At 42.3% G+C, this 72089-nt stretch overlaps 1 protein-coding gene across 9 annotated transcripts; it reads left to right on the plus strand.

Moving 5' to 3' along the window:
- Positions 1-3218: 3218 nt before the first annotated feature.
- On the plus strand, positions 3219-44426 carry ETNPPL (ethanolamine-phosphate phospho-lyase). 9 transcript variants are annotated; one of them, XM_030313282.2, is made up of 14 exons: positions 3220-3381; positions 6480-6598; positions 6877-7036; positions 9385-9459; positions 13200-13290; positions 13910-14026; positions 16113-16195; positions 16789-17014; positions 17909-18063; positions 18967-19056; positions 19498-19628; positions 21708-21775; positions 43679-43731; positions 44175-44426. In XM_030313282.2, coding segments are annotated over exons 1-14 (1425 nt in total). In that variant the 5' UTR covers positions 3220-3325; the 3' UTR covers positions 44176-44426. The 9 variants fall into 9 exon arrangements, with proteins under 9 accessions (XP_030169148.1, XP_030169149.1, XP_030169146.1 ...); XM_032592923.1 differs by lacking the exon at positions 44175-44426 and having other exon boundaries at positions 43679-43920; XM_030313283.1 differs by lacking the exons at positions 43679-43731; positions 44175-44426 and adding an exon at positions 42984-43660.
- Positions 44427-72089: the final 27663 nt, after the last annotated feature.

Here is a 72089-nt window from a genome sequence, read left to right on the forward strand (position 1 = left end):
AGTATGCAAATAGAGGGAATAAGGTTTCAAAGGCTCTATGGCGTCCTAAGAACTTCACCTTCGAAACAAGGTATTGAGTCTTCACATGTCTTTTCTGTTTCAGTCAGTCAGTCAGTCCACAAATATTTATCTGTCTACCATATGGTAAGTGCTGGGTTGTGCTGAGTTACACTGATGAACGAGACAGAGAAAGACCAAACAAAGGGGAGATTAAGACAGGAACAGGGCAGGGATTCCTGTTTTTAATTAATTGAGAACTATTTAAAGCAAGGTAGTCAAGAACGACCTCTCCAGGGCTGTCCGTGACATTCAAACTGAAACCGAAGCAAATATAGTCTTTGAAGTCATTACGGGCAAGAAACCCCAGTGGGGTGGATGCGTGCTAGGGGGCGAGAATCAAAAATGAGCCTGGAGAGGAAAACTGGAAATCACTGCTGGGTTTTAAAAAGGGAAAGGACAGGATCGTGCCGCACAGGGTGGGAAGGGGAAGCAAGGAAATGAGCTCCCGAGTGCTTCTGCATAGGTCCTGGCGGAGACGCAGAAGGCTTACATGCGGTGGTAGTAGAAAGGGTGATAGCAGAGAGATTTAGAATACACTTTGAGGTGGAGTCAACAGGGCTCAAAAATAATTTGACATGGGGATGGGGCTGAGAAAAAGAGAGGGATGATCCAGGACTCCTAGTTTCTGGTTTAGGATCATTTCCCTTAGTTAACTCCCTTCAAGGCTCTTACCACAATTAAAGCAACTTAAGCCATTCTCGCGTTATTTTATTTATGTGTTTATTCTGTGTGTCTAGAATAATCCTGTCCAACAGAAAAGTAATGGAAGCCACATACGCAATTTTAAGTTTACTAGTAGCCACATTAAAAAAAAAGGTGAAAATAATTTTAATGACATATTTCACTTAATTCAATCTATCTAGAATATTATTTCAGCAAGCAATCCGTATAAAAATTAATGAAAAATCTCACAGGTGTTTTGCAATACATTTGTATGTATTTTATGTTGACAGCACATCTCAATTCAGACTAGCCACATCGTGGGTCCCTAAAACTCACCTGTGGTTAGTGGCTATGTTCTAGACAGTGCACATCTAGTATGAGCCACCGAGGGTAAGTCCATTCAGTCTAGTTCCTCTTTATCTCCTGCAACTGAAACATTCAGTGGCACCCAGTGAGTATTTGATATATTGTGGACGAGTGAATGAATGTCTGATGTTGGGGACTTATTTGAGGCAGTAGTTTTGGGGGTGGGGATCAAAGCTTCTACTTTGGACTGATTCTGTCTGAGGTATATCCGAGGCCTCTAAGTAGAGAAGTCAAGAAAAGAAGTAGATATGAAAGTGTGGGACCAAGAAGAAAAAAGAACTGGGTGGAGATGTAAATCAGGCACCTTGATGGGTAAAGCCAAAGGCATTGTGGTGGATTATCTTGGGGAAGAGCACAGAGCAAAGAAAGGGCCCAGGACCTCATTCCCAGAGGTAAGAACATTTACATGTTAAGCGAGAGAAGAGGAAAATCAGGAAAGTGTGGCGGTGCCAACAATTTATAAGAGTAAGTGATTCAAGGAGAAAGGAGTGATAACTCTGCTGAGAGGTCAGGTATTAAAGGAAAAAAAAGGTAGGAACATTGAGATCTTAACAACAATCTGACCACACATTCTACAGTCATGAACTCTTTTAAGCCCTCTTTACAATGCTTTGAGTCAAAAGGAGATTTTTTTTTTTTTTTACTACAAAGAAATTTGGCCTCCAAAAGGTCAAGAAGCCTAGCTAGTTTATGAAAGAACCAGATCTAGACCCTAAGACTCTTGGTCCATCGTTATTTACAGAACATATTTTAAAGCACTGGGCAAAACAAGAAACCATGGAGGTTTATAGAAAAAGAGTGACTATCTGTGACTTCGCCAGGTCTAGCTAGGTGTTTTGAGAATAAATGTACATTCGGCATCATCTTTCAAGTATGGGGCTGGGCCAAGATTACATGATTAGGATTTCTTGGGAGATCCGTAAGTGCCTTCGGCCTTTCATTTATAACACCTAGAATTCTTACCACGCTGTTGGTCATAGGACCCTATTTCTCAGCCTATCTTAGGCAATGCAATAATACTCCCTCTGTGCCGTAATGTAAATTAATAACTTCATTCAAGAAAAAGATCATCTGCAAACATTCTTCAAGTGCGTTGCTATAGGTAAATTAAGCTTTCTTTGCTGCCTTTCAAAACACAGAAAGAAGGAAATGCTCTAGTTTAAACTCTATGGCTAATAGTTGCATGACCTTGAATAAGACCTTTTCTGTGCCTCGTTGTTCTTATCGACAGAACAGGGAAGTTAAATCAGATGATCTGTAGTTCTTAAGATAACTTATGACTTAATGTTATAGTTAATCAGCATTAACTTTGTCCAGATATTGAACTTCCAATTTGATCAGTGTGTGAAGATCATCCCAAAGGAAGTCAAGAAATTTAGGAATGAATTCCAAATGCACCACCAGATAGACATGTAATCATGCGATAGGGAATAATCTCTTTCGTCTTATGTTAATGGATAACAACTCTCCTCATCATTTCTCGGGGTTTGTTTGGAGGACTGAACCAGGTAAATCACGTGAATATGTTTCATAATCTGTACAGTAGGAGAGAAATTAGAAGTGTAATTACTGTTACAGTAGATCTTTGAAACACTGAGTTATCATTCCCAACAAGTATCGGGCTGCCTCCCTGTCACTGATCCTTAGGGCATGTGACGTTACTTTAGTTATGAGAGGTTTTGGTATTGGAATACGCTCACTGTGAGACCCTACAGTGGTAGGATCTGATCTCCAGAGAGCGCCTATCTTTGAACGTTTACAAGAACACAACGGGATACACCAAAAAGAAACAAGAAAGAAAGTGGGAAGGAGGGAATTCGCGGGCAGAAGAGGAAGAAAGGCAAAGGCAAGGTCGAGTTCGGGAAATCAACGGCGAGTCCAAAGAAGTAGCAACGATTGGGAGGGGTAGTGGGAACCGCAGGGCAGGAGCCGGAGTCAGTTAGTTGAGGGGCACGGGTGGTGGCGAATGAGTGGCTAGTCCGGTGACTCGCCAAAGCGGGCACCCGGGCGGAGGAGGGGGAACAGGAGGGTGGGGCTTGGCGAAGGGCAAAGGCAGGGCAAGACTTAAAAGGGAGATGACCCCAGCTAGTTGATGCCACCAGTGCCTCCAGACGCCCCGGGCGAGGGGACCCCACGAGGGACCGCGGCGGGAAAGGCCCGCCGCTGGGGCAGCCTCGCGAGGCAGGCGCTCTCAGGCGAGAGGGAGAGCCGAGGAGCGCCCGGCAGCCGCGCCACCATGTGCGAGCTGTACAGCAAGCAGGACACCCTGGCGCTGAGGAGGAAGCACATCGGGTGAGGGCTCGGTAACTAGCGCCAGGGGCGGGGAGCCGAAGCGGGGCAGGTAGCGGGCGAGCAAGAACGCGGCGCGCCGAGGCCCCCCGGGGCGGTGGCCCGCCGAGCGCGAGACGCCGCCGCCCGGCACCCGCACCTGCGCACTCGCGCCGCAGCCCGCCCGCCGCGCCAGCCCCCGGTGCCCGCCGCGCCTCCGCCGGAAGGGAACGCCGCCAGCCTGCTCCCGCGCAGTTCGGGCGCTCTGCCCCCCGCCGCTGCCTGGGAGCTGCCGGCGGCTGCGAGAGTTGTCCCATGAGGGTTAATAGCCCTAGGAGGGGAACTATTCCAGGGATGAGGGCTGAGACGGAGACGGGTAGCCCTGCGCCAAATCCCACCAACCCGAAAGCTCTCAAAACTGTGAACTCAAAGATACTTAAAAAAAAATTTTTTTTTAATCTTTATTTTTCAGAGAGAGAGAGAGAGAGAGAGAGAGACAGAGTTTGAGCTGGGGAGGAACAGAGACAGACAGAATCCCAAGCGGGCTCCAAGCTCTAACCTGTCAGCGCATGGCCCATTCTCCGGTCTCAGACTCACCAACCCGAAGATCATGACCTGAGCCTGAGCAGAAGTCGGGTGTTTAACCGACTGAGCCACCCAGGCGCCCCTCAAAAATATTTTCGACAGTGGCTATGAAAACAAACTAATTTTGACAACTTTTGTTTAAAGTGAACTTTTTCTTCTTGCATGCTTGGTTAGGAGATAAAGGGTTAATCCAGCCAGAAGAAAACCTTAAAAGACACTTTGTTAAGGGTAAAATAAGCTGTGCCCTCATGACAATGAAAAAATGCAATGTTCTTTCCAGTCTCCTTTTGTTTTGCGCGTGTTATAAACGACTCGGTAAAATACCGGTAAGCGTACAGCACTGAATGTTAGGTCAGACCTGGGCTCTGGTCCTAGTAGGGTGTCATGTTACCTGTGTGACCTCTGTCAGATTACTTTAATTTCCTCTTCTGTGGGAGTAGGAATAACATTCTGCTTCACAGGAGTGAGCAAGTGAGATTAATAAGCATGATCTGGTTTCTAAAAAGGCACATGTAAATATAGATGATGATTGTGGCCACTGTAAAATCAAAGGCCTGCAATACTCACATGTAATTAACAAGCACTGCCATGGGTAAACTTGAGAGAGGACTAGGGACGCAAGAAAGAAAAGAACTAGTATCTACTTCTGAGAAATGCTAGGCGGTTGCTCCTACTGGTCGAGAAATGCTAGGCGGTTGCTCCTACTGGTCTCCTGGTCTCAACCCAGACGTTTCTAGATGGCCTGTTGGGAGATTGCTTGGAAGGAACTCTCTCAACCCGGCATAGCGGAAGCCAAAATGATCCCATTCCTCCCTCATTACTCAATCACCCCCTTGTCTTTTTCTGTTAGTTTTCAATCCTATATAATTAGATTCCAGGGAAAAGCCAATGGTTTCTAGTGTGAGCAGAAGAAATTTTGGGAAAGGAGGAATATCACCATGGACAGCCCTGAAGAATTTTACCTGAAGTCTGAGTGCAACGTGTAAAGTACCGTTAGCAAGGGAGGATGAAGTCTGCAGTTACTAGCCCACACTCCTGACAAAGGTTTCCTTTGGCTTTTAACGGGGAGTATAAACTAACAGTTGGGTTTGAGCTAATAAGAAATTCTCATTAAATATTAGTTTCCTTTTAACTGATGATGCTTAATCTGAGGCAATTTTAAATTAAGATTACCTATATATAATAATTAAAATACTTAAAAAAAAATTTTTTTAACGTTTATTTATTTTTGAGACAGAGAGAGACAGAGCATGAACAGGGGAGGGGCAGAGAGAGAGGGAGACACAGAATCTGAAACAGGCTCCAGGCTCTGAGCTGTCAGCACAGAGCCCGATGTGGGGCTCGAACTCACGGACCGTGAGATCATGACCTGAGCTGAAGTCGGACGCTTAACCGACCGAGCCACCCAGGCGCCCCAATAATTAAAATACTTCCTAAAGTAAAGTATTTTACTTTACTTATATGCAATAAGTAAAATACTTTCAATTTAATATGTAAGCATTTCGTTACCTTCCAAAATACCTCCAATGCATGTGGCACTTTTTTGTGCATGCGAAATCACCAAAATAAAAATAATATATTCTATTTTACTTTCTACATATCCATAGAGCTAAGATAAAAAAAACTTTCGTGATGTTTCTATGTTACTAAAATTTATACTCCAGGCATTCTAAAATTTATATTCCAGACATTCATCCAAGTAACCCAAAATATGGATGACTTTTTATTATGCTCAAAATAATGGATTAAGGGATTAGAAGGATAATTGGATTTCATTATTTAAGAATGGAAAATCCATTTGATACAGGACAGTACCACTCAAAAGACATGGGAATGGTCTCCTATAAAATCTCTTTTATAGTATTTAATACCAATTTATTTATATTTAGCTTTTAGTGCTATTCATTTCTTATCAATTAGATCAGAAAGGGAGAGGGAGAAAACAAGCAGATACTGACTTGGGCTATGGTATTAGGACAGTCTACTATCAAATTCAGGTTTTTTTTTCACTTGTTGGCTGTGTAATCTTGAACAAGTATCTTGATTTTTCTGAGCCTCAGTTTCCTCACCTATAAAAATGAGAATGATAATAACCTTATTTCATATGATTGTCGGGAGGATTAAATATTTGTAATATTTATCAGTTCCTGAACATAGTCAACCTTAAAAAAAAAAAAGTTTTTTGTTTTTTTGTTTTTTTTTTGCTGGTAGAACAAAACTTCCCAAAGGAAAATTAGTTATTGGTTGGTGTAATTAGAGCTGTTAGAGTTGATCCATGTGCCTCTAAACCGAGTTGTCAAATCATGGCAAATTTCATATAACAAACACATGAAATATATGAGCAGGGTCACGAATGGGGGATTAAGGTGAAAGGTTCCAGGCTAATATGAAAAATTTTTTTTAAAATGTATGTCACCCAGGTTGTGTTTCTCTTTCCTTTATGTAACTGTAATTTTCCACTGATCATGACCTTCATTGAAAAGGAAAAACACTGAGCAGTCCTTCCAGACCAACGTGTTTCCTTTCATTATCTCTAGGCCTTCATGCAAAGTGTTCTTTGCTGCGGATCCCATCAAAATAGTGCGAGCCCAGGGGCAGTACATGTTTGACGAGAGAGGTGAACAGTACCTGGACTGCATCAACAACGTGGCGCACGGTACATGTCCTGTCTTTGTTGTGCCGTGAAGGATACGTTTGTGGAGTAAGGCAGACAGAGCACCACTGATATGTGTCCCAGGAATTGCAATAGCTGCAGCTCCTTGGCTGAATGGGGTCAGTCGTCCCTGCCAGGAAAAGTTACGGAGCAACGTGGGAGAGAAGGAAGCTCAACTTTTTCTTTTTCTCTTTTTCTTGCTTCAGAATCCCCCTCACTGCCCAGGAATTTAAAATTGCAATTTCTTTGTTTGTTTGTTTGCTTTGTCTTCTAAATTCTAGTGGGACACTGTCACCCGGAAGTGGTCACGGCTGCCCTGAAACAGATGGAACTGCTAAACACAAATTCTCGATTCCTTCATGACAATATTGTTGAGTATGCCAGGCGCCTTTCAGCAACCCTGCCGGAGAGGCTCTCTGTTTGCTATTTTACAAACTCAGGGTATGTTTCGAAGTTTCCCACCCACCCCCATTCCCACTCATCTCTTTGTTTACTCTCTCACACGTATCTTTCTTTTTGATTTGTGGTGGAGTGCAGACGTCTAAAAAGTTTTTCTGAGATTCTTGCCACTTATTAAGTGAACACACACGGGGGCCCTGATGGTTCGGTTTTCTTCTGCTTTTGCTCCATGAGCTTGTGGACGGCATGCTCCGGGGTTTTTGGCACAGCCACTGATGATTAACATGTGCATGTCACTCAGCTTTTTATTACCAGGGCTTCCCTTGGTGAAAGGTAAGGAAAGCATATCTAGAATGCTTTAGTATCCCTAAAGGAGAGACACCTGGGTTGTAACCCTGGCAAAAATATCCAAGCTGGTTCTCACGTGACAAAACCTAACCAGTCGTATGACACTCACCTCTTCAGACACTAGAGGAAGCAGCTAAAAAAATCGATAGGGACCCCCTGCCTGGGTCGTTCAGCCTCTTAAGCCTCGGATTCTTGATTTCCGCTCAGTCATGACCTCATGTTCTGGTGAGTTGGAGACCCACATCCTGCGGAGCCTGCATGGGATTCTCTCTCTCTCTCTCTCTCTCTCTGCCCCTCCCCTGCTCACCCTGTCTCTCTCAAAATAAATAAATAAAACATTAAAAAAATTTTTTTTTAAATAAAGGAGCACCTGGGTGGCCCAGTCGGTTAAGCATCCAACTTCAGCTCATGTTGGGCTCTGTATAAACAGCTCAGAGCCTGGAGCCTGCTTCAGATTCTGTGTCTCCCTCTCTGCCCTCCCCAACTCATACTCTGTCTCTCTCTCTCTCAAAAGTAAATAAACATTTAAAAAAATTTTTTAAAAATCAATAGGGCCTGGACAGTTTTTTTGAAGCACGAATAATGGATTTCAGCAAAGAAGGAATTCTACTAAATGGATATAACTTTTGTAAGACTTTTGTTAAATTCTTTTTAATGTTTATTTTTTGAGAGAGAAATAGAGGGTGAGCAGGGGAGGGGCAGAGAGAGAGGGAGACACAGAATCTGAAGCAGGCTCCAGGCTCTGAACTGTCAGCATAGAGCCCGACGTGGGGCTCGAACTCATGAACCGTGAGATCATAACCTGAGCTAACGTCGGACGCTTAACTGACTGAGCCACCCAGGCGCCCCTGTAAGACTTTTGATTGACTTGTTTTCTTAGGCAATTAAACATTTCCCTAACACAAATACAAAAAAAGGAAGGACTAAATTCAAAAGAATAGATATGTTCTAACTTTTAAGTTCCGTAAATTCAAGTTATTCTGTATCCATTCTATGGAATATTCTGCAGACGTTAAAAATATGTGTTTGAAAATATATTTATAGTGACATGTGAAAAGCTCACAATGCAATATTATATTGGGAGGAGACCTGTACATACAGCATTAAACTCATATTTTAAAAATTATGTGTATGTATATATGATTAAAACTATTAGAAATTCTGTAACTGTTTGATCATATGATATTGTGATTCACATTTCTCTTTTCAATGAGATTTTAAAACCAATTTTGTAGGCAGAAGATCATTCCTTTTTCTTTGTAAAGAATGAAGAAATTTTAGGATCCAATTTGTTGCTATAAAGCATTTCTTTGCCTTCAATGAATTAAATACCATAATATTTGCCTTTCACTTCTAAAGAATCCTACACTGTCAAAAAGGGATTGCTTCCAAGAGCACTGTCACCAGAGACTGGAGGCAGCAGAGCCTGGGATGGTACAAAGCATAATCCTGAAGTTAAACGGTCTGAATGCTGGCTCTACCTCTTATTAGCTGTGAGAGCTTATTAACTGTGAGAGCTCAGAGAGCTCCTTAACCTCTCTGAGGCATTGCTTCATCCATACAAAGGAGACAGCAGCCCCCGCCATACAGAGGAGTTCTGAGAATAAATGCAACCAAAACACTCCATATGATGTCTGGCAGAGAGCAAACATCCCACAAATGATTATTTTCTTCCTCTGTGTCTGAGTAGTATATTTAGACTGCCAAAACCAGAAAGGAAAATTATGATCTTCATTTTATCAATGAGGAGCTGATCAAATATTGGCTGAACTAGGCTGAAATTTGAACTGAGCAGCATATCCTTTGAATTGGGTTTCTTCTATGTGTCTCATTCCTTATTGAAGACCTCTGGGGAACTTGTATTAGAAGGATGAAGTGAGATTTGCTGGGTGAGCAAGACTGAAGGGGAAAGAGAGGACTGCAACTTACTTCTCCATCCATTTCTGAATAACTGGGATCTTACAACTTTGCTAATTAACATTTTGAAACTTTTTTTTTTTTAAGCTTATGTCATGTTGATCCCTGTCTCTGTGTTATCTTAGATCTGAAGCCAATGACTTAGCCTTACGCTTGGCTCGGCAGTTCAGAGGCCACCAAGATGTGATCACTCTTGACCAGTAAGTTTTGGATGCAAGACTTCTAAGCAAGAAGCTCCTTCAGACACAAAATCGTATTGGTCCTGTCCATACCAAATACCACAAGCCCATGTGGAGGAGGGTGGCACAATGATTTTTATTCTGTATTAAGGTATCAAGGCCAGCTTAGGCCTGGAGAATACCTAATTCTGTTGAAGTTCCTGCAAACGGGGGAGGATCTCTTGGATGCTGTGGTCATGGCTAATGGGCTTTGCATGAATCAGGGCTTGCTTTTTACACATTAACTGTTTGTTGAGCCACCACACTGCATAACTCAATTGTTCTCAAAATAAAAACATAACTGATGCCTTAAAACTCTATACATTCTCATCATTATTGTGATTATCCACTGTAATTAATTTAAAAGATAATGATTTAGGGCAAATTAAAAAAATAATAATGTTATTTATTTATTTTTGAGAGAGAAAGAAAGCACAAGCTAGGGAGGGGCAGAGAGAGAGGGAGACACAGAAACCCAAGCAGGCTTCAGGCTCCAAGCTGTCAGTGCAGAGTTCAGCGCTGGGCTCTAACTCACGAACCTTGAGATCATGACCTGAGCCGAAGCTGGATGCTTAACCAACTGAGCCACCCAGGGACCCCAACAATTTAGGACAAATTTCTTATTTTAGAAACCAAGTAAAAGATAGTACTTTCTCCTTAGTTTGTGACTATTAACAGTCATTTAATCTCACCTTCTAAACATGAATTTTTACATTTAAACAAGAAAGCTGACAACCTCCATTCCTTATTAAGATTTTTTCTTTTAATTTTTTTTCTACCTCTCCACTAATATCAGACGCAGAAGCTTAAATTGAACTTCTTCTTGATTTCTTGCCCTTATACAGGCTTCTCTTCTTTTATGTGCTGAGTGGCATATTCATTTTCTATTGTTGCTATAACAGATTACTACAGATTTAGTGGTTAAAGCAACACAAATGTATTCTCTCACAGAGAGAATAGGTCAGAAATCCAAAATGGGTCTCATGGGGCCAATATCAAGGTGTCAACAGAACCGTGCTCCTTCTGAAGGCTCCTTCTGTTTTCTTGCCTTGCCGGGCTTCAAGAGGCTGCCTGCATTCCTTGCTTGGAGTCCCTCCCTTCCACCGCCCTGCCCCCCCTTCCATCCTCAACCTCTGACCACCAACCCCCTGCCTCCTCCTTTCACTTGTAAAGACACCTGTGATTACATTGACTCTCCGGGATTATCTCTCCATCTCAAGATTCTTAATTTATTCACATCTGCAAGGTTCCCTTTGCCATGTATCATATTCCTAGGTTCCAAGGACTAGAATGTGGGCATCTGCGGGGGGGGGGGGTGCATTGTTCTGCCTACCACAGTTGATTTGTTGGTTCTTTTTAAATTTCCATTCTCCCTCACCTATAGGCAGCTATTCTAATGTGTCTAGTGTATATCTTTTATTTTTGTGTTCTTATATATTATATTTTGTGAATCTGTTTTAATTTTATAAAAATTGTCATAGATCTTTTTCTGTTTCAAACTTTCCCCTCAGCACTGTTTCAAGACTATATTGCTAGATGTACATCTATTTTTCTAATTCAGTGTGGTCTGATAGAAATATGCGAGCCACATAGGACATTTAAATTTTTCCAGTAGCCAATATATTTGCAAATATCATTCCAATAGTTAATCAATATAAGATATATTGAGATTTTTCTCTTTTTCTTAAAAATTTTTTAACATTTATTTATTTATGAGGGAGAGAGACACACAGAGCTTGAATGGAGGAGGGTCAGAGAGAGAGGAAGACAGAGAACCCAAAGCAGGCTTCAGGCTGTGAGCTGTCAGCACGGAGCCCGATGTGGGGCTCGAACTCATAAATGGTGAGATCAGACCTGAACCGAAGTCAGATGCTGAACAGACTGAGCCACCCAAGTGCCCCTCTTTTTTCATATTTTAAATCTTTAAATCCAGTGTATGTTTTACACTTACTGCACATCTCAATTCACAGCCAATGCATTTTAGGTGCTCAGTAGCTACATGTGGTTCCCCCCACTGATGGATACTGTCACTGTCCGTTGCTCCTAGCTACCACAAGTAGGTCTGCAATGAGCATCCTTGTACATGTGCCCTTATGGACCTTTCTAAGAAGTGCTTAGGGATAAACACCCAGAAACAGGATTGCTAGTCCATAGGGGTACTATGGTCCTAATGTGATTAAATACTACCAGATCAGTTTCCAGAATGGTTGCAACACTCTACACAGTGCATGAAATTTTCCATTTCCCTCTATCCCCACCAAAACCTAATAGTATCCTGCTTTCTCATTTTTTTTTCTAATTTTGGCCAGTCCAGTGACTATAAAATGATATCAATGTTGTCTTACTTTGCAGCTTTCTAATGATGAGTTTGAGTATCTCTTCGTAAACTTACATGCATTTGTGATTTCTCTTCTGAGAATTACTTGTTCGTGTTCTTTGCCCATTTTTCTGTTGGGGTTCCCATCCTTTTCTTGTTGGTTTGTGTTTACTTGTATTGTCTAGATCAAAAGATCTCAACCTTGACTGTGTCTTAAAATTACCTAGGAAATTTCTTTAAATGCCAGTGCCTGGGCCCCACGCCAGACCAAGTAAAGAAAATCAGAAGTGTATATTTTTAAGTTTCCCAAGTGATTCTACTATGCAAGCAGAGTTAAGAACCACCATAGAGTTAATCTCTTTTAGTTTGAGACATTTCAAATATCCTTTCCTGCCCTATTATCTGTCTTTTAACTTTGTCCATGATATCCTTCAACAGGAATCTTTAATTTTGATCAAATCAAATAGATAAAATTTTCATTGTACAATTTGTGTCTTCTAAGTTTTGTTAATATCTCTCCCTCTACACCCACTGCACTCCCCATATCATGAAAATGTTCTTCATTTTCTTCTGCTGCCTTGTATGAAACCTATCTGGTGTCCACTGTGTTACATTTATGTGTGGATGTGTCTCTGAGGTCCTTTTCTGCCCCAGTCTTCTCCTTGTTCTTATTCTGCATACTGACTTTATTACTATGGCTTTGTAGCATGCGTTAATCTATGCTAAGGGAAGTCTTCTCTCTTTGTTTTATCTATTCCTGGGCTTTTTAAAATTTCTTTTCCAGATCTCTTAACTATTCCTTTGGAAAAGAAACAGAAAAGGGTATATTATAGCCACCTGTATTTTAAGTGAGAGAAAGGAATCTCATAGCCACTTGGCTACCTCTCAATCTGAGTTCTTCTTGAAGAGATCTCATGCTCTTCCTGACTTGTATTTGGCCAGCCTATGCAATCAGACATCCCACAGAAACCATTCCAGACAGAAACACAGCCCATTCTGGGATATGAAGTTATTTTTAAAATTTACTAGAATGTAACTGTCAAATACATTTAAAGAATACATACTGACAAAGTTTTTCATGAAGCTATAGAAAATAATTTTTTACATGTAGACAATATAATTTAGTACATCTAATATCATCCTAAGAAATTAAGGGTTTTTTTCCTGTTGGAAAAAAAATATTGTCTATGAGGACACATACTTGGTTTCCTATGTGTTTTATTACACGAATAAGGAGAACTGGACAAATTAAATGGCCAGTCTTGCCATGAAAACTTAGATCCTGCAGAATTAAATCTGGCACCAAGGTTTAGATTCTCCCCGGATGATTAGGAATACTGGTTTTCATATACTACAAAAACATCCTTTGCTGAGTGATTTTGGTTACTGTTCTTTTTCTTTTCAGTGCTTACCATGGTCACCTATCATCTTTAATTGAGATCAGTCCATACAAATTCCGAAAGGGCAAAGATGTCAAGAAAGAATTTGTGCATGTGGTAAGTATCTTAGGATCCAAGAATCAGAAAGTTAGAACTGGAAGAATGCCTAGTGATAATCCAGTCCGATCCTTTCATCAAAATAAAACTATGAAAAAGAAACTAAGATTTAAAGCAGTTATGTGACTTACTAAAGTCAAAAGGCTAGTTAATGACAGGATGTGGTTTAAAATCCATTGATGAGTGTCACAATGAGCAAATTAGTATAGTTGTAGTGAAAGCTAGTATTTACAGTTGTCATTTTATTTTATTTTATTTTATTTTTGCCTTTGGTCTTCAATTACTTTTTCTGTCACTGATGCCAGCTTGAAATTCAGAGTTGAATCTACTGTGTATGAATGTCTTAAAATTAAATTGCTCTATGCTAAATTATTATACAGAGTTATGAAGTAAAATAAATAGGAAAGACAATAAAGAAATCAATCAAATTGTTGAAGCATTAAAACAGAGCCCAACTCAGGGTTCGAACCTGTGAACCGTGAGATCATGATGTGAGCCGAAATCAAGATTTGGACGCTTCACTGACTGAGCCACCCAGACACCCCGAAATGCCTTTTTTTTAAGGCTCATTTGTCCGAGAAGTAAATCTTGAGAAACTCTACCATTTGATTGTTTTCAGGCACCAACTCCAGATACTTACAGAGGAAAATACAGAGAAGATCATGCAGACCCAGCTGGCGCTTATGCAGATGAAGTGAAGAAAATTATTGAAGAAGCTCATAACAGTGGAAGGAAGGTTGGTATTTGCAGCTTTGAAAACATCTTAACATTGTTTATAAGATGGATTGAAATCATTGTGAGAATTGGAGAGGCGAAAAGGGTTAGAGCGCAATGCTCTTTTTGTTCTTCTCTGCTTACATTTCACTTGGTTCATATTTTTTAAAGTTCATTATTATAATCATGCCTCTAAAACTATCTATTTTTATTTATTCTAGAAATGCAATCACTATGGCTTAATTCTCCCCTTCTCAGTGGGAGGCAGACTATGGTCCAAAGGGGTAGGGGAGGAGAGGATTAGGAAAGACTCTTCCAAATGATGGAGGGAGGGGAAGAGGCACAGTGGTCCTGGGACCTCAGAACCAGTGTAGGCTCCCAGGCCCAGGATGCCTTGGTGCTTCCCTTGAACTGGTTCAACTGTCCCGAAGCTGCACAGCCCGGGTTAGCCAAGGCAGAAAAGATGTTTCTCCAATCTGAACCTAGACTTCTAAGACAGCACCAGAATCCCCCAGAGTAAGAGTTTCCATTTTCTCAGTCGTCACCCTACTAGCTTAACATCAATTCTCAGCCCATTTGGGGGTTACTTATGTGCTTTGCCTTGAATGTTTATTTATTTTTGAGAGAGAGAGACACACACACACACACACACAGAGACAGAGACAGAGAGACAGAGCACGAGTAGGGGAGGGGCAGAGAGAGAGGGAGACACAGAATCCAAAGCAGGCTCCAGGCTCCCAGCTGTCAGCATGGAACCCGACGCAGGGCTTGAACTCGGGAACTGCGAGATCATGACCTGAGCCGAAGTCCAACAGGACACTCAACCAACTGAGTCACCCAGGCGCCCTGACATGTGCTTTGTGTTTAAACTGGCTTATGGCATCAACATGGCAATAAAGAAAACCTCCATTTTGATGAAAAGGAAGTCTTTGCTTTTTCCAATTCAAATATTTTTATCTTAGTGCCTGGAGAGTCATTTGCATTTCTTAACTGTTTTCTTTCCATTCTGTTCATTTTCCCTATCTTCAGATGTGCTATCTGCGCAGCTAGCCCTCAGCTCTACCTGTTGTGGGGAGCTTCATATGCTTTCCTTTTTGTTTGTTTTGTTTTGTTTTGTTTTTTGGCTTTTCTTATTCAAGCATAGCCTATTCTTCTTTACACAAACGGTAAACAGTTCTTCCAGGGAAATGCTTACATTATTAAGATCACATGGTCTTTTTGCTGCTGCAAAGATTCCCATAGCTTTTGGAGCACATTAGCATTCAGTAGCTATTGAATTGATGCTTTCCTGTTAAGAATGCTGAAAGCAATGAGCAAATAGAAGATGGATGCTTCAGAATATTAGATGTGCTTACAAGGTCAGGGAATTTTAGAGAAGCAATCTCTTAAGTCCAGTGGCTTCATGTTATAGCTAGTAAATGAAATATTCCAAAGGGAAGAACGTAAGCCAAGGTAATAGAGTTACTAAGATGTAGTCTGGTTCTCTTGACTTCATATCTCATACAATGTCTATGCTTTCTCCGCTTGATTCAGTGTTATCTATTTTCTGCCCCCCCATTTTCTTCCCCTCCAGAGCATTTCATCTGCAGTTCCTTTTGTGAACTGCCTAATTCCGTTGAGTTAAGCCGGGGTCAGGGTAAGAACTAGAAATAAGGCGCAGTAACTAAAGCGCGTGGCCACAAGTCACTCTCCCCTTTCCTTAGAGCAGATTCCAGGCGCAAGCAATCCTCATTCACCAAGCTGAGGAAACAGGCACCACAGGAATGGGTTTAGAAACTGGGTAATTTTTTAGAAGTTCATATCAAAGACTGATCCAAACATCATTCTCGTTCAGCCAGTCCTCATGAAAACACTGCATTTAAATTAGTAACAGAGAAATGGAAGTCGCCCTCTCCACCGTTCCACTGGTACTGTGGAATTTCCGAAACTGATGCTTCAGATCAGTTTGCATTTCCAGCACGGACATCTTTTCTTGGTCATCAAATGGCCTGTCTGACACCTGCCACAGGCACATTCCCACCCAAAATAACCTGCTCTATAAAAAGTCCTCGTTTTTAGGGGGTTCAAGGGGAACCTAATGGACTTTGACCCCATCTTCTTTTGTGTAGATTGCTGCCTTTATTGCTGAATCCATGCAGAGTTGTGGCGGACAAATAATTCCTCCAGCAGGCTACTTCCAGAAAGTGGCAGAGTATGTACTTGACTTGGGCATCCTTGGTCAGACTGAAGGCTCTGTGACAGTTCTACAAGGCCATACTGGTTAAAATATTGAAGTACTTGCAGACTAGCTGGTGAAGAGCCACTTAGGCATGCCTGCCACACCGGGACTCCCCGGAGCCCCTCCACCTTTCCAAGATCCAGCAAATAAAGGGTGTATGTGGTCCAGCAGGGGGCCTCCAGGACCCTGCTCCATTCCCCAGCCTGGCATCCTCTCTGGCTGGTGCCCATGCTTACCAATCAGTAAAATTGGAAGATTAACCCTGCTAAACACTACTGGTTCACTTCTTTCTCTTCCCGCTTAAAATGCCACAGTAGAGCTTACATCAAGCAGCACAAACCTCCATAATATAGAACATGTCTAGTCTGGAAATAATGTGATTATATTGCAAAGTCAGTGACATCACATAGATGCTTTGGGGATTTGAGCGCTGAAATGTTTTTGACAATGATTACAAACCTCAAGTTAACGACATTTTTTCAAGTCCTCCATAATCTATATCTTCGTGGGTGGGTTTGGGGACCCTCCGTGACCCGAAGGCATTAGATTTCCTTTTTGCTTTTCAGATATGTACACAGAGCAGGAGGTGTGTTTATAGCTGATGAAGTTCAGGTGGGCTTTGGCCGAGTTGGAAAACATTTCTGGAGCTTCCAAATGCATGGTGAAGATTTTGTTCCAGACATTGTCACGATGGGGAAACCAATGGGCAATGGCCACCCAATGGCATGCGTTGTAACAACCAAAGAAATTGCAGAGTCCTTCAGCAGTTCTGGGATGGAATACTTCAATACGGTAAATTTTGGCCTCCCAGTTTATGCTAAGAGGGAAAAGTAATGCATGTTCTTACACTTCTTGCCAATGTAGTAAAGAATAAAGTTCAGTATTGCCAGCTAACCACCCCAGGACACTAGCCAAACTTGGATCTAACCATATTTCGTTCTGTCTGGCATAATTCTTGTATTTTTCCTTGTGTATCTTTCCCCTTCCTAAAATGATTAATTGTTCTTGTAATAAATGGTTGCCTTACTAAACTCTACAGGTTATGTTTCACTCACAGATGATATGATCGCCTTTATTTTGTATCACATTTAAATTCCCCAAGCATTTCTAAAGTGTTTAGATGATACAGTACTATAAATGTTATATGGCTGTCACAGGAGATACTAAATTTCCTATCTTTGGGAAATTTTATTTCCTTGGTTTTACCCCCAAAAGTCATGAACTTTAAGCTTGGTAAAATTATTATAGTTTGTGCAGTACGTGTATTAGGACTTGTGACAACTAATAGTAAGATTCAAACCGAGGACATAAATTATTTGGAGAAAATGTCATTGCGTAGCTGTTTTCACACAACTGTTCAGGGACCGAAGTCCACATCCCCCTCACTGAACCACATTCTGAAATTCTTAGTTCCCAACGCAGTGTCTCGTTTTTGTTTGGATGAACTAATAAATTCCATGATAGTCCTTCATACCAATTATGCTGCGTAGAGACTATGATTCAGAATGAATTTTCACTCAGTCGTAAATAAATAGAATCACACTATATCCTAAATCTAAAAAGTTTGCATCACAAGAGAAAAACTTATTGAAATTATATCTTTATCTGCTTATGTATGAGCCAAATTTCTCATAGATGAAGCAATACCACTAATTCAACTATTATGTTTTTATCTTTTTTCTGCAGTATGGAGGAAATCCAGTATCTTCTGCTATTGGTTTGGCTGTCCTGAATGTAATTGAAAGTGAAGACCTTCAAGGAAATGCCACAAGAGTGGGGGATTATCTTACTGGATTACTCAATAAACAGAAGGCTAAACATACTTTAATAGGAGATATCAGGTGTGCTTATCATGAGATTGTCATATGGTTACTCACTTTTCCGAATGAAAATAACTTATCTTATAAACTTAAAATAAATTATATAAAATTTAATCTGGAAAATACTGAAAAACATAAAAAACAAAATTTGTTCTTAATCCAGAACCCTGATATCACCACTGTTAACTTTTGGGTGTATACCTTTCTTGACTTTTATACTTCAATAAATAAATAAATAAATAAATAAAGCAGGTATAATTTCAGCCTGTAAAAGATGAGAAGAAGGAACTTAAAGTAACTCTAAATAATTTTTCAAAAATTATTGAAAATGACATCCTGGAGGGGCGCCTGGATGGCTCAGTAGGTTAATCATCCAACTGCGGCTCAGATCATGATCTCAAGGTTCATGGGTTTGAGCCCCACATTGGGCTCTCTGCCTTAACATGGAACCCGCTTCTGAGCTCTGTCTGTACCCCCTTCTCCCTTTGCTCCTCCCCCACTCATTCTCTCTCTCTCAAAAATAAACATTAAATAAATAAATAAATAAATAAATAAATAAATAAATAAAATGACATCCCGGAAAACTTGATATTTTTCATAGATATATATAAACTTTACATATTTATCATCATTAATGTCCTGAGAAGCTAAGTAGTATGAGAAGGTTATTTTTAAGACTTTTCTTTTACAATTAAATAAAGAAAAAAAAAAAGCTGGATGAGAAAAACAACTTGGTTCAAAAACTAGAAAGACCTGTGACAGTGGGTTGGTATCTTGGGTTAGTTAGAATCACTAACAGTTACCCCTACAGGGAATCATATCCAGCTTCAAATGAAAATGAGGTTTGGGGACAATGTTAATCTTTTGTGACAGTGCAGTGTCTGATAGAGTATCTGTCAAGTTTTCTTTCTTTACCTTCCTCAGGGGCATTGGCCTGTTTATTGGAATTGACTTGGTGAAAGACCAGCAGAAAAGGACCCCCGCCACAGATGAGGCTCAACATGTCATCTACAAGTAAATACACCCCCACACCTGACTGGTGTCCTGGCTTGAAAGATGCCCCTCCCCCCCCCCCATTTGAAAGCTTCCTTTACTTCCTCCCACCTCTGCAAATAAGGGAAGTTTGAGACACGTGCATGAGAATATTGAACTGCTCTGTGTTCACATCATTCTTTTTTTTCTTTTCTTTTCTTTTCTTTTTCTCTCTAGAGAGGGAGGGAACCTTTTTGCAAGCGGGGGAGGGGAAGAGAGCGAGGGAGACAGAGCATCCCAAGCAGGTTCTGTGCGATCAGTGTGGAGCCCAATGCGGGGCTGGATCTCTCGACCCCGAGATCATGACCAGAGCTGAAATCAAGAGTCGATGCTTAACTGAGCCACCCAGGCACCCCTACATCATTCTTAAATAATCTTAGTTACCACTTGTGTGCACTCACATATATTTCCTGCACTAATTAGGATGAAAGAAAAGCAAGTGCTTCTCAGTGCCGACGGACCTCATAGAAATGTGCTTAAAATAAAACCACCTATGTGCTTCACTGAAGAAGATGCCAAGTTTATGGTGGACCAACTCGATGAGATTCTAACAGGTCTGTTCACAGATGTTTAAGATGCCACCCTGTCCCACACCCAGTCATACATGACTGTGCTTGTTCTTCATGAGAGAAGTGAAGGCAGTTGGAAATGAACATATGACTTTGTATATAGAACTAGAAAAAGAAAATAATAACTATGTAGACTCTTAGTTAAATCAAAAATTTCTGTTTGCACTCCCATAACTACAGATCTAGGTTTTTAAGGAACTGACACAATTTTATTTTTATTGGTTCTCACTTTTTTTTAAGTTTATTTTATTTATTTTTGACAGAGAGAGAGAGAGAGTGGAGGAGGGGCAGAGAGCAAGGGAGAGAGAGAAAATACCAAGCCCCAACTCAGAGCTCGATCCCACAAACTGTGAGATCATGACCTGAGCTGAAATCAAGAGTTGGACACTTAACCGACTGAGCCACCCAGGCACCCTTATCTGTTTTTGCTTTTCAAAAACTGCATGTCTGCATTGTACTATGCACCACAGACGCGGGAGGATATGGTATTTCGGCATTGTACCATGAAAATGCGAGAAACGTTATTAATAAAAATTACAGGTTACAGGTCAACAGTTATTTGCTATATGCTGAACCATTTGACTTGTCTATTTTACTTATTACATTTAACTTTTGAGGGTTTTTTTTTTTTTTTTTTTTTGCCATTCAGAATTATCCCTGTCATAGGAATTTAGCTTTTGCTTACCTATATTATATAATTCGGTAGGTTAATTTGTTTTTCTGTGATGAGCATAAACTGAGATTGAAAGTAAACTAGGAATGTATGGGGCGCCTGGGTGGCTCAGTCGGTTAAGCGTCCGACTTCAGCTCAGGTCACGATCTCACGGTCCGTGAGTCCGAGAGTTCGAGCCCCGCGTTGGGCTCTGGGCTGATGGCTCAGAGCCTGGAGCCTGCTTCCGATTCTGTGTCTCCCTCTCTCTCTGCCCCTCCCCCATTCATGCTCTGTCTCTCTCTGTCTCAAAAATAAATAAACGTTAAAAAAAAAAAAAGAAAGTAAACTAGGAATGTAAAAACCATGTTGAAACACATAACGTACTGTCCAACGTTAAGATATTTTGGGGTTGCTTTAGTTATATCTTTAAGATTGAACTTCTCTGCTCCCTTCTCAGATGTTTGGGGTTAGGGTAAAGCTGAGAAGCCAGGAATAACAGAGCATACAACATAGATGATCGATCTTGGAAAAGTTGAGAGTCAGCCCAAGTTATTTGTGATGTAGTCACTGTCTTTGGACCAAGGGCACACTCACACTCACCCCTGGCACACTTTTCTCACACACTGCATTAACGCGGGTCCTTCTGAAGGGCCGGGTGGAAGAGTGTAGGATAGGCAAATCTGTCACCATTGCTTCAAAGTCACCTCAGAGCTGGAGCATTACTGACGGTGGGTCAAAGAATTTCCTTTGAAAATTTTTTTTAACGTTTATTTTTATTTTTGAGACAGAGAGAGACAGAGCATGAATGGGGGAGGGTCAGAGAGAGGGAGACACAGAATCTGAAACAGGCTCCAGGTTCTGAGCTGTCAGCACAGAGTCCGACGTGGGCTCGAACCCACGGACCGCGAGATCATGACCTGAGCCGAAGTCGGCCACTTAACCGACTGAGCCACCCAGGCGCCCCGAATTTCCTTTGAATAATGTGAAGGAGGCATACCTAGCAGGTTCAGTGCCACTTGTAAATGATAATGATGGAATGTTGCAATAAAAGTTTCAAAGCCGCAATTCTAATAGTGACATGTTTTAAACACATTACATTTACTTCTTGATTCTTCATGAAGCGTACTTCTATAGATACCACAAATGTTTTTTTAAAATTTTTTCAATGTTTATTTATTTTTGAGAGAGAGAGAGAGAGAGAGCAAGAGGGGGAGGGACACAGAGAGAGGGAGACACAGAATCTGAAGCTGTCAGCATAGAGTCTGATGCAGGGCTCGAACTCAGGGACTGCGAAATCATGACCTGAGCTGAAGTTGGATGCTTAACCGACTGAGCCACCCAGGGCCCCCAAAAATGTTTTTTTAAATATTTTATGTTATCCTGTCTTCTCCACTATATCTCCCTTGATGTAGTTGTGGAAGAAGCCATCGGAGCCAAAAGTGAGAGTATGACCTCTGAGAATACTCCGTGCAGAACAAAGGTAAGAGTCTGCTACTCTGTTTTTAGAGGAAAAGGTTAAAACTTTGGAAAATTAACTGAAAGGAATGCAAATTAAAAAAAAAAAACTGTACAATAATTTTTAGAATAAAATCCACCTTTGCTAGGGTTGGCTTACTGTTGCAATTTTGAGCGCACAATTAAATTTCAAGGCAAGCATCCTACCACTTGAAAGGAATAAAACCAAAGAACCATTATTACTGGATCACTCCCATACCCTCCTTCCAAAAAAAAACTCCTCCAGCCTGCAAAGAGGGCCTTCAAAATAAAAAGAGAAATGATTAAAAATGTCCTAAGCATCCTCCTGTTGGAGGGTCACCTGACGCTGCCTCGGATTCCCGCACACCATTATTTTTTTTTTAAATGTTTATTTATTTTTGAGAGAGACAGAGTGTGAGCAGGGGAGGGGCAGAGAGAGAGGGAGACACAGAATCTGAAGCAGGCTCCAGGCTCTGAGCTGTCAGCACAGAGCCCGACGCGGGGCTAGAACTCACAAACCATGAGATCATGACCTGAGCCGAAGTCAGACGCTTAACCGACTGAGCCACCCAGGCGCCCCACTGCACATCACTCTTTAAAAGCAGCAGAAGCGTTAGCAGGGTGGCTCCAAAATGCCAGGGTTTGGTCCTGAAGTGAACTAAAGTATAAACTTCAAATTCTGGGGCCTGAGAACCATCTGGCACCAAGTGGCCTAGTTTCTGCATTTGATGTGCTTCCAGCAGAGGGCCTTTCCATTCTCTCCCTGAGCCGCCCAGGGTGTGAGAAAGTGCTCCCCAGCTCAGGAAACAGAGAGGCAAAAACTTGAGAGGCTTTGTTGCATAATTTGCTATTTGTTTATGACTTGGACACACAAAGGAACACTCAGTGCCTCGAAGCCGCCCGCACATACGGCACCCTCAGCAAGGTCCTTCTCATGGAAAAACATTAGGCCCTTTGAGAGAAAATGGTTTGCTAACAGGACTGCTTCTGTTTCTTGGTGGAACACAAACCGATTCTAGAAATCAATTCTTACCTGCAATTTAAGAGCAGCTTGTCAAGGCTAGGACAGAATCGTAGCTGAGAACTGAGCAAGCATTGAAAAGGAGCCTACAAAAAAGGGAGTTCTCAATGAGAATCGGATGCTAGAGTTAGCGAACACGTTTCTGAAATTTTGGCTTGGAGTCGCAGATTTTTTTTTAATTTTGTTAATGTTCATTTATTTTTGAGAGGGAAGCAGAGAGAGAGAGAGAGAGAGAAAATGAGAAGAAAATGGAATGGGGAGGGGCAGAGAGCGCAGGAGACACAGAATCCGAAGCAGGCTCCAGGCTCTGAGCTAGCAGCACAGAGCCCCATGCGGGGCTTGAACCCACAAACTGTGAGATCATGACCTGAGCTGAGGTCGGACACTTAACCGACCCAGCCACCCAGGCGCCCCTGGAGTCCCAGATTTTATGCTGACCTCACATTTCAAAGGTCCACAGAAGATACTCACCAGGGTTAGAGAGGAACAGCCAGTGTCATAGTGTCCTGTTTGCCTGCTGGCCTGTTGAGTCGGCCCTGCAGAGGCCGGGCGGCTCGGAGGGGGGCGCGCCTGCTGAGTGCGCCTGCGCCTGTCTTGCAGATGCCTAACGAAGCACAGTCGGAATTGCTCAGTGAAGGCACCTCGGATCCCAGAGAAAATCCCAGCCGAAAGAGAAATGGATTGTGCACAGATAAGCACTCGCTGCTCAGTAAGAGGCTCAAGACATGAGAGATTAACATTTTAAAGCAGGATAAATATCCAGGGTTATAGAGAATGAATGGAAGTGTCTCTTCGGTTAGTACCTGTGTTGTACCCTCTAACAGTAGAATTTGCATTTCATTTAGATGTGTAAATAAAAAGGTAACAGAGTGAAAAGAATAAGCCAAGTGAAAATCAAACCATGTCAAGATTATTAGTTCAGCCTCTAGCCTGTTAATTCCCTACTTGCGATTTCTGAAAGTACTTTATTTATTCTACTAAACTTATGCTTCAAACTGAATATTAAGTTGGTGGTTTTACTTCTCATGTGTTAATGTTTGAAATGAGAGAGCAAAGTACAATAGGTTCCTTAACTTTAGAGACGTGGTGCCTTAAAATATGAATGAATCATTCTTTATTGATTTAATTTATATATATTTTGGGGCTATAATCAAAGATAATGTAAACCAAAACATTTTTACTAGAAAAGCGTACCCTTGTTTTGCACAGAACACTGGGGGTGGTAAAAATCAAAGCCATTTGGAAAAAATCACATACAGCAAATGTTAAGAAGCAAATGGATAAATCAGGGGCACCTGGGTGGCTTAGTTGGGTAAGCATCCAACTCTTGGTTTCAGCTCAGGTCTTGATCTCACAGTTTGTGAGTTCAAGGTGTGCATCCGGCTCTGCGTTGACAGCACGCAGCCTGCTTGAGATTTTGTCTCCTTCTCTCTCTGCCTCTCCCTCACTCATGCAAACCCTCTGTCTCAGAAATAAATAAACATTTTTTTTAAAAAAAGAAGTAAATGGATAAATCAGACTTCTGGCAGAGGACTAGGTAAATCAAGATCTTGTGGAGTCATGGTGGGGGCCTGGCGGCAGCAAAGAACACAAGAAATATATTCAGAAACACAAAGATGTAGCTGGACCGGCAGCAGTAGTCAAAGCACTGTGCTCAGTGAGGAGACCTCAGCTCTAAGTCAGGTTGTGACGCCTTGTCCGCTCATTTACCTGGCAGTTAGGAAATTAACTTCCATCCAATCATCTTCCTTTCTCATCAAGTTTATCAGTACCCAGCACACTCCCACACACACAAGAGAGGGAGCTTTGGGCACACGTGCCCACGTACAAACACACACACACACACACACACACACACACACACTTCTAACCACACATTGCAAAGGGAAGTGAGGAAATATGGGACCTCCAGATTCTCTTTGCAACATGCTGATATCGTGAGACATTCCCTTGGAGGCCAATATACTGAACTTGGAAGAAATTTGAATTTTAGTATTTTAGTACTGACTTCCCATTATCTCTCTATTGCCTTCCTAATACTTATTAAACTTTGTATTTTGGGTTTTGTTGCATAAGAAAGAGAGAATAATTCTGCTGTGGCTGTTTCATGATAACTGAGAGGGATGTTGAGAGGAAAATGTAAAATCTTCCTTTCTGAGTTTGTCATTAATTAAAAAGCTATTTAAAAAAGCAAAGTCTCAGTGTTAAATACTTTTTTCCTCCTAAAAATATAATTGACCCTGTGGATTCTGGCTGGATAATGCTGAGGTTGGTTCCCAGGAGCTGGCAAAGAGGAGGGGGTATAGAGATATCTGTGGTTGGCTTCTAAGGAGCACATCATCAGATCTTTCACAACACAGGTCAACACCCCTATAAGCACCCTCTCATGGGCATGCTCAGTGTTTGTTCTCTTTTCTCATTGCAGAAGGCAAAAGCAACCCATACCCGCGTTATATGTTTCCAAGTATAAAATAGAAAATTAAGACTTTATTCTTTGATATACTCCCACTCTTCTTCCTTGCCTATAAATTAGATTTCCATAATAAGGAGGAGAGATCTGGAAATAAATGACATGTTCCTGGATGTAACAGAGACTACCTGTGTGTGAGGTTCCTGGTAATCCCTTGATTTCCGTGATGTCACGATTGGGTGTCAGTTTGGGTCCTCTGGGTCTCTAGATTGAGTCCCAAGATAGTTGAAAGTGCAAGAGATGGCTTGGGGGTAACTCCTGTGAAAGATAAAAAAGCAAAGAAGCAGTAGTCAGGAAAAGCTTTCAGGTCTGACATGTATGAAAAGAGAAGAGTCAGAGGGAAGATTTGAGCAGGAAGAGCCTGGACTGAGATGCAGCTCTGTGAAAAGTCTCTGCCAGTGCACGGCTTGCCCATAAAGAACTGCTGGGCAGAGATGACCGGGCCCTGGTAGCCCTACTGTCTCCCCTCACTGGCTGGGAGCTCCCAGGGAACACGTATCCAGCTTGAATGCTGCTGTGGATCTTGAAGATGCTGTAGCTAGCGGCCGTCGGCTGACTGCACTCCTCACCACAGGCTCCCTCTTGAAGGGAAACGGAGCAGCACACCCATGGCTGCCACAGTCTGCCCCTTGTACCACATGGATCCACTTGCCCACACATCTGGGGAGCAGCTCTTCAGCGATTCCTTAGTGCATCTCTCTTCCTCAGGGGAGACTTAGAAGAGTGAGCTTCGTGGAGCAAACTACAACTCCTGTCACTGCAAGTAGTCTCAGGGCCACAACCGGTACTCATCATCTCCCTTCTCCACTACTGACATTCCACTCACCTTTGGCCATCACTTCTGGACGTCCTAGTAGGGGTGTGTCTCAAACCCTCATTCCTCTGGAAACTATGCCCTTCTCAAGCCAGGGCTGAGGCACTATCCATTCACAGCTACAATTAGACAAGGAGTACCAAGAGATATCAAAGTGTACCATCTGAGTTTCACAGATGTCCTGCCTCCCCCGCTGTGGAACAGCAGTGCTACCTCCTCCTACAGATAAAGGTCAATTAACTCTGCCAATATGGTGACTCCAACTCCTGCTTTCTAGATGCAAGGCGTCCAAGGTCCTCATGCGTCAGTTGGAGCTTACAGTTTAGTGGAACTCTGACTTTGTCCCTCCCCAAAAGTACACCCCTTTGGGGACCAGAGGCTCCAATGCTACAGATTCCAAAGCTGTAGGGATAGGAAAAACAAAATTCTTCACTGAGTCATCGATGGTAAGTGGGGCCATTCCTGATTTCACCCCTTGGATCTAGGATCCTCCTGGGGACACACAGTGCCTTATGGAGGTCCCTGACTGGGTGCAGATACTGCCATCTGAAGGATAGCACCCCATCCTTACAGAGTATGACCTTTAAGTGGGCTCCTTAGCTGTACCTTTATTCGGGAAGGGCATTCCAATGCTCTACCAGAGTGGCAGCTTCTGGATAATGTAAATGTAATACAACCAGCCTATTTCATGGTCATGGGCCCGCCCTACCCATTTTCATTGTAAAGTGGGTTCCCCTTTGAATGATATTTTGTGGGATTCCATGTGTCTCAGGCACTCTATAAGCCCCTAGATTGTGGTTATAGCTTAGGCTCTGTAAGTAGGAGACCCAAAGGCAAACCCATACCCTAAATAGATGTCTATTCCTGTGCAAATAAACCACTGGCTCTTCCGGGACTGAAGGGGCCCAATGTAGTCAATTTGTCACCAAGAGGCCAGTTGATCTCAAGGGATAGTGTCATGTCAGGGACTCACTCTTGGTCTCTGCTGTAGGCAGATTAGGTATTCAGAAGGGGCAATAGTTACATCTGTCTTGGCAAGTGGGAGTCCATGCTGTGGGCCAACACATTGCCTCCATCTCTGCCATTATGACCACTCTGCCCATGTACCCACTTTGCCTTTTGTGAAGTGGCTAATGTCAACTAGCCAAGTCATTTTGTCTGCTTGGTTGTGCAGTACCTCTTCCATGGTGGGTGCTTCTTGGTGGATGTTAACAGGTGATACAAAAACGTTTTAACATGTGGTGTTTACTCCATGTATTCATTCCTGTGCCTTTACCCATTATCCCCTTTGTCACAGGCTCTGACACTTTCTTTCAGGCTCCTGACCAGCTGACCAGGCCATTCACCACTGCTCATGAATCCATACACATGCTCACCTCACTTCTCCTTTACACACCAAGTGGATGATCTGACGCACCACTCAAAGTTCTACCATTGGAAATTTTTCCCTTGCCACTGTCTTTCAAGGCCACCATTGTGTGTATCTATAATGTGGCCATCATCCCCTTTACTGAAATGATAGATCCCTGATTCTTGGTAGGGTTCATCTCCCACCTTCTTGAGCAAACATGTCTTACAGAGGCTTCTAATATACTAGCATACTCTAGGATACTATATAGTGTATTCCAGTATATTACCTCTCTTCCTACAAGATCAGAACGATGTCATCTGTAATGAGTCACTGGTATTCTTCAGAATGCCCAGATAGTCCAGATCTCTTGAGGCTACGTTATGACAGAGGGCAGGAGAGTTGACGTTAGCTCTGGAGCGGAAGTGTAAAGAAAGAATAGCATCAGTTCCAAAAGAAGGCAAACTGTTTCTGGTGTTTTTTTTCTAAATGGGTTAAAATAAACATATTCCCCAAATTAATGACCACATATCATGTACTTGAGGCCTTAGTCACCTGCTCTAGCAACACCACCACGTCTAGCACTGCAGCTGCAATTGGGGCTACTGCTTGGTTGAGTCTGCAATAGTGTAAAGTCACTTCCCAGTTATCACCTGGTTTCTGTAGAAGCCAAGTCAGCTAGTTAAGAGGGGAAATGATAGGAACAGCCACCCCTACATCCTTTAGACTTTTAAGAGCAGCACCAATCTCCACCATCAATACCCAGAATATGATATTGTCTTTGACTTATCATCTTGGTAGGAGAGAGTGAGGGCAGGTGTGTAGAAGGGCAGTCAGAGGCTTCCACCTGGCCTTCTCCACTATGATAGCTCTTACTCCACAGGTCAAGGACCCAGTGTGAAGGTTACTCCAACTGCCAAGTATGTCCAGCCGAATCATACTTTTGGGGACTGGGAGAACAGCCACAGGTGTCCTTTACTAGTGAAGCCTTAAAGAGCAGTGAGTGTTCGGGGCTCCTGGGAGGCTCAGTCGGTTAACATCCGACTTCGGCTCAAGTCATGATCTCATGACTTGTGAGTTTGTGAGTTTGAGCCCCACATCAGGCTCTGTGCTGACAGCTCGGAGCCTGGAGCCTGCTTCGGATTCTGTGTCTCCCACTCTCTTTGCCCCTCCCCCACTCATGCTCTGTCTCAAAAACAAATAAACAAACAAACAAAAAAAAACAAATAAACATTAAAAAATTTAAAAATAAAAAGAGCAGTGAGTTTTCCTGCCTACATCCTTCTAATAAGACTTGATACTCACCTAAGTGGGAAGACTTCCTTTGTGGGCTGTATAGGCAAGCAGATATACAGGCTTTATACTGGGCTCTTTGTAAAGAGGAAGGAGATGGGTGTTCCTCAGGGAGAGAAAGAAAAAAGCTCAAATTCCAAGGATATCAAGCTGAAGTAGAAGTGGGGAAAATTCAAGACCTCCTGATGGCTCTGAAGCAAGGAATCTATGCTTTGATGAGTCTACATTTTGTTAGTTCACTCAGAGATATTTGATATATTTTTAGTGCCATAGCAAATAACATCGTTTTTTAAATTTCATTTTCCACGTATTCCTGGCATTTAGAAATAAAGTTGATTTTTGCATATTGACTTTATTTCAGCAAACTTGCTAAACTTACTTGCAAATTCCAAACGTTTGTCCATTCTTTTGGATTTATACATATATAATATTTCATCTGAGAGTACAGTTTTACTTATTCCTTTGTGATGCCTGTGTATTTTCCATCAATGCTCCAGTCTTCTCTTTATGGAATTCCTTTAATTATGTGTTCTCTTAAAGCCACTTTACATTATCCTTTGGATTTCATTGTTGACTTCCTTCACATCAATAACCACTATATGTTTTGTTATATCATTTTATTGCATTTTACATTTTTTCTATATTTTCCCCAAGTTTTTATTTTGAAAAATTTTCAACCTTCAAGTAAGCTTCGTATAGTAATGCAAATTCTATATATCCTTCACCTGGATTCACCAATTGTAATATTTTGTTCCACTTAGTTTTCTGGCTATATACTATTACACACAAACTTTTTGGCTTTGGCTAAGCCATTTGAGCCATATGAGATTTAGTTGCTGATATCAAGTCAACTTACCTTAAATATTTCACCTTGTTTTCCCCCCTAAGCAAAGGAATTCTCCTATAAATCAATTATCATATTAGAGATATTCAGCATTAATTTATAACATTATCTAATATTCAACTCCTATCCAAATTTCCTAAACTGTGTCAATACTGTCCTTTATAAGCCTTTTTTTTTTTTAATTCAGAAACCTATCAAGGATCCTGCGAAGCATTTAGTTGTCACTTCTGTTTAGTCTTTTTTAATCTAGAATATTTCCCCATTTTTTTTCTCTCATCACATTGGCATTTTTGAAGATTCCAAGCCAGTTGGACGTGTTGTAGAATGTTTTTCAATTTGAACTTGTATAATTTTCCTCATGACTAAATTCACATTAAACATTTTGGCAGAAATATTACATGGGTGATACACTCAGATTTATTTTCAAATGTGAAACTAATCTGAAATTAACTCAACTTCATCATGATGCATTGTTTTATATATAGACTATATGTAGAATTCTATATACATGCATTATATATTTTATATTATATTTACATTCATACATAGAATTTGAGAGAGAGATATCTCAAATATATATGTGTGCAAAAGTCCTAAACTAAATTCTGGCAAACCAAATATTTATTTATTAAAATCCAATAATGCAATATTGACTGGAATCTTTATCTTCTTCCTGTTCAATACAGAGACTTCAGAATATTTTTTTTTCATTTATCTCTCTAAATGTTACTGTTTTGTGTTATAAGTCTATAATTTTAGGCATATATATGTGTATATACATATGAATGATGTTTTATATATGTATTTTCAGTTGTTCTTCATTTCTTTCTTCCCCCTTCAATTATTTTCCTTTTTTCTTATAGAACAGTCTTTTAGTATTTCCTTCGGAGTGGATCTTTGGTACAGCTCTTTTGTTTGATCAGTGGATAAACTGTAGGCCATAAATGACTGAATGAAGTACCCCCCATCCTTAGAGGCAAAGCCTGGACTGGCAGCCATGTAACTCTCACCCCTGGGCTAGTGCTTTTATCTTCACATCATTTTGTTTGTTTATTTTTAAACGTGTCTTTATTTATTTTGAGAGAGAGAGATAGAGAACAAGTGGGGGAGTGGCAGAGAGAGGGAGACAGAGAATCCCAAGCAGGTTCCATGCTGTTCAGCTCAGACCCCAATGTGGGGCTCAAACTCACAAACTGCGAGATCATGACCTGAGCCAAAATCTACAGACACTCAACCGACTGAACCACCCAGGGGCCCCTCTTCCACATCATTTATTTTATTTTATTTTTTATTATTTTTTTTAATATATGAAGTTTATTGTCAAATTGGTTTCCATACAACACCCAGTGCTCATCCCAACAGGTGCCCTCCTCAATACCCATCAGCCACCCTCCCCGCCCTCCCACCCCCCAGCAACCCTCAGTTTGTTCTCAGTTTTTAAGAGTCTCTTATGCTTTGGCTCTCTTCCACTCTAACCTCTTTTTTTGTTTGTTTTTTTTTTTCCTTCCCCTCCCCCATGGGTTTCTGTTAAGTTTCTCAGGATCCACATAAGAGTGAAACCATATGGTATCTGTCTTCCTCTGTATGGCTTATTTCACTTAGCATCACACTCTCCAGTTCCATCCATGTTGCTACAAAGGGCCGTATTTCATTCTTTCTCATTGCCACGTAGTACTCCATTGTGTATATAAACCACAATTTCTTTATCCATTCATCAGTTGATGGACATTTAGGCTCTTTCCATAATTTGGCTATTGTTGAGAGTGCTGCTATAAACATTGGGGTACAAGTGCCCCTATGCGTCAGTACTCCTGTATCCCTTGGGTAAATTCCTAGCAGTGCTATTGCTGGGTCAGAGGGTAGGTCTATTTTTAATTTTTTGAGGAACCTCCACACTGTTTTCCAGAGCGGCTGCACCACCAACAGTGCAAGAGGGTTCCTGCATTCCCACCAACAGTGCAAGAGGGTTCCTGTTTCTCCACATCCTCTCCAGCATCTATAGTCTCCTGATTTGTTCATTTTGGCCACTCTGACTGGCATGAGGTGATATCTGAGTCTGGTTTTGATTTGTATTTCCCTGATGAGGAACGATGAGCATCTTTTCATGTGCCTGTTGGCCATCCAGATGTCTTCTTTAGAGAAGTGTCTATTCATGTTTTCTGCCCATTTCTTCACTGGGTTATTTGTTTTTTGGGCGTGGAATTTGGTGAGCTCTTTATAGGTTTTGGATTCTAGCCCTTTATCCGATATGTCATTTGCAAATATCTTTTCCCATTCCGTTGGTTGCCTTTTAGTTTTGTTGATTGTTTCCTTTGCTGTGCAGAAGCTTTTTATCTTCATGAGGTCCCAATAGTTCATTTTTGCTTTTAATTCCCTTGCCTTTGGGGATGTGTCAAGTAAGAAATGGCTACGGCTGAGGTCAGAGAGGTCTTTTCCTTTTTTCTCCTCTAGGGTTTTGATGGTTTCCTGTCTCACATTCAGGTCCTTTATCCATTTTGAGTTTATTTTTGTGAATGGTGTGAGAAAGTGGTCTAGTTTCAACCTTCTGCATGTTGCTGTCCAGTTCTCCCAGCACCATTTGTTAAAGAGACTGTCTTTTTTCCATTGGATATTCTTTCCTGCTTTATCAAAGATGAGTTGGCCATACTTTTGTGGGTCTAGTTCTGGGGTTTCTATTCTATTCCATTGGTCTATGTGTCTGTTTTTGTGCCAATACCATGCTGTCTTGATGATTAAAGCTTTGTAATAAAGGCTAAAGTCTGGGATTGTGGTGCCTCCTGCTGTGGTCGTCTTCTTCAAAATTACTTTGGCTATTCGGGGCCTTTTGTGGTTCCATATGAATTTTAGGATTGCTTGTTCTAGTTTTGAGAAGAATGCTGGTGCAATTTTGACTGGGATTGCATTGAATGTGTAGATAGCTTTGGGTAGTATTGACATTTTAACAATATTAGTCTTCCAACCCATGAGCACGGAATGTTTTTCCATTTCTTTATATCTTCTTCAATTTCCTTCATAAGCTTTCTATAGTTTTCAGCACACAGATCTTGTACATCTTTGGTCAGATTTATTCCTAGGTATTTTATGTTTCTTGGTGCAGTTGTGAATGGGATCAGTTTCTTTATTTGTCTTTCTGTTGCTTCATTATTAGTGTATAAGAATGCAACTGATTTCTGTACATTGATTTTGTATCCTGAAGCTTTGCTAAATTCATGTATCAGTTCTAGCAGACTTTTGGTGGAGTCTATCGGATTTTCCATGTATAATATCATGTGATCTGCAAAAAGTGAAAGCTTGACTTCATCGTTGCCAATTTTGATGCCTTTGATTTCCTTTTGTTCTCTGATTGCTGATGCTAGAACTTCCAGCACTATGTTAAACAACAGCGGTGAGAGTGGGCATCCCTGTCGTGTTCCTGATCTCAGGGAAAAAGCTCTCAGTTTATCCCCATTGAGGATGATGTTAGCTGTGGGCTTTTCATAAATGGCTTTTATGATCTTTAAGTATGTTCCTTCTATCCCGACTTTCTCGAGGGTTTTTATTAAGAAACGTTGCTGAATTTTGTCAAATGCTTTTTCTGCATCGATTGACAGGATCATATGGTTCTTATCTTTTCTTTTATTAATGTGATGTATGACGTTGATTGATTTGCAAATGTTGAACCAGCCCTGCATCCCAGGAATGAATCCCACTTGATCATGGTGAATAATTCTTTTTATATGCTGTTGAATTCAATTTGCTAGTATCTTATCGAGAATTTTTGCATCCATAGTCATCAGGGATATTGGCCTGTAGTTCTCTTTTTTTACTGGGTCTCTGGTTTAGGAATCTAAACGTAACTGGTTTAGGAATCAAAGTAATACTGGCTTCATAGAATGAGTCTGGAAGTTTTCCTTCCCTTTCTATTTTCGGGAATAGCTTGAGAAGGATAGGTATTATCTCTGCTTTAAACGTCTGGTAGAACTCCCCTGGGAAGCCATGTGGTCCTGGACTCTTATTTGTTGGGAGATTTTTGATAACTGATTCAATTTCTTCGCTGGTTATGGGTCTGTTCAAGCTTTCTATTTCCTCCTGATTGAGTTTTGGAAGTGTGTGCATGTTTAGGAATTTGTCCATTTCTTCCAGGTTGTCCAGTTTGTTGGCATATAGTTTTTCATAGTATTCCCTGATAATTGCTTGTATTTCTGAGGGATCGGTTGTAATAATTCCATTTTCATTCATGATTTTATCTATTTGGGTCATCTCCCTTTTCTTTTTGAGAAGCCTGGCTAGAGGTTTGTCAATTTTGTTTATTTTTTCAAAAAACCAACTCTTGGTTTCATTGATCTGCTCTACAGTTTTTTTTAGATTCTATATTGTTTATTTCTGCTTTGATCTTTATTATTTCCCTTCTTCTGCTAGGTTTGGGTGTCTTTGCTGTTCTGCTTCTATTTCCTTTAGGTGTGCTGTTAGATTTTGTATTTGGGATTTTTCTTGTTTGTTGAGATAGGCCTGGATTGCAATGTATTTTCCTCTCAGGACTGCCTTCGCTGCATCCCAAAGCATTTGGATTGTTGTATTTCCATTTTCGTTTGTTTCCATATATTTTTAAATTTCCTCTCTAATTGCCTGGTTGACCCATTCATTCTTTAGTAGGGTGTTCTTTAACCTCCATGCTTTTGGAGGTTTTCCAGACTTTTTCCTGTGGTTGATTTCAAGCTTCATAGCATTGTGGTCTAAAAATATGCATGGTATGATCTCAATTCTTGCATACTTATGAAGGGCTGTTTTGTGACCCAGAATGTGATCTATCTTGGAGAATGTTCCATGTGCACTTGAGAAGAAAGTATATTCTGTTGCTTTGGGATGCAGAGTTCTAAATATATCTATCAAGTCCATCTGATCCAATGTACCATTCAGGGCCCTTGTTTCTTTATTGACCGTGTGTCTAGATGATCTATCCATTTCTGTAAGTGGGGTGTTAAAGTCCCCTGCAATTACCACATTCTTATCAATAAGGTTGCTTATGTTTGTGAGTAATTGTTTTATATATTTGGGGGCTCCGGTATTCGGCGCATAGACATTTATAATTGTTAGCTCTTCCTGATGGATAGACCCTGTAATTATTATATAATGCCCTTCTTTATCTCTTGTTACAGCCTTTAATTTAAAGTCTAGTTTGTCTGATATAAGTATGGCTACCCCAGCTCTCTTTTGACTTCCAGTAGCATGATAAATAGTTCTCCATCCCCTCACTTTCAATATGAAGGTGTCCTCAGGTCTAAAATGAGTCTCTTGTAGACAGCAAATAGATGGGTCTTGTTTTTTTATCCATTCTGATACCCTATGTCTTTTGGTTGGCGCATTTAGTCCATTTACATTCAGTGTTATTATAGAAAGATATGGGTTTAGAGTCATTGTGATGTCTGTAGGTTTCATGCTTGTAGCGAGGTCTCTGGTACTTTGTCTCATAGGATCCCCCTTAGGATCTCTTGTAGGGCTGGTTTAGTGGTGATGAATTCCTTCCGTTTTTGTTTGTTTGGGAAGACCTTTATCTCTCCTTCTATTCTAAATGACAGATTTGCTGGATAAAGGATTCTCGGCTGCATATTTTTTCTGTTCATCACATTGAAGATTTCCTGCCATTCCTTTCTGGCCTGCCAAGTTTCAGTAGAGAGATCCGTCACAAGCCTTATCAGTCTCCCTTTATATGTTAGAGCACGTTTATCCCTAGCTGCTTTCAGAATTTTCTCTTTATCCTTGTATTTTGCCAGTTTCACTATGATATGTTGTGCAGATCGATTCAAGTTACATCTGAAGGGAGTTCTCTGTGCCTCTTGGATTTCAATGCCTTTTTCCTTTCCCAGATCTGGGAAGTTCTCAGCTATTATTTCTTCAAGTACACCTTCAGCACTTTTCCCTCTCTCTTCCTCCTCTGGAATACCAATTATGCGTAGATTATTTCTCTTTAGTGCATCACTTAGTTCTCTAATTTTCCCCTCATACTCCTGGATTTTTTTATCTCTCTTTTTCTCAGCTTCCTCTTTTTCCATAATTTTATCTTCCAGTTCACTTATTCTCTCCTCTGCCTCTTCAATCTGAGCTGTGGTTGTCTCCATTTTATTTTGCAGCTCATTTATAGCATTTTTTAGCTCCTCCTGGCTGTTCGTTAGTCCCTTGGTCTCGGTAGCAATAGATTCTCTGCTGTCCTCTATACTGTTTTCAAGCCCAGTGATTAATTTTATGACTATTATTCTAAATTCACTTTCTGTTATATTATTTAAATCCTTTTTGATCAGTTCATTAGCTGTTGTTATTTCCTGGAGATTCTTCTGAGGGGAATTCTTCCGTTTGGTCATTTTGGATAGTCCCTGGAGTGGTGCGGACCTGCAGGGCACTTCCCCTGAGCTGTGGTGTATAACTGGAGTTGGTGGGCGGGGCCGCAGTCCGACCTGATGTCTGCCCCCAGCCCACCGCTGGGGCCACAGTCAGACTGGTGTGTGCCTTCTCTTCCCCTCTCCTAGGGGCGGGATTCACTGTGGGGTGGCGTGGCCTGTCTGGGCTACTTGCACACTGCCAGGCTTGTGGTGCTGGAGATCTGGCGTATTAGCTGGGGTGGATCGGCAAGGTGCACAGGGGCAGGGGGGCAGGCTCAGCTCGCTTTTCCTTCAGAGATCCGCTTCAGGAGGGGCCCTGAGGCACAGGGAGTGAGTCAGACCTGCTGCCAGAGGGATGGATCCGCAGAAGCACAGCCTTGGGTGTTTGCACGGTGCAAGCAAGTTCCCTGACTGGCTCCCTTGGGAATTTTGGCTGGGGGATGGGCGAAGGAGATGGCACTGTTGATCGCCTTTGTTCCCCACCAAGCTGTCGTCCGGGGCTCAACAACTCTCCCTCCCGTTGTCCTCCAGCCCTCCCGTTCTCCAAGCAGAGCTGTTAGCTTATAACCTTCCAGATGTTAAGTCCCGCTTGCTGTCAGAACACACTCCGTCCGGCCCCTCTGCTTTTGCAAGCCAGACTTGGGGGCTCTGCTTTGCCGGTGGGCTGCCCCCCTGCCCCAGCTCCCTCCTGCCAGTCCGTGTAGCTCGCACCGCCTCTCTGCCCTTCCTAGCCTCTTCCATGGGCCTCTCATCTACGCTTGGCTCCAGAGAATCTGTTCTGCTGGTCTTCTGGTGGTTTTCTGGGTTATTTAGGCAAGTGTGGGTGGAATCTAAGTGATCAGCAGGACGCAGTGAGCCCAGCATCCTCCTATGCTGCCATCTCTCTTCCACATCATTTAAAAATCTTGGGGTCAGAGGCATACAAGAGTAATCAATTGACATAGATGGTTGAATCTACTAATGAAATGTTGTAAAACCAGTTAGTTTGATAAATTGGCTTTGAAGTAATAGAAGCAAAAGAAAAACACAGTTTATCAGTCAGTAACAGACACAAAAAATATCAATTAGGAAAACTCACCCAAGCGACACGGTAACAAAGATACAATAATTTTACTAGGTAATATTGACCTGAACATAACAAAACATTGGCCACCAAATGCTGATTTATGCATCCTTGCTATTTTTTATACCAATAACAATATCATCTGTGAACTGAAACACAGCTGCCCCAAGGAAAGTATAAATCCAGGATGCATTTTTTCATTCCCTAGAGAGAAGAAAATTGCAGCAAAGGGGTGCCTGGGTGGCTCAGTCCGTTGAGCGTCCAACTCTTGGTTTCAGCTCAGGTCATGATCTCACAGTTTCATGAGTTCAAGTTCTGAGTCAGGCTCTGCACTGACAGTTGTGGAACCAGTTTGGGATTCTCTCTCTCCCTCTCTCTGTCCTTCCCCCACTCTCACTCTCTCTCTCTCTCTCTCTAAAATAAATAAATAAATAAATTTTAAAAAAAAGAAAGAAAGAAAATTGCAGCAGTAACGCAGGATTTGAAGGGGAAATGAGACTATGGGAGCAGAAAATGCAGATTTAGAAAGCAAAAACTATTTGCAGGGAGCTGTGATCCCTTAACATTTGTTCCTTCAGAACACCCTGAGGATTTGCTGATTGTAACCATGCCCCCTAATGCCTCACCGTAGTTTCTGATCTCCTTGGTATACGAATTTTAAAAAGAAAAGGAGAGAAGATGGGGAGATAAAAAATAATCACCCATTCCTTTCAAATATTCAATAATCTGGTTTTGTTTTTCATTAATAATATTGCTGTATGATATTCCTGAGATTACTAACCTATGGTGTCTATCTAAATTTTAAGTTTGTTTCTTTTCCTTTTTCTCTTCCAGAACTGCTTCTTTACTTAATCCCTCTTTTCTAATGGGTTTCAATCAAACAGGTTGATTTTATAGAAACACCAATTTCCTCGTGATGTTCTGATTCAATCACCCAGTCACTCCCGCCATTGCCCAATGGGGTAATGAAAAAATGGCCATAGCAGCAGGGATAAGAGCTATGCATAGACTCAGCAACATGGACTTCTGCTCACCAAGGTCAGTCTGGCTACAGCCACACCCGACTGCCCAGTCTGCCAACAGCAGCAGCCAATGCTATACTTCCAGTATGGCACGATTCCCAGAGAATTGGCCAAATGCTGAGTGGCAGGTTGATTAAAGTTTACCTCTTCAACCATGGGAGTGATAGTGCTTTATTTTCACTGGAGGAGATAGTTGACTCTGGATACGGATTTTCCTTTCCTGCCTCAATGCTTCCACCAAAACTATCATTCATGGATTTCCAGAATAAGTCCACTGTCATGGTACTACACACTGAATTACTTCTGACACAGGAGCTCATTTCACAGAAAATGAAATGTGGAGAAGGGTCCATGATCATAGAGTTCACTGGTTTTCCCATGTTTTCCATCATCCTGAAACAATTAGCTTACAAGAATGGTGGAACAGCCTTTTTATGACCCAGTGATGGTGGCAGCATCTTGCAAGGCTGGAGAAAATGTCCTTCAGAATGCAGTAAATGGTCTAAATTAGTGGACAATATATGGTGTTCTTTCCCTAGAATTCATGGGATTGGGAATCACAGGGTGGACATGACAGTGAATCCTCTCCCTATGAACTGCAATGATCCACTAGAAGAGTTTTTGCTTCCTAGCCCCACAAGTTTAGGCTTCGCTGGTTGGGAGGTCTTGGTTCCAAAGGGAATAACACTTCCACTAGTGGACACAACAATGATTCTTCCTAAAACTTGAGACTGCCTGCCGGCCACTTGGGTTTGTCATGCCACTGAATCAACAGGCGAAGAGAGTGGTTACTTTAATTCATTGGGATGACTGATACTGATCATTAAGGGAAAATAATGCTGCTAGTACACAAAAGGGCTAAGGAAGAGTATTTCTGGAATGCAAAGATAAACATCATCCAAAGATTTTTAAAAGTGTGTTTCAGGGGTGGATTTTGTATCCTTTTTTGGGGAAAGGGATGTGTGTTTGAGGTTGTATATGGCATAGCTGTGTCATGGTCGGTGGAAACATGAAGCTGCTACTGTCTTTATTTGAAAATTAAATACAGTTTAAGGAGATGTGCATAGGTTCCAAGTTGAGGAAGGAGGGACTGGGGTGGTTTTGTTTTGGATTTGGGTAGGGCGCAAAACAGACTCAGCTTTGAGACTGAGGGAGGCAGCGAAGCATCAGTCACTTTGTAGCTGACACCCATTGTCACTGCTATGCTGACTCACCTCCTTGGTGTGAGGCAGCAACTGGGCTGCAACTGCCCCACTTCCCCTGGGTCCCCCTTAGCTCCTCCAACTCCTGGGCCTGAGCTACGTGTTGAGTTCATGATGAAGGACCCAGCTAATGCATGACACTCATACCGTTAAAGTCAGAGGCAACCAAAACCAACATGGGTTTCAGCCTGTCCTCATGGGCTTATTCTTTGGATTCCGGATCTTGTTCTTCACACATTACATCTGCCTTCTCTTTCCAAATAAATGCTTGTCCTGCCTTGCAGAGATCGCACCACAATTGCATAAGGTCAAATCCCTGTAACAAATCCTTATAAATGTAATATAAGCATAAACATATGTGCATGTATATGAAAAGCAGACTTAGTGGGATATATATATATAATATAATATATATATCACATATGTCATATCTATATATAAAATAGATATACATATATATCCTGGTGGTTTTATTATTAGACCATGACTGATAGATGATACAAAGTAGATCCTCTTATCATAATGGAATTAATCTAAAAATCCATAACAGAATGATTACAGGAAAATCACCAAAACACTAGGAAATTAAATGGCACACTTTTAGATCATAGCAAAAAGAAGAAGTCTCAAAGGACATTAGAAAAGGTAAATGTTGAACATCAAATATACCACATTTTTATACTACTCTATAGCACCTAGAATGCATTAATACATTCTCAATTAACTGAAGGATATCTTAGGTGGGGTTCCCCGGAAGCAGAGCCTGAGACAGGAATTCTTTTGCAAATAATTTATTGGAGGAGCATTCAGGAGAAAGGGATTAAGGAAGCAAGGGGAGAGGAGAAATCAGGGAAAGAGGAAGCAGAGCTATCCTTACCAGGAGCCCACTGGTGTCTTTGGGGCATTTATGGCACCAGTTAACCCTGCTTCTGTCAAGGGGCCCTGGCCTTTACAGGATCATGCAGTCATTAGCTACAAGCCAAGGAGGGGGCTGTTTCCAGACATCTCTGGGATAGCCAATTCCCTTGGGCAGAGGTCAGTCTTCCGGAGAAAGGGGAGCCCTGAGTCGTTAGCAGTCAACACTTAAGAGTAGTTGGGAGCTTGGGGGGCCTGGGTGGCACAGTCGGTTGAGTGTCTGACTTTGGCTCAGGTCATGATCTCACGGTTCGTGGGTTCGAGCCCCGCATCGGGCTCTGTGTTGATAGCTCAGAGCCTGGAGCCTGCTTCGGATTCTGTGTCTCCTCTCTCTGCCCCTCCCCTGATAGCGCTCTGCCTCTCTCTCTCAAAAATAAATAAACATTGAAAAAAAATTTAAAAAAATATAAAGAGTAGTTGGGGACTGGTTGTCCTAGCCTAATAAAAGGGGTTGGTGTGGACAGGGCATCAGCAGCACCCATTAAAAACCTATTAAAAAGGGTTTCCAAAGAGATTTATTTGTTGTGAGACCTCTAATCCATTTTCTTTAATTTTGAGACAGAGAGGCATGATCCTTCACTAAGGTGTCTGAGCATATAAATAGCATTTTAAAACATGGTTTCCTTCTACTATCACAAAAAACAACTAGAAAAAATTCTAACAAGAGAGCTGCTGTGCAATGGGAACCACAAGAAACCTGTCTTTACATTAGACACACGCCTAAGGAAACAGTGAGATATGTGCAGTGTCACCCGAACCAGGCAGGAGCCAGAACTTGTCTTCCAGCTCTGCCACTTAATCACCCTGTGACTTTAGTGAGTCATTTGTTTTTTCAGAATCTGTGTCTTCAGCTGTGAGATCAGAATAATCACACCGATGCTCCCCACTTCCTAGGAAGTTGTGAGAGGGAACTGAAATATACATACGGAGGGTGCTCGGAAGCCCGAGGTTTTGCTAACTATAAGCTTTGAGTACCAAGTTTGAAAACACCCACACAGGTGACTGGGTTGCTGAACAACTGTTGATCCTTCCCCAAAGGCCGAGGTTGAAGAAACCACAGAGAGGAAACTGAGAACTTCTCTGGGTGGGGGTGGTTTGAACTTGGGAGTCTGAAGGTGGGGGGCAGGGTGGTCCGGGAAGGAGGCCCACCAGCTCAGCTTAGTGGAGAAAAGGGAAAACAGGAGGGGAAACGGGCTCTGCACTGGCTCCACCCTCGCCATCACCTTGGGCCACACAGTGAGTGCCTTCAGACCTCAGCTCCAGGTGTCCCCAGCACTAGTGTCCGGGTTTGAAAGGTCAGTACTTGGAAACTGAGAACTATAGGTGGAACTAACTGACCTCAGGTGGTTGTTTTCCCACCTCTCTTCCCCTTCAAACCCCTGCTGCACTCTACCTCGGGCTCTCCCACCCCCATCCAGCCCCGTTACCTGAGCTTGAAGGTTCTGAACTTGTTCCAATTGCGCTGCCCCACTGCTCTGGGTATTCTTGTATACATCTCCGTTTGCACATCGCCGTAGTTTCTGTTGAGTGTGTGCTCAGGCGTGGAATTGCTGAGTGCTTAGGGTATCTGAATGCTCAACTTAGGTAGATAATGCCAAACTATTACCACCAAAGTCGTTACCCCAGTTTATACTCCTACCAGCAACTTGCAAGAGATCCCGAAGATCCGCCTCTTCTTCAGTATTTCATATTGTCAGTAGTGCTGTTCATAACAGGAAAAACCTGGAAACACACAGATGCTCCCAGCAGTTGAGTAGATTAATAAGCTATGACCTATTTTCAGAGCAGAATATAATACAGCACTCAAAAATGATGAACCACACCGTACACACAATGCATTTTTTAACGATGCGTTTAAATATCAAAAAGAAGCACACCATAAGCAAAGCAGTTAGTGCTGAACACGGGATGAGGGGGAAGGATGACGAAGGATAGTTTGATAGGAGGTATCGTGTGGTTAATTGTAAGTTACTCTCAAGGCCCTAGCTCTCAATTTAGTGGTATGTTCTCAGGTAGTTATTGCATTATTTAAAGTAGCTGACTGAATGACTAAAGACCACGCACGAACCAATGATGAGGCTATGTCACAAACCAAATATCGTGTTCATTCAATTCTATACACTTATACATGTAAGTTTTTTAAATGGAAAAAAGGACAGATGGATAGAAGGAAGAAACCACCAAACGTTGAGAACTAAACAGAAATCACTCAACACTGTGGCTTACCTGTTGGTTGGGTGTTTGTGCACATCTACTCCTTTGTGTCCCTCAGGACTTTGCCCCCTTGTGCCAGTTCCAAAAGGTGGGCGTGCACATCCAGAAAAAATCTTCAGAATACACTAACTACTCAGTTTTACAACCCATTCCTGGGCCCACACAATCTCTAAAATAAAAAAAGTGGCAGGGAGAGTTTGCTCTTGTTTTGCAACCAGTAGAAACAGAGGGGGAAAAAAAATGAATCCTTTCCTCATAGCAGTGAAAATGGGTGTTCTCAAGTCTTGGTGGTATAGTGATCACCTGGTGGCTTTTTAACATGCACCTTCCTTAGACATTTATTTTCAGGTACCAGCATTTTTAACCATCATTCCAGATCATTCCGATTCAGGTAGTCTGAGGACCATGTTGTGGGAAATACTGGGTTAAAGAATGGAAACAAGAGGAGTGTTTGTATAGCTAAGGAAGTTGCCATTAAGGGGTCGGTAAATGGGGCAATTAAGAGCCAATTTTATTGTGAACATATAAAACCTTGTAAATTATGAGTCAACTAGGGAAATGACTCTCTTCCTTTTCATGTGTTTAATATGTATTATTTCTGAGAATTTGTATTGGTCCTTGGGAGATGTGTGTGTATGTTTATTTTCTAACAGGTACCTCATGGACACTTAAAAGTATACTAGCACGTCTGCAAATCTTATCCTGACAAGGAGACCTTAAAAAGGATTAGACTTGAACGCGTCTTCTGGAATGACATGCCAAGAGCACTGCACACCATCTGAAGCCAAGTCAACTAGACATGGCTGAACATAATTTTTTCCCCTTTGTACCAAATATAATGGTGCAGAGTGACCCTTAATGTGGAAGGGAAAACTGGCACTTGGATTTCCAATAACATTAAAATATTCCCGAGTTTATCTTTTTTTAATTAAATAAACCCAGTCATTCCAGGATTTTCTCATAGAAACCTATTTCCCAAGCATTGATTTTTTTTTAATTCAAGGTTAATTATGTATGAAATATAGTTTATACATGATAAATTTCATCCATTGTAAGCATATGGATTAACAGTGTCTTTCATATTTGACAAACATATATGAAGAGTACAGAAGTAGCCAGAACCTCTTCTTTCTGGTCTATGGCCAGTGTATGTTTGATTCCAGGAGCCATGGTTGTCAGGATAAACTATATGTTTGATGTAAAGTCTCAGAGAGGTAAGAATATTTGAGTTCTCTACAGATCTAAGTGGTGCTTCTGGAGTTTATATTCTGTACTATTCGGCTCTGGCTGCCATAACAAAATACAATAGACTAGGTGGCTTAAACAACACCAATTTATTTTCTCACAGTTCTGGAAGCTGGAAGTCCAAGATCAGGCTAGAAGAAGCATGGCTGGTTTCTAGTGAGTCCCTCTTCCTGTCTTACATGTAGCTGCTTTTTCACCGTGGCTTCACATGCTGTGGAGAGAGAGACAGCAAGCTCACTGGTATCTCTTCTAATGAGGGCACTAATCCCATCATGAAGCCCCCACCATCGTGACTTCACCTAAACTTAATTATCTCTCAAAAGCTCCATTTCCACATACCATTACACTGGGGGTTGGGGTTTCCGCATACAAATTTATTGGCGAAGGAGTCTATAGTGTACCCACAGAATGTATTTCTGGCTCAAATCTTCAGACCTATACTGGGTTTGGGAGGCTAGGGGCAAAGAATCTCCTACTTCTACAGAAAGCACTCAGAGAAACTCTTTGCCTATAATCAAGTCTTAATGGGGAAATGTGAGGATCAACTCTTTCTGTGGGCAACACAAGAGCTGGGTGTTTTTTTTTTTACCCCCTTCTAGGTCAAAGGGTGTCAGGTTGAGACTTCACGTCACTCTTCAGTGTCATGACTGGGGTCAAGAGGCAAAGTTCTATCCTTCAGAAAGTCAGGGCCTTACCTGCCGTTGAGTCCACAGTCAGATGCATGACAACCTGAGGTTAGTTTGATCATCTTTATTATAACCATTGAGGTCCTGATGCACCTGCTTTAAAAGGAGCAAGATGATGAATTTTTTCTGATATTCCAAGTTATAAAAATAAAGCTCAGAAAGTCAAGATGGCTCTGATGTATTAAAAAATAGGGGCACCTGCGTGGCTCAGTCGGTAAAGCATTTGGACTCTCAATTTCAGCTCAGGTCATGATCTCACCAATGTGAGATCGAGACCTGACTCAGGCTCTGAGCTGGGCTTGGTACAGCCAGCTTACGATTCTCTCTCAATCTGGGGCGCCCGGTGGCTCCATCAGTTAAGCGTCTGACCTCGACTCAGGTCATGATTTCATGGCTCATGAGTTCAAGCCCCACGTCAGGCTCTGTGCTGACAGCTTAGAGCCTGGAGCCTGCTTCAGAGTCTGTCTCCCTCTCTCTCTCTGCCCCTCCCCACTCATGCTCTATCTATCTCTCTCTCTCTGTCCTTCAAAATATGTAAACATTAAAAAAAATATTTTCTCTCAATCTCCCTCTGCCCCTCGCCAACTTCCACCTGCTTAAGATTCTCTCTCCCTCTCTTTCTGCCCCTTCCCCACTTGCACGCGAGTGTGAGCTCTCTCTAAAAAAAAAAAAAAAAAGAATAAAGCCTCTATAGTTGGTACTTTACATGTAGTTGGCCTTCCCAGGAAAATGTGAAAAGTTGTCCCTGTTACCATGAACTGCTTTGGGATCCTCAAACAAAATTAGCAATTTATTCAATAGAAAAAATATCCAGTGAATAGACAAAATTCTAACTGAACCCTCAAACTGAGCCACTTTATCTCTACCAAATAATTATTAATAATAATGATCATAATAATGATGATTATTATTAAACAGGAAATCTGTAGCTTTGAAAAGAAAACCTAAGAATTTCTCTCAAATCTTCTAATGTGATGGGATCCAAACATAAAGAATAATTTGAATGAAAAAGTTTGCCCCCAAAAATGCATGAGATCCTTTCATTGTGATTGTTTCCATGTGCCTTTCTGAGAGCTTCACAGGTCAAATCCAAGAATGAGAGAAAACAGTCTTTTTTTTTTTTTTAATGGCATGTTTGCATTAGATAGTCCTCCATTAGTTTTATATCTGATCTGGCTTGATTCTGGGTGTTATAACTGGGGAGTGCAGACTGCCGTGGCCCCCCCGAGAGGGAGCTGCCGCCAGTCAGGGGGAAGAGAAGCAGAACATTCTCTAACTTACCAGATGCTTAGGCTAGGCAGTGAAACCTCCAAATGAAAGGGCAGCAAAATTTTCTTATCTCCACCCCATAATGAAGTCATAAAAGTCTTGACTTTCCCTGATGTGTGGCCATGTGGTTTTAAACAGTGCATGAGTTTGGGTTTTCCTACAAGCAGACCTTGAGACAAAAACCTGGGGATGGAGAGTTGGCTTTGGAGATAATCCCAAGGAGCAGAAGTGGGGAAGTGGGGAATCTGAGCCTGGGAAGTGAGAAAAAAAAAAAAAACAATAAGGAAGGAAACACCGCCCTCATGTGGGGTTTGTTTCCTTTCAAAGTACTTTGAAATGATTAGTTAAAGGCTAAATATGAACTCGAAGACACTCCATGATTTATAATTTTTGTCTATCTTTCCTCCTAAAAATATTTCCATGCTGGACCTGTTGTTCCTATATCCATTAAGCATATCCATTGGACTGGTCTCCCACCCCAGCCTTTCCTGGAGTGTTTTATCTGGCTTGAAAGCTTATGACTGAGATGTAAGTCCGCGTGGTAAATACCAACCCAGAGGAGCCGTTTTAAAGTCCATCTGCACTATGCTGGAGGAGGAAAGGAGAGTCGGCCGGGCTCCCTGAAGGCCCGGAGGCACGCTGAGGTGACACAGGCATACTCATCGATGCCTTTGGCAAATATTTCTTGGATTCTTCCCGCGTTTCTGCTTAGGATCAGCCCCCGCCAGGAGAAGCAGATGTAAACAGCACAATGACAACACAGGGTGGTATGTGCTGTGTCATCAAGACGCACAGAGAGTGTGCTGGGATCACTGACAAGGGAGCAGTCGACTTTGTCCAGGGCAGCGCAGAAGTCCCCATAGTCCAGGAGATACAGAAAGAAGGGCATTTCCCAGACAGAGAGGGTAGACACCCCTTCCAGACAAAGAGCCGGCATTTGCAAGAGCCCAGGGTCTAGAGTGAGAACCAGCGAAAGAGAAAGGGAAGAAGGAAGACCAGAGGACAAAGAGAAGGGAACTGCTATGGAAGGAGACGAAGGAATTATAAAGGGATGTGGACATTATCTCCTAACCTGTGAGGGGGCCTTTGAAGAGATTTAAACAAACAGATTTGCACTCTATAAAGATCTCTAAGGTAGCTGCAGGGTTGAGAGCAAGGAGGTGCGTCCGCGGTAGGGGAAGAGGGATTGGATGGTCAGTTTCCTTCACTGCTATAACAAACTACCACAAATGTAGTGGCTTAAAACACAAATTTATTCTGTTAGAGTCCTGGAGGTCAGAAGCCCACAGGGAATCCTACAAGGAGCCTTCTGTGGGCTCCAGGGTAGAGTCTGTTTCCTTGTCTCCTCCACTCTCAGAGACCACCTGCTTGGCTTGGCTCCTCGTCCAACTTCCTCCACCTTCAGAGTGCTTCACTCCAACCTCCAGATCGCATCCGACCTCGTCCTCCTTTGACCTGCTGGCTGCCCTCTTATTAGGACTCTTGCGATTACATAAGATTCAGTTGGATAATCTAGGAAATCTCCCCACCGCAAAATCCTTAATTTAGACACATCTGCAAAGTCCCTTTGGATATAAGGCAATATTCACAGTTTCAGGCATTGGGACAGAATATCCCTGGGGGACCATTATTCAATCCACCACAATGATAGTTTCCAAATGAGAGACAAGTCAAATGAACCCCTAAAATACATGGGAATATCTTAAAGTAAGGGAGCTCCAGGGAGGAAGAAATTTTTTTAACGTTTATTTTATTTTTGAGAGAGAAGGAAGAGAGTGCGAGTGGGGGAGGAGCAGAGAGAGGGATACAGAGGATCCAAAGCAGGCTGTGTCTGTGCTGACAGCAACAAGCCCAAGGCAGGGCTTGAACTCACGAACTGTGGGATCATGACTTGAGCAGAAGTCAAATGCTCAACCAACTGAGCCACCCAGGAACCCCGGGAGGAAGAATATTATGTTTGATTTTTCTTTTTACCAATGCAGAATGAGGGACTTACTACAACCAAAAAACAAATGTGCTCAAATGAAAGGGATTAGTATCTTAGATGTTCTAGTTTTTTTTCTCTTCTTATCCAATGCTTTCTTTATGTGTGTATGTTCATTATGTAAGCGCTGGGATTCCAGGACGGCACTGCCTACAAATCATGTAAAATGTAACAACGTTCTCCCCCATGAGACTTTGTTAATAGCATTCAAGGTAAGTAAGGTAGGGGAAACACAGTGATATGTAGGTAGTCAACTATTTCCCTTTGAGATCCTTGAGAGCACTAGTTGCCCTGATTCACATTTTTATCTCCCACAGAGTGGAGCACAAATTCAACACTAAACATTTGTTCAGCAACCCAGCGTGCCTTCCTTCTTCCTTCATTTTAACAGTGCTAGATTTTCGCACGGATACCCAACACACACACACACACACACACACACACACACACACACACTGGTACTCAATCAGTTTTCTGTTCCCTGGCTCACAGTCCCTGGACCATTGGCCTAAGCTCTTCCCAGTACAGTGAATGCTGCATTAGAAGATTTGTCCTGGCATGAAGACATGAACCTGGAACTTGTATGGACATTTAACCCGCATGAGGAGAAATGTAATATCTGGACGGAGAGAAGCACATTGCTAAATTACCAAAAAAAAAAAAAAAATCAACCCTAAAACTTGCTCTTCCTCTGGATATTCCAGTTACGTGAGCCAATAAATCCTTTTTGTTCACCAAGCTAGTTTGAATTGGGTTTTCTATTTTGCAAGCTAACATTTTCTAACAGGTACATATATATTCCTTGCTGAACGTGAACGAATAAATGAATAGCAAGAAAAACCACTTAATTACAACATTTCTTCTTAATGCTACTTAGAACATTTGAGTGTTGATATCATCAAAATGCCTGCTTTTTTCTCTGGGCGTTTCATAACTAGGAAAATATGGTTACGTAATTTTAGAATGACATGGGTCGAATAGCGATCTATAGATGTGGTTTTCTAGATGGAGAGCTTGAAGGGCAGCAATCCCAACTAGATTGCTGAGAATTAGGGTCCTGGTCTTGGAGGAGATTTTGCAAGCTAAGCACCTCGGTTTCCCCTAGCTTAGCTGAGTTTGGAGGTTGCCTTTGAGGGACTGACGGAGATGATGAGGGTGTCAAGGCCACTCTCTGATGCCTCTAATGGCTCAAAGATTGCTCCTTACTCCCTTTCAAACATCATTTAGTGTAATGTAATATTAAATAAGGAAAGGGTAAAATCAGTTGCAGAACTGAAAAAGAATCCAGTCCCCAGGTCACTTATAATTATATTGAAACGGCAACTAAGGGAAAGTACCTTAAAGGAGGGAGAAGGAACAGGGTGGGATTCCACCCTCTGTCCCCCAGTCCTTCTCCCATCACCAATTCAATTTACTGCCCTCCGTTTCTGTGAACATCCATGCGGGCAGAGAACTGAGCATTTTTGAGTCCTGTAAAATAACACAACTGGGGGGAGCCTGGGTGGCTCAGTCGGTTAAGCATCTGACTCTTGACTTAGCTCAAGTCATGATCTCACAGTTCGTAGGATCGAGTTCCGAGTCAGGCTCGGCGCTGACAGCATGGAGCCTGCTTGGGATTCTCAGTCTCTCTTTCTGCCCCTCCCACACTCCTACTCGCACTCACAGGAGCCTGTCTTGCTCTCTCTCTCTCAATAAATAAACTAAAAAGAAAAAAAATAGAATTGGCCTAAACCACCTACTTGGTGACCTAAGAAAGCCCTCCAAATTTAAACTTTTTTCTCCAGATTCTTATCTATTCTGCTACTCTGCCTGATTTGTCAGTTTGTCTTACTCTAGCGACTCTCAGAAGAAAGTGCGAAATATAGTCCACCCCACCCTGGGCTGATTCATGGCTCTTTGTATTTGTGCATATGTCATGAGATCAGCCTGTCAAAGTAATTGCTGGAATTTTGACTGGGATTGCTGAATCTATATATCACTTTGGGGAGAACTGACATACATCTAGTATGCCTCCATTTATACAAATTGAAAGCTCAGAAAAACTAATTGATAGTGTTTAGATATTGACAAATATCTAATTCTGCCTCTTGCTAGTTGTTGCATTGGTCTTGGATACATTAGTCAGTCTCTCTCTCTCTCTCTCTCTCTCCCTGGCCCGATCCGTTTTCCCATTTGTAAAACGGAGCTCATACCTGTATTACAGACTTGTTGCTTCTTACAACATAGAGAACAGTACACAGTCCAGCGCTCAGCACATGCCAGAGAATCAAAAAACGCTGCTTTCCTTCCCCTTCCCCAACCAGCTTTAGTACAATCAGCCAGAGAGGAGAGGACAACCTCTATGAGGGTTACGTATGCCAGAGTCCCCGGTCCGTAGCCTTGGACTTGCACTCTGTCCTGTACAAAAGGAATGTTGACTGGACAGTGAGGTTATCTCCTGCTCTTTCTGGAAATCGTGACCTCTGTTAGTTTTATCACCGAGGTGTAGGGCAAAGTGAAACTCGTTCAATAGTGCTTATCTCTAAACCAGCTTTCTGCCAGAATCACCAACTGCCAATGGGCTTTCTCCCTGCCCCTTTCTCTCTGTCCTTGGCTCTAGAGAAAGTCAACAGGTAGCCTTCGACCCCTAGTGGTAGGCACTGCCAGATTGTATCAAACGCTGGTAGAGTTTTTTTTTTAAAATTCGTTCTGAATTCACAGCACTTTAAAATAATGCCACAGAGCACCTGTATGTCCTTCTCAGCTTTTAGGACTTAGTTATCAACGTTAGCCCCTTAATAATAAAAATTAAAACAACAATGTTTAAGATATTTTGACTGATTGCTATATATGCCAAGCATTTTGCTTAGCACTTCATGTGTTATTTTATTGACTCCTCACATGATAATAAGTATTATTTTTATCCCCCGTTTCATAGATCAGTAAACCAGATCTTACCCAATGTCCCGTAGCTAGTTAATTGTGGAGACCCTTGTTGTATATCTAAATTTGTGTACTGACAAGTTTCAGACTGAAATAGTGGATGTGCATACACACTCATGCATACAAACTGGCTCAAATGCCATAGCTTCTCTTTCTGCATTGAATGACGGTCACAAACGTGGTATGTTCTCCAACCTGTGTAATTTTTTTTTTTTTGACTGATGACCACATATATCAGAGCACTAACAAATCACCATGTGGAGTTCCCTGCTCAGACTGGCTCGAGTATTAATTTCTCGTGGAAAGATGAGATGATAAAGGAAGACGAGCACACATCTTACAGCCCTAGTTATCACAAGTGCATTTTATAGCCAAATCGTTCCACATCTGAAGGAAAGAAAATTACCACCTGTGCACAAAAGTCGTTGCTGGTTGAGAGCTAGAAAAAGCAATTGTCTGTGGTCACAAGAAATACCTGACTGAAAGCCAATCAGGCCCTCTGCTGCAAAATTTGGAACGGGAACAAAGAGCAGTTCGAGTTTCTCTGTTTAGCCAGAAATTTAACACATAAACTTGGGGGCTATGAGGGAGCAATGCACCCCGCCCAATGCCCAGAAAGGCAGAGAAAACTGTTCACCAGAGAAAGAGCAGTGAAACAGTGTGCAAAGAGAAGTAGAAAAACGAGGTTATGAGAAATAACTCTGACGGCTTGGTGGCTCCCCCATCCACCTGGAACTCACTGCATTCCTGTCCTGGGTTCCTCAAATGTCCCATTATGCTTTTCATTCATATCCATAGGTAGTTGGTTGGCTTTTGTCTTAAAGAAGTTTAAGTGTGGAAGAGGGGTTTAACAAGGAACCCCCCCCCCTTCTCCTACAGTAAAGCTTGGAGAGTTTTCATTTGTCAATCCTTCCAGCAGAGCCTCTGAGCTTCCCTCAGTGACTATCCCTGTTACGGTTCCTCTTGCTCTACTCAGAGCTTCTTTCTAGCTCCACCTGTGCTCTTCATAACATTTCTCACCAGCTCTGTCCTGTGGCCCTAATCCCAGACTTACCATATGGTTCCCATCCTCACAATAACAGGACAGGCACCAGAACCTGCCCCTTAAAAACAACCAAAAAGCACACTCCTCCAGATCACAAGTGGCATGACATAGCCACAGGCTATTTTCCAAAAATGAACTTGAGGGCTCGAGTGTGTTATGAGACACACACCAAGGGAATTGGACAGAATGGAGGAAATGTAGACCAGATGCACTCTGGAGTCACCTGGGCAATTTTTAAAATCATGACGCCACGGTCCCACCCCCAGGGACTCTGATGGAATCGGTGTGGGGCCCTGGCATCAGGATTTTCAAAATTTCCCGGCCTCTCACGTGATTCTAATGAGCAGCCACAGCGGAGGACCCCTGATGTGCAGGAGAAACATGGGTTTTAGGAAAAGGTAAGGGTGATGAGAATTATGCTGTCTAAAGGTTTCATCCTCCAGAGCATCTAGTGTTGAGTAATGCCCATCTATGAAGCACCTGCTGTGTGCCAGAAACTGGGCTTTACAATTATTATGTCCATGCGTCACAGCCTCCCTGGAGTTTCTCTAGCTGAGGGAGCCAAAGCTGAAGAGGTGAAGTAATTCCACTAAGGACGGACTCCTAGGTCACAGAATTTGTATCTTCCCTGATAACGCCAGTCGTTCTGACCTTAGTGGCATCCAAGTCACTAGGGACACTTGCTAACAACACATTCCTGCCCCTATCCAACAGGGATTAAATTCAACAGGTTTGGACTGGTTCAAGTCTTTCCCCCAAAAGCACGCCAGCTCAGTCTGATGCACACAGTTCACAGACAGCTTTTGACAAAGAGTTTCCCAATTACACCGTTTCCTCTAGCATGGACCCCCCCCCCACTACTGGGACTCCCAATATAGTAGTTGCTCAAGAAAAATTATCAGAGGGAAAGAGGAAGAGAGGGGGAAAGGAAGGATAAACTTGGCACTAGAGTAATAATTGAGTGATAATAACTGAGTAATAATTATTCATTAACTGAGTATCAATTGAGATGGCAGTGAGAAAATAGTTAGAAATATTAAGGGATACACTTCACAGATTTCTGGGCTTATCGGCTTTCTTCCTTTTTGATGTCAAAGAGCTAAAATGAGAAACCCTGAAAGTTGGGGGTATAATGGCAGAGATGGGGAAAAGCCAGCCTGGGAAGCAGGCGGGGTGAATATATTCTCCTGCAGAACCACCAAGGTGGTCCACATAGCAGCAGCAGAGGCATCCAGGCCCGGAGACAGTGCTCAGGAGCACAGAGGTGCTTTCTTGCCCACACACCTTCTCTACTTAACTTGACTTTGACAGCCATGGGTAAAAACATCCATTAACACACATAAAACTGCAGAGGGTCAAGCCGACGATTTCAGGTCTGCTTGATAAAACAGTACCGTCCAGCAAGAAGGATTCCAGACTTAAACCAAAGGTCATAGGCCAAGTGCAAGAACAAAATAGGCTTGGGGATTAAATGACCCTTCCTGCACAAGCGGAAGAAAATCACTCCGTGTTACATATGTACCATTGCCCCTCAAATCTCTGTATTGAAAAAGCAATCGTTACCTAGCCCCAGTGGCACATAATATTTTATCTAACCACATTTGTGGCCAGGGAAGGAATCTGGACAGTCCCTCGGAGCCTGTTCACTGCCAAGGGCAGGACTATATTGTAATACTGACAAAGGGCCAAGCCACAACTCTTCCTCCTCCTTCCTTCTCCTCAGCCCTCCACCTCACCATAAATTGCCTGTCAGCCCCAGTGAAAACAGCTGAACAGGGACCCAGAGATAAAACTTCAGGGAACATTTCCTCTTTCAACCAAACATGTTTGGACACAACTGGCCGATCATGGACTGGCGACGTGTGTTTGTTGAATGAATGAATGAGTGAGTGAAAGGATCCATTAACCTACAAATGAGCGTAAACAATGTTACAGAACAGGAAAGAGACAAATCCTTGGCACCGACGCAGAAATTCTATAGTAGTTGCTCAATAAATGAGTGTCAAATGACAGTGAAGAAAGTACTCTTGGAGACACTGACCAGGTGAAGCATATTTATTTGGAACCCCAGGGACATGTTTCAAAAATTTGCCTAATACTAAGAAGCGTCTGGTGTTTTTATTAAAAATACAAATTCCCCAGGCTCCTGCCGTGGAGATTCTATTTCTGCAGATCTCCTGCAGGGTCTGGAAATGTCTGTTTGTAAAATTCCTAAATACCCTAGGGCCACGGTGTTAAGGTAGTTTGGTGTTTTTCTTCAGTTCAGTGGAGTTTGACTTTCTCATTCATTCAGCAAACATTTATTGAGTTTCTACTGCATACCAGGCACAGAGTCCTGCACTAGCACATACGGCATGACCAAGAAAGACAAGATCCCCGACCTCATAGGCCCTACCCCAAGGGAGATTTGAAGCGCATTCGATGAAACAAGGTAACAACTCAAGAGCATCTGAGACCAACACAGACACACAAAAATGGTCTGGCCGATGAGAAAGGGGAGAGAATAAACAGAAATAAAAACTCTGAAAAGGATTGAAATTCCAAGTTTAGGAAGAGGCTGGAATTTGTGCGAAGGCACCAGCACCAGCACCCAGGGTGGGAGGTGGGAGAAAAGCAGCATTCCAGTGGTTTCCTGGGGGTCACTTCAGTGACAAGAAGTAACAGTGTGGCTGGGGCTAACACTCTTGTCTGACATCCAGAACAGGAATGTGTCTCTCTCCCTGGGGCCGATGGGATTTGACTCAGAAAAGTTTTCAGAAAATAAATGCTGTAATTACCGCGCCAGATGAGTGAAGCTTTCATGGGTTTTTGAAGAGCATGTGCTGTGAAGGTCTCCTCAGGGAGCCCTGCACAGCCTGGGTGGGACCGTGCGCGTCTCCATCCGATCACCCGGAGAAGGTAAATGTGTCACAGGGCCAAAGGACCAGGAAGCACCCATTTTGGAGGATCGGGAGAACGAACTGGAATTCTGGCCATTCCGCTTATTCATTGTATTAGTCAAGGTCACTACGAGCCTGTTGTCTTGTCCCTCCGGGTCATCGTGGACATTTTACGTAACCGCATTTGTGGTCAATAAAGGAATCACAAAATGCAGAAGAAGTGATTAGCAGAATCACTTTTGGGCAATTGCTGTTGTTATTTTCATAGATGTGCGAAAAGGATAGAAAAGACGTAGGTCTTTATGGATATCAATTTCTGTGGCTCTTATCGTGATGAGTTCCCTACCTATGGAATCCTGGAAGCGTCTAGGTTTTCCACATAAAAAACATTTGTTAAAACTTTCCTCATTTGAGGGGTGCCTGGGTGGCTCAGTCAGTTAAGCGCCCGACTTCAGCTCAGGTCATGATCTCAGGGTTCATGGGTTTGAGCCCCGCGTCGGTCTCTGTGCTCTGACAGCTCAGAGCCTGGGGCCTGCTTCAGATTTTGTCTCTGGCTCTCTCTGCCCCTCCCCTGCTTGTGCTCCATCTGTCTCTAAAATAAGTAAACATTAAAAAAATTTTTTTTTAACTTTCCTCATTCGAGGAGTGTGTGCAATGACCTCGTGACTTAAACACCATCAAAGGAGAATCCCCAGCAAAGACCTAGCTGAAGGCATATTTCCAGGGACTCCACTTTTGCCTCATCCCTACCAAGTGAGAATCGTTTCTGGTGGGCAAATTTTGCCTGCAGGTGTTAAGGATTAAATTATTTTTTTTAATTTTTTTTTCAACGGTTTTTATTTATTTTTTTGGGACAGAGAGAGACAGAGCATGAACGGGGGAGGGGCAGAGAGAGAGGGAGACACAGAATCGGAAACAGGCTCCAGGCTCCGAGCCATCAGCCCAGAGCCCGACGCGGGGCTCGAACTCACGGACCGGGAGATCGTGACCTGGCTGAAGTCGGACGCTTAACCGACTGCGCCACCCAGGCGCCCCTTAAATTATTAACAGTATTGATTTTTAGCCAAGGAGAAAACGGAAAGAGGGCTGAGGGTGTTGGTGGATCCTTGAACTTCAACTTTGAGAAAAAGATGGTTTCAGTGGGAGAGGGAAACATCTAAAGAGCTGGGGTTAGGATGAAAGCAATGGGAGTTGGGGTGAGGAGAATCCCAAAGGAAGGAAAGGTGATCAAAGAGAGGGCAGGTCCCAACCGGGACCTTGGGTATTTTGAGCATTAACTGGGTATTACCCTGGCATTGAATCCTGCCAGGTCATTTAGTCAGAGGTTCATTCATTCATTCATTCATTCAATAGGTACTTATTAAGGACCTCATGTGTAGTTGCTCATCCTAGCAGGTACGTAATAAATGCCTGAACAGGATTCACAGGCTGCTCCCCCTAATGACTGACTTTGGGCAGGTATAATGGTAGTATTTACCTCATAGACATGAGGGAAGGGCTAAATTAATACATGTAAAACGCTAAGACGAATGCCCGGAAAATGGTAAATTCTCAACAAATATCAGCTGCTGCCTAGTATTAACAGAGGGCCATTGAGGCGTCAAATTAGGAACTGTTACTTTTAGGAGAGCATCGAATTTTTGCATCACCCCGCCTCCGCCCACCCAGGCACTCGGGTCAGTGCAAGATCATAGGATTTATGGTCACCTCCGCTTTCCCAGACCTCAACATTTCAGAGCCTTTTCTTTTTCCTTCCCGTACACATTTCACATAAGATTCTTCTATTTCCCTTCATTCACATTACTTTCTCTCACTTGAGCAATGTTGGAATTCCTTATTTTGTTCAGTCATTTTATTCTCCTACTTCTTGCTGTCTCTGATGAACACTTCCTTCTCTAACACCTATGACTGGAGACATTCTAAAAGATCCAGATAGAAAGTGCTCGATAAAATTCTCTCTCTTCTACCTTCACTCCTGCCACGTCTTCTAACATGACTTTCTGTTCTTGAAATCTATGGTACAAGTTAAAAATGACTGGCTCCTCTTATAGTGATTCATAGACTTTAATTCATTCTTATGCCCCTAAACTGATGACTCTCACAGGACTCAACACAGATTTACTTATGTTTGAGCTATGTCTACAATTTTCTTCAAATCTCCCTGTCTCCATTTGCCCACTCTAGAGAATGGAAATCTCATCAAATTCCTGCCGACCCCACAAGGGTATTATAAAGGTTAATGAGGCAATTTCCCAGCAGTGCTTTGAGTGCTGAGAGTGTATGACCATTATTATTGCAAGATTATTGAGGACTTCCAGTGCTTATAAAATAGCACATATTCCCTTCAGGCTATTAGATAAGAATTCTTAATTTCAATTTTTCAGATTTTAATAAATTCAGGGTTTTTTTTTTCATCTTTACGGTTTTGTTAGGCATTTTACTGACATTTCAATGAGATGAAATTCTGAAAGTCTTATGTAAATTAGAATGTATATATAAATACAAACACTTATATGCATTTTACGTATGCATAAATTCTTATATATCTATACCAAATCAGTCATTTTTTTAAATATATAATACAAAACAAATCCTTGCGGACGTAGGTTTCTGAGAGAATAAGTGTTAAAGACTCAAAAAGAATCAATATGATACTTGAATTCCCTCCAAGCCATCACCGAAGAATGTTCTATCTATGCTTAAATTTCTCCATTGACAACTTGTTCGGTTTTATAAACTTCCTAACATGTAAAGAATTGCCCCTTTCGCCAGGAAAGGGTTGTCCCGTGTTGTCCTCTCTCTCCCCAAATCTCCAACACCTCCCCCCTCCTCACCCAGTGGACAAGCTGGCTTCCCGCTCTGCCAAAACAGCTGACGCCATCAGAAGACAACTTGCACTCTCCCCAGTCGCCCTGCCTTCTGCCTTCTCTCCCATTTCTGTGGGTGGATAATCTCCCTGTGCTCTTAGCTAAGGCCATCCTCTCTCACCTACTTCAGCACACGGCATCGCCCTTTTCCTGCCTGTCCTTTGCGTCACCCGCTTTTCTCTCTCTACTGAATTATTCCCATCAGTATATGAAGATATCGCTAACTTGCCCAGCTTAATATAACCTTTTAAACCCCACTTGACTATTCAGCGAATACTCATTTTTCTCCATTCCTTTTTTGGCAAAAGTCCTTGAAAGCATTGCGTGTACTGGCCCAACCTCTCTTCTCCCGTTCCGTTACAGACATCCCACCATGCCTCTGAAACTGCTCTTGTCAGGGTCACTGAGTGCCTCCACACTGCTAAACCCTCTTATCGTTTTCAGTCTTTGCCTCACTTCACCCAGCAGGGACGTCTGACCTAGTGGATCACTCCTCCTTGAAACACTTTCTCCACTTGGCTTCTAGGATGTCACCTGTGCCTGGTATTCCTCTCTCTTTTCTACCTGCTTATTCTCAGTCTCCCTGTTGGTTCTGCCTTTGACATATATCACTTCTGGACCCCGCCCGCTGCCCCTTGTACAAGCTGTCATCACCTCTCACCTTAATTATTGCAACTTGCCTCCTAACTGATCTCCCTGCAATGGCTTTTGCAGGATGTTCTCACCAGAGCCGCCAAGCTGATCCTGTTAAAATATATCAAGTTGAATCACTCTTCTGCTCAAAACACTCCAATGGCCTCCCATCCCATTCAAAGTAAAAGCAAAGTCCTTACTCTGTCCTACCAGGCCCAACGTGATGGGATCCTATGTTATTTTTCTAACCTCTCCTCTCCACTGCCTTCTCCTGCGTTCACTCCAGACACTCGAGCCTCCTTACTGATCCCTTGAACTCACGAGGCCCACTCTGACCCCAGGGCCCCCACTTCCCTCACTCCTCATTTCCTCACCCGAGAGTCACCTTCTTAGTAAGGCCCTCATTGGTCATCCTATCAAAAGTCTCAAGGACCTCCCCCAATTCATACCCCCCTTTTCTGGTTTTCTTCTCCCTTTGCATTTTTCATATCTCCCCATATTGTACTCTTTTGTTTATCATCTATTTTTCACATTAGAATGTAAGTCTCACGAGGATAGGGATTTTTTTCATCTATTTTGTTTACTCTTTTATCCAGTGCAATTTATCCAGAACGATGTCTAGAAAATAGTAAGCATTCAATATAAATATTTGCTGAATCGGTTATGAATGAAACAAATTGATAAATCAATTTGTTGCAATTGGTAAATCATTAGGAAAATAAAATTCAAACATTGGCATTGAATCTTTGCTGTGGATTAAGCCATCTATATGCCTCCTATGATCTTGGTGTTGATGGTGATCCCTCAACCCCACAGAAGCAGGGGCTGACATCTGTCCGTGCTGTGGAAGCTTGGTTTGTGCTAAGACTGGCTCTTCACCAATAGGCATTTGTCAAACTTATCACTGATAACTCATCAACAGGAGCAAATAGGATTTTGTCCTTTTTTCAATATGCTGTGAGGTTATCAGGCCTCAATCTTCTTGGCTTTTGCCTCTTAGTTTTGCTCCCGAATGCAACTGGCAAGGATCCTATTCCGACTTAATTAAACTCAGGGAATTGGCTGTATTATGATTTTCTGCTCCTATAGTCTGTCTCTCAATGTCAGCCTGAGCATAAACATTTAAGTAAAATATCATTCATCATTCAACAAACATTTAGAGAGTTTTAAGGTTCCAAGTGCAGTATAATGGATGCAAAAATAAATAAGGTCCAGTCCTTGCCTTTGAGATCAAAGTCTAAAGGGGGAGGGAGACTTTTAGACTAATCCAACACAATGTAATAAGGCCAGTAATGGACAAAGGGTAATGGGAACAAGAGAAAGGGAAATATGCCAGGAGAAAGGAGCTTTGAAGGATGAGAAGGTGCTTGCTGAAAAGGGAAAGTGCATTATATCAGAGTAACTAGGGGAGATTTTCCCCACCCACAAGGATCCGTTTCTCTCACTACGATACAAGAGTCACCTTCCTCTTGTTTTGAGGCTGAACAATGCTTCAGTTAAAGTGGCTACATTTTATTACAAAATTTTGTGTGTTTCATATTTATATCACTTGCTCCATCTCGAGGAATCCACTGTGATGATCGTCAGGCTGAATAAAGTGCCATAGGATAAAGTAATCCCAGGTACCAAGTTGGTGGGTTTTCCAACTTGGGCTCACAGATTGTTAGAACTGTGACTTTAGAGACTAGCTTTGCCCAGACTTGAGCCTCTACACTGACGAGGAAGCCAAGGCCCTGAAAGGGCACCTACTCTCCCCAAGTGTGCACAGTGAGTTAGGTCACTCTTTCTCTCAACAGGACCTAATCTGAACACATATCAAATGAATGAATCAATTCTTGCAACTTTTTTCCTGCATTTCCCAAGCCAGCTTTACTGCACTCCAAACATAAAGTAAGCAATATTTCTCTGACCCGTTCCCCTCCCTGCTGGTCACTTTGGATGAAAAGGGTCTATGTAGCCAGAAGAAGCCAGTGGCAAGAGGTCTGACCTGACCACTCTCCCACATCTAAAAGCAGTCCTTGTGTGGTGCCAAGCTTTGCCTTTAAAGAGGTTCGAGTGGCTTTCAAGGGCTGTGAATCAAGCTCTGAACCTAGGTCTTTGTGGGGGTGGTAAAACCTAGCACATCTTGGCATTCAAGATTTGTTTCAGATTCCTCAGGATATTCCTCAATGAAACAGATTCTCCAGAGTTTGTCCTGATCTAGAACAATAAAGGAGATGGAAAGAATGATGTGTTCTCTGCTCAGTACTTTCTCTTCCCTAGGTGGTCATAGCTGTATAGAGTAAATATTCATAGCTGTGTGTAGATGAGCATCCTCCAGTGGACATTTGACTCTTTCAACTTCAGTTAAGAGAGAGTTGTTTTTTTTTTTAATGTTTATTTATTTTTGAGACAGAGAGAGACAGAGCATGAACGGGGGAGGGGCAGAGAGAGAGGGAGGCACAGAATCGCAAGCAGGCTCCAGGCTCTGAGCCGTCAGCACAGAGCCCAATGCGGGGCTTGAACTCATGAACCGTGAGATCATGACCTGAGCCGAAGTCAGATGCTTAACCGACTGAGCCACCCAGGCTCCGCAAAGAAGGAGTTATTTTAAGGTATCCGAGGGAAATGAGAACCAGAAGGCCTCTTAGCAGTGTAATAACTGGCCTTATGCAGCCACTCAGGACACCATGGCAGACTGGACTGGCAGTCCACCAGGTCATTATGGCACCTCTACTCTGTTACCTCAACTACTCTCCTCCCCTCTTCCTGCTTCTGTAGCTTTCATGAAAGCTCTTAACTGCCTCTCCTACTGTTACCAACCATCATTAAAAAATATCTGATTATATCGTTTTCCATAATCTAATGTATTTCATCTCTGCTAGTCTGGATATAGGCCATGAATCCGTCTCTCTACAGCTGCCTTGGGCTTGGGAAGCATCTGCAGATCAGTTGAGATCGGGGCAACCAAATAGGGGACTCAGAACATGGAGGCCTGGGCATAAAGAACTGCCTGTAACCAATGATCTCAGGCAGGGGCAGTGTAAATGGCAGGTCACATGGCCTGTCCAGGCCACATAGTTTCAGTCTCTTTGGTCTCTTTGGACCATTGCATGAAAAAGAGCATCTTTGATAAATATCATTTAGAAGAAACTACAAGAGCTCGGAACATGGTGAAGTAGGCATTATCTTTTTTGGTTTTATTTTCCTAAGACCTGGCCTGACGATACCCAACTTACAGAACTGTTTGAAGGAGTTGAAAATGCTGAACACAAGGCCAAGTACATAGTCACAGTTTGTCACGAGTGATTATTCCCTTCATCTGAAGACTCCAATCATGCACGTGGAGTCTTTAAGGCTGGTTCCTCCTTGGCTAAGCCATGGCTCTGGCCACTGCTTTCAACCTAGATTAAAGGAAGCAATAATGACATCTAGTGTTTGTTGAGAGCTTTCCCCGTATTACCTCCTTTAATCTCCATACCGTTACTCTGATTCATTTTCCTTCCTAATGTTTGTCTACCTGATATTATATGTTTATTTGTTTAATACGCCTTCCCTTCTAGAATATAATCTCCATGAGGATAAAGATCTTTATTTTGTTTACTGTTTTATCGCCAGCATCTGAAATAGATGGAGGCCAGATGAAAACCCAGACTGACCCCAGTATCTCCATGCTCTGCCCTGTGGTCTGCTGCCTCTCGGCACACCACCTACCACTCTGGGAAGAAAGCCTTCTTCTCAGCCCCTGCCTATATGAAGCAGACCCAAACTTGGTTTTAAAACACAGAATAAAATAACCATTCCCTTTGGAACTGATGCTGTGTATGATCAGCAGGGGCACAACTCCCAGAAGGGGGAATAGCAGGACAGTCACTGCAGCCAAAACCATATCCGCTTAGAGCCCATTGCCACGTCCAGAGAACGAAGCTACCGGGGCAGCCCCAGAACGCCCGCTGAACTGAACCAGCACCTCAGAAAGTGAAGGCAGGTGATCCCGCACAGCGGTTGCCCCGGCGGGCTGTAATCTGAACTAACGTTCAAGGAGGACCTTTTGACGGCTGGTTCGTATTTTTCCAAAAGATGAACCCTCAGCTCTTGATAAGCAATAAGGTGAAGCATGCCCCCACATTGATGTCAGAGGGGACAGTGTCAGGCTCACTTAACTTGCAGCCTGTTGGAGCCGCGAAGACTGTCTCAGAGGACGGAACTTCAGGTACGACTCAGCCAACATAAAACCTTCAAGGAAGGGAAGCGGCCGGAGGCAAGAGTGTTATTTTTGGGCAATAATACTTGTGTCACAAGTAAACAAGTCAAACAATAGTGGTAGCATTTAAATAGGATGCAAATTGGGGCGCCCGATTGGCTCAGTGGGTTGAGCATCCGGTTCTTGATTTCGGCTCAGGTCACCATCCCGGGATCGTGACATCGAGCTCTGCGTCGGGCTCCACGCTGGGCGTGTAGCCTGCTTGAGATTCGCTTTCTCCCTCCCTCCCCGCTCATGCTTTCTCTCTTTCTCTCTCTAAAAATTAAACAAACAGGATCCAAATTATAGTATTCGAGCTAGACTTATATATGACTTATATATGACTCTCTGTCACAACAATTTGTGAAATGTGACTGCTATGTGTGGAATCTGAAATGAATTCTGCAGTTCTGGTCTAACAGCTATTTTCTAATGTATGTATATATTCCAAAAGATCTGTCCACAGATAAAAGTGTATCTTATTATCTGGCACTCGCTTCAAACTGACGTGGGATGGGAGCTGGAACACGATTGGCCATAAGTCCGTCATAGGTGAAGCTGAACAACGGGGGAGGGGATGTTTTAGCTTACTGTCCACTCTTCTTTTGCCTGTGTTTAAATGTCCGCAATAAAAGTGAAAGGATATGGAAATAATAAAAACAACCTTTACACAAAATACATGGACCCCGCCCATGTGCACAGCACTATGGGTGTGCAAGACCAGGTTCTGCCTCAGGGGACTTAAAGTCCCAGCAAGGGAAAGACAGCCTGTACTCCACCAACCCCAATCCGGAGTGGGTGTTGGTACCTTAAGAGAGAGCGAGGGAAAATCCAAGAGGGTTCAAGTTCCAGTTGCCTGGTTAGTACTGTGCTAATTGAGCAGCCCTGTTACTAAGATCTGAAATACTATTCCAACCTAACTCACAGGGCCCACAGTACAAGTTACAAAGAATCAACATCTGTTATCTCCCATGACGTGGGATATGGAGGGAAAGTAGGGAAACTAATTTTCTTCCTGGACAGGACATAGCTGTGCCCCAGCATACTATTTTAAGTGAGCTGCAAGTATTTGGCTAGAAAAGAAGCTGGGGATTTTAATGACGGACAAAGTAAGGATAGTCACGATAGTGTCAGATGGAGAAGGTTTACGTGATTGGGTGATGCTCACAAGGTCTCTCAAAGAAGAGTTGGGGGCGCTTTTCTCCTTTATTGAAATCATCTTGCCAAGCAGGTAGATACTCAAGTCTACTGGCCAGAAGTTTTTTCTATTCTGGACAGTGTAGGAGAAATCTTGCCAACTCATTTGGAGGATTTTGTTTTTCATGGGCCGGGATGATCCTCCCCTTGTATATCCCTCATCTGCCTGCCGACCAACCACAGTACAAGGGGACAAGTCTCCAAGGGTTAACTTGCTCAACTTGATTGGAGTTGGTGTTCCCAGTTCTACGTTTAGGGTCTCTTGTTTTATGATCTGACATGACAAACTACCTCCATCATGGGGATCTTACTCCAGTTTAAGGAAGAGGGGTCTCGTTTTCCATTTTCCTTAATAGCTCACCCCACTGTTGAAGCCATGAACTACCAACATGAGAAAATTCCTTGGTTTATCCTGTTCTCATGCCTGGATTTTGTAAAACGAAATGCCCAAGCTACATTATGAAAAGGAAGTAAGGTATGTGCATAGAATCTGGCACATAGAATGTGTGTAAAATTTAATCAATGTGCTTTTGAAGAAAAATTGAATAAAAACCAAAGTTTTCCAAATTCCAGAGACATAGAGGCTGTTAAACATCTGTAATTAGTGGCGAGTGGGGCAAGGTCCGTGTACTTTGTGAAATTTAAATGCTCCAAATGTTATTTCTGCTTCAGTCCCCTAAAATAAAGCAAGCTCCTGTTATATGTTATGTTCTGTGCACATTTCTCAGATGCAAATGAGGGACACTAAACCGACACGATGCAGTACGTGCTATGAGAGACGAATATGAATATATAGCTGGAGCTGTGGTGCAGAAAACTGTGTAAAGAAGTAACCGAGAAATAATCAGATCCTGAACGCAAGCAATTTCTAAGCTAGTTGCCTCAATAACATTAAAAGTTTCCTAATCCTTTGAGGCCAAATTAGGACATGCTCCTGGAACATTCCATCGTAGTTAAGAGCAGAGGCTAGGGAGCCAGACTGTAGGTCCCCATCTGGAATCCGTGCGAACTACAGCAAGTGACTTGGCCTCTCTGACCCTCAGTTTCCTCATCTACAAAATGGACGCAATGGTGTTACCTCATAGCTCTGTGAGGATGTAGTGTTCCTATGCTGAGAGTGCTGGAAACAATGTCTGGAGCACAGCGTGCTCTCGCTAAATACTCGCTATTTTAGTACCTACACTTCCCTGAACAACAAAACTTTAAAAGAAAAGAAAAGCCTCTCAAGGACAAGAGTTAGGTATTTAAAGGGTTACAAGTCCTAGAGAATCCAGTGCTGTACTAGGACTAGTGAGTCAGCACTTCCCTCTCCCTTGTTTATGCCCAGTCTGTTCAAAAACACTGATTAACATGCTCAGGGGAAGATGTCCAAAATGAATTTGAATGACAAGGAAAACAACAAACCTTGAAACAGAGGCAATTTCCTTATTAAAGATTTACTTTAGTAACAACCTGGCTAAGTGACATTCGAGGAGTTGGAGGGACAGGGAGAGAAAGAAAAAGTAGAACTGCATTAGGTGCTAAACCCAAAAGACCCGGAGATATAGTTTAGGATTCAGCCTTCTCTAGTACATGTGTCTGCTCTTAGCGTGCTGACCAAGCGGGGCCTGGGCCAGAGGACATCCAGCCACGTGGTCCAGATGGACAACCAGCTTGTTATGAACACCTGCACAGATTTGCTCAACCACCAGGTCCCTCAGCAGAAGATGCTTACACCAAGGGGCACATGACCTTTCGCGAGGGCACACATGTCCAAGCTTAGGCGGGAGGAGAACTAGTAGTAACTTTGTCCTGGCCTACCTTTGAGTGTTTATTTAAATATTTGATGATGGGGCGCCTGGGTGGCTCAGTCGGTTAAGCGTCCGACTTTGGCTCAGGTCATGATCTCACGGTCCATGAGTTCGAGCCCCGCGTCGGACTCTGTGCTGACAGCTCGGAGCCTGGATCCCATTTCAGATTCTCTGTCTCCCTCTCTCTCTGCCCCTCCCCTGTTCATGCTCTGTCTCTCTCTGTCTCAAAAATAAAATAAATGTTAAAAAAAATAATAAAATACACACAAAGAAGAGCGGGAAACACACGAGGAACAGACTTGGCTAACATAACTTTAAAAATAAATAAATAAATAAATATTTGACGAATCTTTTGTTTGATTGTTGGCCCAGTATTAAGTGGTATTGCCAGCATAAGGGCAGCTCCTGCCTTGAAAAAATCTCTTACTTAGAAATGTTCAACCACCAGCCCTTATAACTCAATGTGGCTGTATATAAAATAGGAATCATTAATGTTGGAAAGTTGTAAGAGAGCTTTGAGAGACACAAAGAGAAAACAAAGTTTGAGAAACATTTGGATTTTTGTGCTTCTTGGTTGGCAACATCATTTAGTTGGTATAAAAAAGGTGATGTTAGTATCAGTTTAGAGATAGAAGATATTAAGTGTTGAAAATGTATGTATAAATTGAAAATATTCTTTTTTTAATAAATTTTTTAAAGTTTATTTATTATGAGAGGGAGACAGAGAGAGTGAGTAGGGGAGGGGCAGAGAGAGAGTCCCAAGCAGGCCCCTCTCAGCACAGAGCCTGATGTGGGGCTCGAACCCACAAACCACAAGATCATGACCTGAGCCGAAACCAAGAGTTGGACACTTAACATACTGAACCGCCCAGGCACCCCTGAAAATTCTTGAACTCTCTATGGCTTCTGTATATTTCTTACGATCACAACTGTCTTCATAAGATGCAGTTTCCAGCTCCTGAGGTCCTAGGAGGTGTTTGATATATCAGAGCCATCACAAATGAGTCATGGATTCATAGGGTCACTTAACTCTGGGCTTTCAATCAGGCACTTAAGCATTGGGAGATGTCTCCATCCAATTTTCCACAGGGAAAAGTTTTTTTCTTGGGAAAATAAAGTGTGTGTGTGTTTTAAACCTATACCACACATAAAAATAATTGAGATTGGTCTGATAGACATGAAACACGATTGTATAATTCCCAAGCAGCAGCAGGATTGTGCTTAGACCTAGGCCTGGCACATGGAGTAGATGCTCAAGAAAGGTCTAGTGTTCCTATTCAATTATCAAGAGCTCCACCTGCTGGCCAAATGGAATTCATTCGTAGCCCCGCAGATAACTGCTTAGAAAACCCAGGTGTCCGAAAATTCGAAAAGACCAAAAGAATATCCAAGGTGAAAGAGGCATTGCAGGTCATCTGACCCAAACCTCTTCCTAGCGAAGACCCTTATTGTAATACTGGTATACTCCTGACTAGAAGAAATGGAGAAAGTCAAACAATTTGTTGAAATTATAGGCCACAAAGAGTTAGTCTGAAAGATAAGGAGTATGAGACAGACAGCAAGTATGAAATTTGCTATGGTGAAAGTAATCCACATTGCAGATGCGTTTTGGTTTTAAACTGCTACCTGCTCTTGTCAGAGAAAAAGGTAGAAGAGAAGTTTGGACTTGGGGTCAAACTGACTTTCGAATCGAGGTTCTGTCTCTACTAGCTGTTTCTTGGTTGAGTTATTTAACTGGCTTAATATCCTTCATCCTTAAATTGTGAGTCATAATACTCCCCTAGGTGGATGAGAGGTCACCTGTCTAAAGCATATCAATGGGCACACAGAAGGAACCCAAAAGTGGAGGAGAAGGAAGGGTGGCTATAGTCATTGCTCTTATCAATATTGTGGAGTAAGGGTAGTTTTCCTACAGGCCTAATAGCAGAATTATCCGTAGGATAAACATATGTATATGAAAACTCTTTCTGCATTGAAAACATGCGATTCAACTAAGAGTTATGAACAAGAGACATGATGTGCTAAAAATTACACTGTAACTGCCAATTTAATACAAAATCTTTTAAAGAGGCTAAAAGAGGGGCGCCTGGGTGGCTCAGTCGGTTGAGCGTCCGACTTCAGCTCAGGTCACGATCTCGTGGTCCGTGAGTTCGAGCCCCACGTCGGGCTCTGGGCTGATGGCTCAGAGCCTGGAGCCTGCTTCCATTCTGTGTCTCCCCCTCTCTCTGCCCCTCCCCCGTTCATGCTCTGTCTCTCTCTGTCTCAAAAATAAATAAAACGTTAAAAAAAAATTTAAAGAGGCTAAAAGAAGAACATTATTTGGATAAACTATGGCTTAAAAACACAAGCTTTTGTTTGCTGCCCAGAAAGACTCTTGTGGGCTCTCTGTTGCTCGAAACTGAACTCAAAAAAGAGAACAATTCCTTCTCTGGTTTCTCTCTCTTCTCATGTGTCATTATATGCAGCTAGAAGAAGCTGGTTGACACTTTTCTCTTTTTTTCACATTTATTTATTTATTGTAAGAGAGAGAGCATGTGAGCAAGCAGGGGAGGGGCAGAGAGAGAGGGAAAGAAAGAGAATCCCAGGCATTCTCCACCATGAGTGTGGAGCCCAACGGGGGGCTGGATCCCACAACCCTGGGATCATGACCTGAGCCGAAATCAAGAGTCAGACGCTTAACCAACTGAGCCACTTAGGCACCTTGGCACTTATTTGCTGCCTGGGATTCAAGAGTGCATCAGGTGCCTTTTCTATTTTCCATGTTGCTGCAGGCAATAGTGTTAGTAAACTTTATGTAAAAAGCATCCCTTTTCTTCAGTCACCAAGGTCATTTTCCTGCCTTCAGCACTCATCTGCACTTCCCACGGGACCTGTCAACTGTCACTAAGGGTATTCTCAAGGTCCTCCTAGCTTGTATTCTCCATCTCGTCAAGACCCTAGCAGTTTCCACCCACCACTCAGTCCCAAAGCCAACGCCACATTTCCATCCCAGTTATCTATTGCTACATAAAAAGCCACCTCAAAACTTTGAGCCTAAAAGCAACACTTTGTTAACATGCCCCAAGGTTTTCTAGGGAACTGGGCTCAGTGGGCAGTTCTTCCTTGCTGTGTCTCATGCAGGTGGAGTGTCAGATGGCAGCTGGGGCTGGATGGCCACAAGGGCTCACTCACAGGACTAGTGGTTGATGGCGGCAGCTGGCTCGGAGGTCAGCTAGTGTAGACAGGAGTAATCACACATGGTTTTTCCATGTGGCTTGGACTTCTCATGGTCTTGCAGCAAGATTCCAAGAGGGTGCACCCCAAGAGTGATCATACTAAGAGGCAAGAAACAAAAGCTTCCAGGCCAATTACAAACCATACCTGGCACTGGAACAGTCACTTCTGCCATTTTCTATTGACCAAAGCAGCCACGGGCTGGCAAATTTGCAAGGGTTAGACATATCATCTCCACAATTTGATGGGGAGTGGCAAGGTCACTCTGTATAAAGTGAGACAACAGCTATTTTTGCAGCCAACATTGGAAACCAGAATCTGCCACTTATGGATTAAAACAAAAATTCTAGGGGCACCTGGGTGGCCCAGCCAGTTAGGCATCATATTCTTGATTTCAGCTCAGGTCATGATCTTGCAGTTCATGGGATCAAGCCCCGCATCAGACTCTGTGCTGTAACAGAGTCTGCTTGGGATCCTTCCTCTCTCTGCTCCTCCCCTGCTCATGTTCTCTCTCTCTCTCAAAATAAATAAACTTAAAAAAAATTTTTAAAAATTCTATCAATTCAAGAAAGGTGAGAGAGGAGGAAAAAGAAGCATTGAAATAATGATGAGGTGCTTGGGTGGCTCAGTCAGTTAGGTGACCGACTTCCACTCAGGTCATGATCTCACAGTTCGTGAGCTCGAGCCCCAGGTCCGGCTCTGTGCTGACAGCTCAGAACCTGAAGTCTGTTTCAGATTCTGTGTCTCCTTCTCTCTCTGCTCCTCCCCCTGCTTATGATCTGTCTCTCTCTCTCAAAAATAAAATAAATATTTTTTAAAAATGAAAGAAAAAATGAGACAAATAGTATAACAAGTGAATAGATACAGAAATATCCAAACATGTAATAATCACCCTAAAAACAAACTAAACTCACTCATTGAAAGAAAAAGATTGTCATTGTAAAACACAAATATGTAAAGTTTCATGATACACACAAGAGACACACCTAAGACGTATGTAAGAATAAAGAGAGGTTGAAAGAAAATGGTAGAAAAATATATGTGGTAAATTCTAACCTTCAGAGAGCTGGCATAGCTACATTAACATGAGACTACCTAGATTTGGGGACAAAAAAATCACTATCAAACACAAAGAGGGTCACTACATAACGATGAAAATTTCATTTCATTGGAAAGATTCGACAATCAAACTTATGAAACTGTAATTTTATTTAAATTTTGAACATAGTGAAAGATGCCATACACAGTTTTAAATTATCTATGTGGTAAGCAGTAACCCAATAGCAAGCAAAACTAAATGATATATTACTTAAATAGTTATACACATGTGGTAATACTATTTTTTTAAAAAGCAAAGAAGTGATTGACACAAAATTCATAGCAGCAGATACCTCTTGAGGGAAGGCGCGGGATGGATCAGGATAGAACACAAACATAGACTCAGTTGTATGGGTAATATTTTAATGCTTATGTTGGGTTATGGGTTCTCCGTACTTTGTTCATTTTATTATACTTCTCAATTTACATGTCCATTTAATATATTCCTTTGACTATACTGAATATTACACAATAAAGTTAATATGAAAAATGACATGAATCAAGCTTTAGGGGGGAAGACAAAAAATGTAAGATATCAAAACCACACCCTCATCAAATTAATGATCTGTGTTTTTCCATGGTCTGGTTCTTTTTGAATAAGTTTCTTCAGTCATATTTTTCAACCTGCAAGTTTTCTTAATTTGGTTCTTAACCTGTGACTATGGATGATGTACTTCAGGAGGTTTATGAGCTCCCTGAAATAACAGGAAAAAAAAAAAACGTGTGTGTGTGTGTGTGTGTGTGTGTGTGCATGCGCGCGCACGTGCGCTGAAGGGATGGGGGAGAGGAAAAAGAGTCCATTCCATTGGCAAGAGTATCTAGAGATAAGCAGTGTGCAGTGGTTAAGGAATGGATTTGGGAAGCAGAAAACTTGGATTTGAACCTTGGATTAAACGTTCCTTAGTGTGTGAGCTTGGTCAAGTTGCTCCTTCTCCATTCCCATATCTATAAAATGAGAATAACAATGCCCATCTCACAGTGTATGATACAGATAAAATAGTATGAAGAGTGGCACAGGACCTGATACAGAATGTATATGCTTTAATTCTTGCTCCTTTTATTACAACTTTAATCAGATCCTTAACTGGTCCATGACCCAAAAGGTTGAGCAACACTCTCACAAGAAGCAATAATTGCCCTTGATTCTGTGTATTTAGCGCTCCTTTATCTATTATAAATGAGCAAAGTGCACATGAGTTAAATTTGTTCACTGCAATGAATAAGCACAGTGTTCAATTCCGGGGATAAGTAAAGAGCTCGCTTTCAACAGGAAAACTGGATTTAGAAAACTTTTTTATTGAGATGTAATGTTCATAAAGTACACAGATCCTAAGTATACAGCGCAATTCATTTTCCTGAAGTGCACACTCTCTAACTACGTGGTGCCAACATCAAGAAATAACACCACCAGCAACCTAGGCAGCTGTCCTCATCTCCCCTTCTGGTCACTACCCCACTTTTCAAGGTAACCACTATCCAGGCCTCTAGCATCAGGGAAATACCAACTTTTACAATGATGAAATGAGAACATAGGATGACAAGTATACAGTGTTCTAGTAGAAACTACAAGAGATCGGGGCACCTGGGTGGCTCAGTCGGTTAGGCCACCGACTTCGGCTCAGGTCATGATCTCGCGGTCCGTGAGTTCAAGCCCCGCATCGGGCTCTGTGCTGACAGCTCAGAGCCTGGAGCCTGTTTCGGATTCTGTGTCTCCCTCTCTCTGACCCTCCCCCGTTCATGCTTTGTCTCTCTCTGTCTCAAAAATAAATAAACGTTAAAAAAAAAAAAAAAAAAAAGAAACTACAAGAGATTGAGAGCTAGGCACACTTTAGTTCCATCACAGCTGATCTCCCGAAATGGAGAAGTACTATTTACTAGACTGAACTGTTACAAGCATTGGAAATAATATGGATCAAATACCCAGCATGGTACCTCCCCTTGTTGACTAAGCCTATTTCTTATGATACCAAGAGACCCAGAAGATAGTTGGGGTCCTCTTTACGACTGAATGGGATAACAAATGTGAGGGCACTTTATAAAGCTGAAATATGTTATACAAATATAAAGTGTTATGTGAAAAGATATGGTACAACATTTGCTATCTGGGCTTAAAATTGTTAGATAATTTCCTGTCATCTCAGTGAAAATAGTACAACAGGTCTGGGGACTCTGAATTACAGCTGTTCCAACCTATCAACCTGGTCAGACCTCGAGTGCTCTGTGTTTAGACTGGCGCCCACACTCCACCGTCACGAGAAAACTCTCTCTGAGGTGGAGTGGTTGCCAACACAAGCACTTAGTGGCATGTGTGAGGGTTCATCCTCGTCAGGATGCATCTGAAGATATGGACTTTATGCAGAGGTGACACCATCTGTTAACCAAAAGCAGCTCCTTGGCCTTCAGTCGGAGCGGCAGGGTCATGCTGCATGCTGTGTGGAACTGTTTCCACCCAGGAATGGATATAACATAAATCATAAAAACACTTTTTAAAATGGACATAAAAATAAAAGCAGACATTCCATGCCTCAACTATATTTATCAGACTTGACTATGTGGGCACATTGCCACCACTCCTGTCCCCAGGGAAGAATGCATAATTATGCATTCAATAAAACTATAGGATGTGAAAGGAAAATACTGAAGATTAATACAGACCTAACATCTCAGGGGCACCAGATAGGTTCTTGTTTAACTCTCAGAACATCCCTA

The sequence above is a fragment of the Lynx canadensis genome, chromosome B1, assembly GCF_007474595.2.
Source record: "Lynx canadensis isolate LIC74 chromosome B1, mLynCan4.pri.v2, whole genome shotgun sequence".
NCBI lineage: Eukaryota > Metazoa > Chordata > Mammalia > Carnivora > Felidae > Lynx > Lynx canadensis.

Excerpts from the sequence above, each read along its gene's own strand:
- ETNPPL (XM_030313281.1), top strand. The coding sequence starts at position 3,326 with ATGTGCGAGCTGTACAGCAAGCAGGACACCCTGGCGCTGAGGAGGAAG. Across the intron at positions 17,015-17,908 it reads GGATGGAATACTTCAATACG|TATGGAGGAAATCCAGTATC; the intron begins GTAAATTTTGGC and ends TTTTTTCTGCAG. Across the intron at positions 18,064-18,966 it reads ACTTTAATAGGAGATATCAG|GGGCATTGGCCTGTTTATTG; the intron begins GTGTGCTTATCA and ends TACCTTCCTCAG.